The sequence below is a fragment of the Schistocerca americana genome, chromosome 2 (genome assembly GCF_021461395.2).
Source record: "Schistocerca americana isolate TAMUIC-IGC-003095 chromosome 2, iqSchAmer2.1, whole genome shotgun sequence".
NCBI classification, from domain to species: Eukaryota; Metazoa; Arthropoda; class Insecta; order Orthoptera; family Acrididae; genus Schistocerca; species Schistocerca americana.
In genome coordinates, this window is record NC_060120.1 from 167,568,343 (window position 1) to 167,640,431 (window position 72,089).

General features: G+C 41.6%; 1 pseudogene; it reads right to left on the reverse strand.

Annotated features, from left to right (window-relative positions):
* Positions 1–32,857: 32,857 nt before the first annotated feature.
* On the reverse strand, positions 32,858–32,975 carry LOC124597731 (annotated as a pseudogene).
* Positions 32,976–72,089: the final 39,114 nt, after the last annotated feature.

Sequence of the window (72,089 nt, forward strand, 5' to 3'; positions counted from 1 at the left end):
GAGGCATCGTTTGGCTGGAGCAGCATATGGTGTTTGCACACATGTGTCCAGAGAATGCGGCAGCTGGGAGCCAGGAAGCGTTTGCGGAAGAAATATTTCCGCTACGACGAATGAAAAGCTATCCGTAAGTGAGAATCGTGTCATTTTCTTGTGCTGACCTTTGATTCTGTGGAGGCATTAGTGTACTGCCAAAGTTCTCAGTTGATTAAGCGCTACTGGGCCGCCACAGGACCAGTAATTTTAGGGCTGGTGCCTTGAGTAAGTATATTTTATTTTGTTTTAGTGATTCGAATTGCCTTGATGATTAACGTACGTCTGTTTGATTATTATGTGACTGTAGATTGAGTACGACGTCTATATTCTCTGTATGTATTTTCTTAACTTAAGGATCGTAGTGGGGTGTCGTTGTGCTACTGTTTTCACTAGCCTCTGTTGTTACAGGTTATATCGTGTGCCCCTTTTTTAAGGTTGATCTCTGCGAGCCGAAATACGTACTTTGGATGAAATATGTGTAATTAAATTAAGATCTTCTGACTGTACCTTCATTTGTGTCATCTTGAGTTTTTTATTATTGTTCTGAAGTGAGAGCTTGTTTTCCCTTTTTTTTCCTAACAAATCAGGTATCTGAAAAACTGAATGTGAAATCCTGGTTAGTTAAGTCTGTGGTATGTGGTGGTAACTGTATGGGGAATACTATAAATAAAATTAAAGTTGATTAAGAGTCCATGCTTTCACAATCCCCAGCTAAATTGTACTGCCATCGAAATCCTGCCCCATAATATTAATAGACCCTTGGTAGTACCCTTCTTATGTCTTCTTTGCTCGTCAGAAGTATTTTTCTTTCAAGATAGCAAAACTCTTCATTTATATCGTACAAATAAACAGCACGTTGTACACTTACAACAACTATTTTAAATGCTGAATAGTAGTTGACTCTTCATTTCCATGAACAACAACGGAAAAGCAATGTATTATTACTATTGACTACTGCTTGTTCTCGGTATTTCATGTAAAATTATTCTATTATTATTTCATAATTACCGTTGTGCAGAAAGGTTTTATAAAAACGACGATATACAGTTTATGTCCAATCTAGCCATAAGATTTCATCATTAGTGGGTTCTAAGACATCAAAACACGGACGCTGAGCATCGAGTTGATACTTGTTCTTTCCAGACAGAATTAGTCTACAGTTCAGCGTACTTTAATTTGGTATGTAGCTTGTTCCATGAATCATTTGTGTTATAATTCTTTATGATGTGGATTCTGCAGCTGTGTTGTACGGTAACAGACACGACTTTCACTCGTTGCCGTTCTCGCGATATGTGACGTGGACTTAGTCTCACACGCCTGTTACAACGAATTTGAAATCTCAGGCCTATGTTTAGTGTAAGACTACACTTTATACGAAAACAAACCACTACATGATTTCCCCACGATCAGCAAATGCATAAGCAAATTTCTTCCAAATCGTCGTTTCCAATTTGGCTTCTAGCAATAACGCAAAATCATCTTGTTTCACCTTACATTACGTTACGCCCATGGCTTGCATTTTATTAATGCACTATCTCTAATAACGAGTTTGTTTGCGTGGCCATCCTCCGCAGTACACACATAAATGTTTGTTTCTAAATAAAAGACACACACACACACACACACACACACACACACACACACACACACACACACACCAACTATGAAAACAACTATGAACATAAGATTATTAGAGGTTAGCTTTCAACACGTACTTCGTTATGTTGGGAACATGTACATAAAAAAAGTTGTTCTTGATGCTCTTGACAAAGGTGAGAGTGTCACAAACATATTTTTGGAACCTTCTAAGGCCTTTGATACACTCGACCACAAGTTTCTATTAAATAAATTAGAAGCATTAGGAATAAGACGGATGGTTAGTGACTGGTTTTGATCATACCTAGCAGATAAGGCACAAGGAGTAGAGGTAACACATACTTCAAATAGATCTAGTAGTCTAGTAGTCCGTAGCATTTAGTAAAACACTTGTCAGAACCAAAAATACATTAATATAGGGGTTCCGCAAGGTACGCTATTTGATCAAAAGTATCCGGACAGCCCGAAAAACATACGTTTTTCATATTAGGCACATTGTGCTGCCACCTATTGCCAGGTACTCCGTATCAGCGATCTAAGTAGTCATTATACATTATGAGAGAGCGGAATGAGGCGCTCCGCGGAACTCACGAACTTCGAACGTGGTCAGGTGATTGAGTGTCACGTGTGTCATACGTCTGTACGTGAGATTTCCACCCTCCTAAACGTTTCTAGCATTTGTAGACTTAGAGAAAGCTTTTGACAATGTTGACTGGAATACTCTCTTTCAAATTCTAAAGGTGGCAGGGGTAAAATACAGGGAGCGAAAGGCTATTTACAATTTGTGCAGAAACCAGATGGCAGTTATAAGAGTCGAGGGACATGAAAGGGAAGCAGTGGTTGGGAAGGGAGTAAGACAGGGTTGTAGCCTCTCCCCGATGTTGTTCAATCTGTATATTGAGCAAGCAGTAAAGGAAACAAAAGAAAAATTCGGTGTAGGTATTAAAATTCATGGAGAAGAAATAAAAACTTTGAGGTTCGCCGATGACATTGTAATTCTGTCAGAGACAGCAAAGGACTTGGAAGAGCAGTTGAATGGAATGGACAGTGTCTTGAAAGGAGGATATAAGATGAACATCAACAAAAGCAAAACAAGGATAATGGAATGTAGTCTAATTAAGTCGGGTGATGCTGAGGGAATTAGATTAGGAAATGAGGCACTTAAAGTAGTAAAGGAGTTTTGCTATTTGGGGAGCAAAATAACTGATGATGGTCGAAGTAGAGAGGATATAAAATGTAGGCTGGCAATGGCAAGGAAAGCGTTTCTGAAGAAGAGAAATTTGTTAACATCCAGTATTGATTTAAGAGTCAGGAAGTCATTTCTGAAAGTATTCGTATGGAGTGTAGCCATGTATGGAAGTGAAACATGGACGATAAATAGTTTGGACAAGAAGAGAATAGAAGCTTTCGAGACGTGGTGCTACAGAAGAATGCTGAAGATTAGATGGGTAGATCACATAACTAATGAGGAGGTATTGAATAGGATTGGGGAGAAGAGAAGTTTGTGGCACAACTTGACCAGAAGAAGGGATCGGTTGGTAGGACATGTTCTGAGGCATCAAGGGATCACCAATTTAGTGTTGGAGGGCAGCGTGGAGGGTAAAAATCGTAGGGGGAGACCAAGAGATGAATACACTAAGCAGATTCAGAAGGAAGTAGGTTGCAGTAGGTACTGGGAGATGAAAAAGCTTGCACAGGATAGAGTAGCATGGAGAGCTGCATCAAACCAGTCTCAGGACTGAAGACCACAACAACAACAAACATCCCTCGGTCTCGAATGCGATGGTCTTATCGTGTGGTCGTCTTTTTTATGGATGGGGCTTGCACCCCTTGTTGTTTTGCGTGGCTCTATCACAGCACAGGCCTACATTGATGTTTAAAGCACATTCTTGGTTCCCCCTGTTGAAGAGCAATTCTGGAATGGCGATTGAATCTTTCAACACGATAGAGCACCTGTTCATAATGTACGGCCTGTTGTGGAGTGGTTCACGACAATAACATCCCTGTAATGGGCTGGCATGCACAGAGTCCAGACTTGAATCCTATAAAACACCTTTGGGATGTTTTGGATCGCCGACTTCGTGCCAGGCCTCACCGACTGACATCGAGACCTCTCCTTAGTGCAGCACTCCATGAAGAATGGGCTGCCATTCCCCAAGAAACCTTCCAGCACCTGGTTGAATGTATGACAGAGATGGAAGCTGACATCAGGGCTAAGGGTGGGGTAACACCATACTGAAATCCAGAATACCGATGGAGGTCGACACGAACTTCTAAGTTATTTCCATCCAGGTGTCCGAATTCTTTTGATCGCATAGTGTAGCATATTGGGACCAATATTGTCCTTGATATACAGCAATGACTATCCCAGTAGCGTAACTCATGGTGAAAAAATTCTCTTCACTGATGACAGCAGTGTTATAGTCACTGAGAAAACAAGAGAACTCCTTGCAGAGAAAGCAAACGAAACTCGCAACGAAGTTTACGATTGGACAATAAGTATTAAGGTGACATTGAACACAAAGAAAACTAATGCCGTGAATTTCAGTTTGAAGAGGGAAAATGACAATGTTAAATTAAATGTAGATGGCACCCCTGTAGACTGTGTAACAAATGCAAAATTTCTAGGAATTAATATTGACCCTAAGTTGAAGTGGTGTGAACACACAAAGGTACTTGAAAACAGAATATCATCAGCATGTTACTCCCTTAGACTCTTATTATTAGTGTTTAACATGCAGTGTCTTTTACTTACATTTTATTCATATGTATACTCAGTTCTTAGCTATAATCTTCTTTTTTGGGAAACAAATGGAACACAAGTTTCAAACATCAGAAAAGATCCATAAGAATAATAACCAAAAATAGTAGTCGAGCTCATTGTAAAGATCTCCTCAAAACACGAGATTTTAACTGCTCCGTGTGAATACATCTACCAATCAATTTTTCACATCAAAAATAACACTGGTAATTACTGTACAAACAGCTCTGTACATGACCATGGAGCAAGAGCTAGACTCTACTTACATTTACAAAAAACAAATAAACATAAAACTCAAATCAGCATTTTGTACCATGGCATAAAACTGTACAATAAATTACCAAAAGGGATTAAAAAATATTTAAGGCAGCTAAAAGGTACCTGTTGTACAATACATTTTATACATTGAAGGATTACTTAGATAAAACGGAGTAGGGTTCTGGTAAAAAAATGTTAAACAAATGAATAATAATAATGATTATAAAACATCCAACATTCCACGTAACACCTTCACACTATGTTGTTTTTTCCTTTTCTAGAAAAACGTACCTCCAAGCTATGCATAGCACAATATTAACATCTCCTCCTCTTTCTGGGGTCAGCATCTTACTCATTATTAGAGGGATGCTGACTTAGTTTTTCAGGATAGCAAATGGGAAGTTGCGGTACAGAAAACGGCCCAGACACCACCAGCGTGTGTGTATTTGTGTGTGTAGTGAGTGAAGTGTTATGAAACAGTGTGTGTAGTGTGTGCAGTGACTGATAGTGAGATATGAGAGAACACTGTGGCATTACATTATTTAATAAATTATGTGTAAAAAAGTATTGTATACCAGGAGTAAATCTAATGATTGTGCCTAACTAGACGTCTGTAAATTTATGTGTATACGAATTAGCTTATTTTAAATTGGTCTAAATGTGTAAATACTTTGACAGGTCCTATATCCTTGTAAAACGAGATCTACGGATGAATAAGTTTACTACTACTACTGCTACTACTACTACTACTACAAATCAAACAGGATGAGACACATAGCGAATCCACAGTAGTTACGTCTTGAAATCACAGTTTTATATCAAATAATTGGTAACAGAAGACCGATAGAGCATCAAAGTAATAAGGCCAGAAAAAAGTTCAGAACATAAAAACACGCTTATGTTTCGTAAACAGAGCTGTAGTGTGACTTCCAGCATGTGACCAGATGACAGAAAACGCACATGCCAACCAAAAACGAGTAGAATTGTAAGTCATTTGTTGTTTACATAAAAACTAGACGTGAACTGTTTTATAATCTACAAATAACACATATCAAAACAAAATTGTCTCATTCTAGATCCCACTGATGATGCCTTAAAGTGAAAAAGGCGAAACGTGTCTGGGAGAAATAAAATACAGTGCACAACGATAAGGCGGTTTTTATTTACAAAACAAATAACTCTCACCAATGTTTACTCCGACATATTCGCTACTTGCTTACTCAACCACTACAAAGCGAAGCGTAAACTGAATGCGGCACAAACGTGCCAGCTTGCGCTTCTCAGCTGTATACGACATTAGCGAGAGAGAGAGAGAGAGAGTGCGTTTGTGCGTGTGTGTGTGTGTGTGTGTGTGTGTGTGTGTGTGTCTATGTTAGTAAGAAGTACGACGCAGTGTCCCTTCGAACATGCATGCATGCATTATCCACCGATAGAATACTAGCGACTTTCGATTAAGTGTCTCCCCTGCAAGGGAATCACTGTAAGTGTACGAGTGCAGGTTAATGACACATGGACGACGACATATGGAAGCTTGGGTGTGGCCGCGAAGTGTACGCGGATAGCCTCAATGCTTAACGCGACCGCTAAGTGTAGGAAATAGAAATTAGAGTATCTGTCCGGCACAAATTTTGCATGTCGTCATTGCATTCTATAGTTGGTTACCCATATTCGCAACTGCGAATACATTTCCTGTACTTCTCAGGTAGCCAGTGGCCAGGAATGTCATCCAGGAAGTTCTTCACAGATTGCGTAAAAAGTAAGGTTATGACAACGCACAATCGCAATCCTTTGGGTGCAGCCACATAGTGGCCGTAGCGAAAAAGTAAGGACGGAAAGTCTTCTGCTTTGACTGGGCCCACAACATTCTTTCAGCTAACATTACAACAGGTGTGCTATGCCAGTTCATGCAATCCCCTTTACTGACCGCATGTAACGTAATTTGAATAAAAGCAAATAACAGAACAATTATTATTGCGAATATCAGTAACAGCACACGCTTTTATCCGCAATTACTGCGGATATTTGTGGATGTCCGCATCTGGCAGACCGCTGTGGGTGACCATATTTCTATCAACTCTTCTGTCTGGAAACCATATTTCGAAGTGCATCAGTACTGCTGTTTCCACTTATAGATCTCTTTTATCTAGATATGTATTTTAACACACACGGGATATTTACACTCCCGTGGTTGCTCTTGTTACTTTACTTGTTGAACTAGACTCACATATACATATTTCATGCAGAAGACTGTACTCGTATTTGCCAGCATTGCACAACACAGAAAACAGCAGCCATAAACTCGAATCGATTATGGTGTATTCACTTCGTCTTACAACCTCTGCTATTATTGATATTTCATTTCCGGCGTGAAGGGATGGATTCACTTCTCACATGTTGCATCGAATCAGCGAAACACCCCTCGGGCGCTTAAAAATGGCCAATATAGTACTGGGTGTTTTCACATTCAGCAGTTGCCAGGGTGAAATTAATATTTTTTTCTGTCATGCCTGTGAAGTCAGTTATAACATAAACTATCGGTCGTGCATCGGGGACAGTAATACTTCCGATATTTCGGTTGTTAACCTTACAGCGGTCTTCTAGGCCAGTCGGAGACTGAGTTCTGAGTGACCAAGCCAGCGTCTTCATAAGCTAAATTGCATTTTAGCTCATAAAGTCGTTATACTTGGACTCTCACAACTCAGTCACCGAATCGAAGATAGCTGTAACAAAACAGGCGAAATATCGGAAAAGCAAATATTAGTATCCCGAATACAGATGGTGAAATAATTCGTAGCCTTTAATCGCCCAGTGTCATGTGACGTATTTTTTAATGTCTTCAAATGTGACTGCAATTTCGGAATGTTCTCCTCAGGAATGATTCTGAAGAACAGTACAGTCACACTGGAATTAAGATGTTCATTTCTTTCGTGTTGAAAATGAAAAAAAATCTAACTCCTAACATATGGCCTACAGTTTGGATAAACGTCATTGAAAAACTATTCAAAATATTCATAATGAGGATCTAGGTGGCTATTTCCACAAGCCGGTATCTTTATTTGACGAAGGCATGAGTCTGTAAACCACCGACTCGGTTATAGGATCAGAGGCTGACCCAAACGAATTTTTTCTTTTGCAGCCGGTAATCTCTAACACGATCAGGAAGTCAGCGCTGGTATTTTTTGGGCATTCGCATGACTTGATTATATTACAGTGCAAATGATCAATTCTCTCATCGATTCTGTACATAACAGACATTTTCAAGCATTCTCTGACCATCAGCATCTTCCCAACATCCTGAAAACAGGGATTCATAAAACCATTACCCAAGAAGTTGTTTGCCAATCAGCCTTCCTACTACAGGCCCATTCGCATTATACCAATATTGTCCAAGGCTTTAGACTACACACTCCACGAACAGTTTACCAATTATTAAAACGAAATAACCTTTTAGATGAATACCAGTCAGGTTTCCGGCGAAATTGCAGTACGACGACCGCCCTTACAAAAGGGATTAACAAAATGAAACAAACTATGGACATACAAAATGCGACTATTAGATTCTTTTTGGATTTCAGCAAAGCTTTAGACACTGTTGACTTTCACATTCTACATGTTACACTCGCAAGTCAAAATTTTTCATCTACTGCTGTACAGTGGTTCCATTCGTATCTTACATCCATCCAACAGTGTGAAATAACTGAAACTAAAGGATCGCAATGGAGGGATGTAGCATCAGGAGCCCCACAAGGATGGGTACTGGGCCCACTACTTTTTCTCATTACTTATTAATGATGTGTCAAATGTTCTTTACCACCGCAGATATCACCTATAAGCTGATGACTTTCATTTATGTCTAAGTGGAATTCCAACTAATTTGGGCACTACCACCCAGCATGTAAATGTTGATTTACTTGCGTTATCTGCATGGGCGCAGAACTGAGGTTTGAAACTTAACCCTTTTAAAACGCAAGCAGTCTTAGCCGCTCAAGAAAGACTTATTACCACGCAGTTCAGAGAATCTCTTTTGCCTTTAATCCCAAACGGTACAGAAATAACGTTTTCCTCTTCTACAAAGAACATGAGGTAATTCTGGACCATCAGTTAGATGACTGAAAACACAACTGCAGTCTGTAAGAGTGTGTCAGCATCACTTCATTCACTACGGAAATACAAAAAAGATTTCCTTTTAGCTTAAAAAGTAGCTCGTAGTCACTAATACTCCACATACTTGACTATTGTGATCCTATTCTTCAAGGATTTTCGTACGAAAGCTCATGCAAGCTAGAGCGCGATGAATGCTTCTATCCGATATATAAGTATTTGTGATATACACTATTTCGAGCACATCACACCTGCCTACGAACAATTACCGTGGCTGCGTGCAGATAAGCGTAGATACTCTCATACACTATGTCTGTCTTATCATCTTCTCAATCATTGCACGCCTCCCTATTTAACTTGAACTCTAACACTACTACCTGAACAGTACGGCAGAAAATCCTTTCTCAGCAAAGTAAAATCATCTCTGTACCGCCCCATAACACTGCCACGTTCTCTAAACCATTTATCATTCGCTGTATCAGGAACCCAACTTTGGTCACTCTTCTTTAAAAAAAATTAAAAATAAAAATAAAAAACCAGAGAAATTAAATTCCTTCCAAACTCAAGACAGTTAATGACCCATCTTCTATCACAGCAGCCATCTCTCCCACATACTAGTCCGCAGCTCCTTCTCATCAATCTTATCCCCCTCCCCCGCAACTTCCCTCCCTTCCATATTGGCAGAGTTCTTTATTTAAATTCGTTCCTTCCTAACAGCCATTGTCACTGCCATTTCCGTCTTCTCCTCTTCCCTTACCCTTCCGCTTCTATAAAATTAGGCTAGTATTTAAAAATCTTAAACTAATCTGTATCATTCTTAATTCTTTTACTGTTATTATCATTATTACTATTAGTGTCAACTATTACTTTCATAATCATTATTATTACTATTGTGAATTATTATTATCACTATTAAAGTCAGTTATTATTATTTTATTATCATTATTGCTTTTATTATTACTACTTCGGTAACGTTTTGCAATATCTTTGGTATATGTTGATCCTGTTTAGATATGAGAGAGGGCGTAAAACCCTAACTTGGTCAGGCTAAATAAGCAATAAATAAATATAACAACGAAGTTTATAAGAGCACAGTATTCGAGCGTATCAATATAAACAAAACATGTAAATAGGTAAAAGCTGATTTAGAGGAGGATAAGTATCGCTTCGGGAGCAATGTAGGAACGCGGGAGGCAGTGTTATCCTACGACGTACCCTGGAGGATAAGTTGAAGGAAGGTAAACCTCAGTTTATAGCAGTTTTAGAATTACAAAAAAACTTTTTATAACGTTTACGTGATAACCCCAGTTGAAACTCTACAGGATTCAAGTACAAAATATAGGAAGCTGAAAGACATCTAGTGGTTGTATTCAAATTAGACTGCTGTTCTAAGAATCGAAAGATATGAAATAAAGGCGTAATTGAGTAAGACAGGATTGAGGCCCGTTCGACATATTATCCAATCCGTGCGCTGAGTAAGCAGTAAAGGAAGTCTAGAAGAAATATGGATAAGAAATTGAAAGAAAGACGAAATAAAAACTTTGGGTTTTGTCGAGGACATTGTTTTTCTGTCAGAGACGGCAAAGAAAAGTAAGATCAAGTGAACTGAATCGATAGATTCCTGAAAAGAGGTTATGAGTATCTTCAAAAGTTAAACTTGCGTAATGGAGCGTAGTCGAAAGAAATATGCGGTTTCTGAGGGAATTAGATCAGAAGATGAGACACTAAAAGTAGTAACCGAATTTTGCTGTTTGTGCAGCAAAGTAACTGACGATGACCGTAGGAGAAATGGTATAAAATATAGTTTGGCCGTAAGAAGAACTGTGTTTCTGGAAAAATTTAACACGTTATCGTCGATTGTAAATTTAAATGTAATGATTGTAAATTTAAATGTAAATTTAAATGTTAGGAAGTCTCTTCATGTAAGTATTTGTCTGGCTGGCAGCCTTATGTGTAAGTGAAAATGGACAATAAACAATAAAGAAAAGAACTGAATAGAAAAGTACTCGAGAGTGAATCGATAGATATGATAACCAACGAAGATGTACTGAACCTAGTGGTGGAGAAAATAGTTTTTGGCACAACTTACCTAAAGGCTAGTTTCATACGATGCATCTTGAGGCATCAAGGTCAGTTAATCTCGTAATACATGGAAGAGCAGTGGTTCGAAAATGTATTCGGAAACCAAGTGTGCAGAGATGAAGAGACTTTCACAGGTTAGACTAGCGTTGAGCACTGTATCACTCGAGTCTTCGTACTGAAGTCCACAACACAGATGCGTAATAGCTGCTTCAAGAAGTCGTATTAGCAAAGCTGCTTGAACCAAAAATTTCACTATACATATAGATTGCACGTAATTTTAAAATATGACCTTTTAGATTCTTTAAACTATTGTAATTTTGACATACATAGCATGTCAAAATGGTAATGGTTCAATGAACTTTCCACATTGTGTTGAGGTTTGCCGATGAAATTGATGGGTTAATCTTGTAGTCGACAAATTCAGATCTGCAGGTGGTTGAACGAACTGAAAGAGATCACAGTTTCAAAACTACGTGCAATAGAGACAGACAATAGATTTTGTATAATCACTGATTCCAGAAATTCTCTAAAAAGGCAAATATCAATTTCTGCAAAGCTTTTTGGTTCATCAATATATTGTCAACGAAATCGTTTAGATCGTTGATTAAAATTTCTTTATTTATTATGATGTTTCGGTTACTGCCATCATCAGACATCAAACAGCTTAGACTTTAGAAGTAAATGTTCCGGGTCAGTACTCAAACCTGTGCCTAATCGGGGTGTCGGTCAGTTGCCATTAGGATTAGGGACAGGTTTTACTGCTGGCACAGAATCTTCTTTTATAAGTTCTAAATTTTTTGATATCAGAATGGAAGCAGCCGAAAGGTCGTAATAAATAAAGAACTTTTAATAAGCGATCTATACGAATTTATTCTCAAAATATTCACAAAGACGCGGTCTTTTGGAGAAAATTCACTTCCTATATTAATAATTTGACCGGTCAAGATGACACAATACTTCGACGACCTTCTGTTACTATTTTCTCACAAGATTTGGCTTTTTCTTTGTGGATACTACAACAGGCGATAATCTGTAAGGAAAAGAAGCAAAATGAAGCAACCGAACTGTGGAGGACAGAAGGAAACAGAAGATTGGATCTATAGATCAGGCAATCAACTTATTGTTGTGGTCCAACAAAAACTAAAACCTCATTACCTTTAATGCTACCTCTATACCAGGTATATTAATCCTCTCTCTGCCCTAATCCGATCCAGCTAAAACGGGCCACAATCTGGGAAATTCGAGGCTACATCAGTTGAAGAGTCATCTCAAGCAAGCAAAATACATCTGACATTTGGTATTATAAAAGCGTCAAAGACCCAACATCTAGATTTTTGCTGGATATATTGTGCACTATAGCGACACAGAACCTACCTACAACATAAAATACGTACATAGCTACGTTATTTTGTAAAATAACGACGTGCCGGAGAACAGAGGAAGTTATGTTATACTGAAGCTGAGAGTGTTCAGCAGTAACCACCAGCATTTTACTATCTGGTTATTAAGTAAATCTCCTAATGACCACTGTAAGCATTACGAGTCTAACTAATGTAAATAATGTACTTAATTTGTATAAAAACGGCTTGTAATCAAACTATCATAAGATCACAAGCAGAAATTTTATGTTGTTAAACATACTTTCACGCAATTCCAGAAAAAATTGACTACAGTCACTAAATCAATCTATTATTAGATGAATGACTGTAGTAAACAATATACAGATCCTTTTCTTGCTTTGGACTCTATACGTTATACAAGATCATTTACATCCACGAAAAATGGATCGCTCTCGCCCACATACTCCGTGCTGATAAACAGAGCTTCCCTGCAGTTTTGTGGACGTAATTTTTGAGAATATTTGTTTCACATATTTGTCTTCGACATAACGATGAGACAGTACCGACATTCAATGTTTTTTCAAGTTTTATTTACGGAAACACGCCGAAATGGAGTTACTGCTCCATCGAAAATGTTCCGTTTGCTATTTTATTATCCGTTTTAATTCATAAGCCCGTCGAGCACGGGACAACACAGTCGAAGTGCATACAGTCGTTCAGTAAAATAACGGAGCCGAAAAACAATTGCGCGATCGGTTATTTGGCAGCTGAGTCTCCAATTGTTTTTACGTGTGAGTGTGTGTGTGTGTGTGTGTGTGTGTGTGTGTTTGTTCATTCAATAACAGGAGAAAGAAAAGAGCTTTCTTGTATTGTTATATCTTACAATGTGGAACTATCCTCATCTGTATTCGTTAAGGCTTAGGGGTGATGACGTTTCGTTTGTTCTTACTTCGTTACACCTGCAAACGTATCAGAGAATTTTGTAATGCTTCACTGACCGAAAAGAAACCGATGTAATGCACACACAAACAAAACTGAACTGACCCTTATAGTGTGGTGACAGATTTTCCGTGATTACCTCAAATTGTGAAAGACGATTCTCAAGTTTGTTTTCTCTTGACTCATGTACTTCGTTCCCTGTGGATTTCTTAGGAGAATGCAAGAGGAACCAGCAATAATTCCATTACTAATCGTCAAATACATTCTTAAAAGACTTACATTTACATAATGTGTTACATTTTATCTAAATAACTTGGCGTGAGCCCCAACTCAAAATGAACACATTTTATAACCAAAAAAAATTGTAAGGCCTGAAGATGACAGCATAGCATGTCGAGACCAGTCTTGGTGAGGTGAAATATGGACATGTGGAATGTACGTCCTTTTTTTTTTTTTTGTCATCAGTCTACTGACTGATTTGATGCGGCCCGCCACAAATTCCTTTCCTGTGCTAACCTCTTCATCTCAGAGTAGCACTTGCAACCTACGTCCTCAATTATTTGCTTGACGTATTCCAATATCTGTCTTCCTCTACAGTTTTTGCCCTCCACAGCTCCCTCTAGTACCATGGAAGTCATTCCCTCATGTCTTAGCAGATGTCCTATCATCCTGTCCCTTCTCCATATCGGTGTTTTCCACATATTCCTTTCCTCTCCGATTCTGCGTAGAACCTCCTCATTCCTTATCAGTCCACCTAATTTTCCACATTCGTCTATAGCACCACATCTCAAATGCTTCGATTCTCTTCTGTTCCGGTTTTCCCACAGTGCATGTTTCACTACCATACAATGCTGTACTCCAGACGTACATCCTCAGAAATTTCTTCCTCAAATTAAGGCCAGTATTTGATATTAGTAGACTTCTCTTGGCCAGAAATGCCTTTTTTGCCATAGCGAGTCTGCTTTTGATGTCCTCCTTGCTCCGTCCGTCATTGGTTATTTTACTGCCTAGGTAGCAGAATTCCTTAACTTCATTGACTTCGTGACCATCAATCCTTATGTTAAGTTTCTCGCAGTTCTCATTTCTACTACTTCTCATTACCTTCGTCTTTCTCCGATTTACTCTAAAACCACACTGTGTACTCATTAGACTGTTCATTCCGTTCAGCAGATCATTTAATTCTTCTTCACTTTCACTCAGGATAGCAATGTCATCAGCGAATCGTATCATTGATATCCTTGCACTTTTTATTTTAATTCCACTCCTGAACCATTTTTTTATTTCCATCATTGCTCCCTCGATGTACAGATTGAAGAGAAGGGGCGAAAGGCTACAGCCTTGTCTTACACCCTCCTTAATACGAGCACTTCTTTCTTGATCGTCCACTCTTATTATTCCCTCTTGGTTGTTGTACATATTGTATATGACCCGTCTCTCCCTATAGCTCACCCCTACTTTTTTCAGAATCTCGAACAGCTTGCACCATTTTATATTGTCGAACGCTTTTTCCAGGTCGACAAATCCTATGAAAGTGTCTTGATTTTTCTTTAGCCTTGCTTCCATTATTAGCCGTAACGTCAGAATTGCCTCTCTCGTCCCTTTACTTTTCCTAAAGCCAAACTGATCGTCACCTAGCGCATTCTCAATTTTCTTTTCCATTCTTCTGTAAATTATTCTTGTAAGCAGCTTCGATGCATGAGCTGCTAAGCTGATTGTGCGATAATTCTCGCACTTGTCAGCTCTTGCCGTCTTCGGAATTGTGTGGATGATGCTATTCCGAAAGTCAGATGGTATGTCGCCAGACTCATATATTCTACACACCAACGTGAATAGTCGTTTTTTTGCCACTTCCCCCAATGATTTCAGAAATTCTGATGGAATGTTATCTATCCCTTCTGCCTTATTTGATCGTAAGTCCTCCAAAGCTCTTTTAAATTCCGATTCTAATACTGGATCCCCTATCTCTTCTAAATCGACTCCTGTTTCTTCTTCTATCACATCAGACAAATCTTCACCCTCATAGAGGCTTTCAATGTATTCTTTCCACCTATCTGCTCTCTCCTCTGCATTTAACAGTGGAATTCCCGTTCCACTCTTAATGTTACCACCGTTGCTTTTAATGTCCCAAAGGTTGTTTTGACTTTCCTGTATGCTGAGTCTGTCCTTCCGACAATCATATCTTTTTCGATGTCTTCACATTTTTACTGCAGCCATTTTGTCTTAGCTTCCCTGCACTTCCTGTTTATTTCATTCCTCAGCGACTTATATTTCTGTATTCCTGATTTTCCCGGAACATGTTTGTACTTCCTCCTTTCATCAATCAACTGAAGTATTTCTTCTGTTACCCATGGTTTCTTCGCAGCTACCTTCTTTGTACCTATGTTTTCTTTCCCAACTTCTGTGATGGCCCTTTTTAGAGATGTCCATTCCTCTTCACCTGTACTGCCTACTGCGCTATTCCTTATTGCTGTATCTATAGCGTTAGAGAACTTCAAACGTATCTCGTCATTCCTTAGTACTTCCGTATCCCACTTCTTTACGTATTGATTCTTCCTGACTAATGTCTTGAACTTCAGCCTACTCTTCATCACTACTATATTGTGATCTGAATCTATATCTGCTCCTGGGTACGCCTTACAATCCAGTATCTGATTTCGGAATCTTTGTCTGACCATGATGTAATCTAATTGAAATCTTCCCGTACCTCCCGGCCTTTTGCAAGTATATCTCCTCCTATTGTGATCCTTGAACAGGGTATTCGCTATTACTAGCTGAAACTTGTTACAGAACTCAATTAGTCTTTCTCCTCTTTCATTCCTTGTCCCAAGCCCATATTCTCCTGTAACCTTTCCTTCCACTCCTTCCCCTACAACTGCATTCCAGTCGCCCATGACTATTAGATTTTCGTCCCCCTTTACATACTGCATTACCCTTTCAATATCCTCATACACTTTCTCTATCTGTTCATCTTCAGATTGCGACGTCGGCACGTATACCTGAACTATCGTTGTCGGTGTTGGTCTGCTGTCGATTCTGATTAGAACAACCCGGTCACTGAACTGTTCTCAGTAACACACCCTCTGCCCTACCTTCCTATTCATAACGAATCCTACACCTGTTATACCATTTTCTGCTGCTGTTGATATTACCCGATACTCATCTGACCAGAAATCCTTGTCTTCCTTCCACTTCACTTCACTGACCCCTACTATATCTAGATTGAGCCTTTGCATTTCCCTTTTCAGATTTTCTAGTTTCCCTACCACGTTCAAGCTTCTGACATTCCACGCCCCGACTCGTAGAACATTATCCTTTCGTAGATTATTCAGTCGTTTTCTCATGGTAACCTCCCCCTTGGCAGTCCCCTCCCGGAAATCCGAATGGGGGACTATTCCGGAATCTTTTGCCAATGGAGAGATCATCATGGCACTTCTTCAATTACAGGCCACATGTCCTGTGGATACACGTTACGTGTCTTTAATGCAGTGGTTTCCATTGCCTTCTGCATCCTCATGTCGTTGATCATTGCTGATTCTTCCGCCTTTAGGGGTAATTTCCCACCCCTAGGACAAGAGAGTGCCCTGAACCTCCATCCGCTCCTCCGCCCTCTTTGACAAGGCCGTTGGCAGAATGAGGCAGACTTCTTATGCCGGAAGTCTTCGGCCGCCAATGCCGATTATTTATCAAAATTTAGGCAGTGGCGGGGATCGAACCCAGGACCGAAGACCTTTTGATTGTGAATTAAAGACGCTACCCCTAGACCACGGGTACCATGTAATCTACAAGCTACAAAAGGTAGTTGAAAAACAGAGACGAGATAACGACGTTCAAACCCTCCGCCCCACGTAGGATGTTACTCCATACACCTTTGCAACACGATCAACGCTCTTAACCGTGTCAGTGATCGACCACTAATAAGAAATGTTCTACGGATGTCTTTTAAACTTTCCCATATGTTTTTGTAAATATTTGTGCCTGGACCACAAACGTGCATGCCTGGTTCCTGGATACATATTTCTTAATCAGGTGCATTGACTACTCTCCCATGTGTCACCGTAGATGGATGTGAATTTTATTACACAATTATAATGACCATGTGTCCATAGCTAATTGAGCAAGTGAGTATGAGAGCACGCTCTGAATAGGAGAGGTTTGCTTAGTAGAGCACCAACTGCTTGTTGGAACTGAAAATCAAATAAAACTAAATATTCCGCCCCCCCCCCCCCCTCTGCCTCTTTCCACCAACCTCTTTTGCCTCATTCCACTTTCTTCCTGCACTACTCCTGACTTCGCCACAACCCTCTCTCCCTTGCCCCATCCTACTCTCTCCGACTCCCCAGAATAGCACGCACACACACACACACACACACACACACACACACACACACACACACACATATACTCACACACAAGAATGGTACCACTGTATATATGAAGTTGGCGCTCCCTTAAAACATAACAAAATCAAATGATTCCACTAAGTGGAAAAGTGAGGGAAGTGGCACAAACGGCAATTCAAGTTGGTGTGTAGAATGTATTAGTCTGGCGACATAGCCTGTCATCTGACTTTAGGAAAAATATCAATTCAGAAGACTGCAAGAGCTGACAAATGTGAGAATCACTGCACATTCAGCTTCACAGCTCATGCATCCAAGTTACTTACAAGAATGCTATACAGAAGAGTGGAAAATAAAATTTAGCATGTGTTATATGACGATCAGTTTGATTTCAGGAAAGGTAAAGGCACCAGAGAGGCATTTCTTACTTTTCGGTTGATGATGGAAGCAAGATTAAAGAAAAAAACCAAGACACTATCATTGGATTTGGCGACGTGGAAAAGCGTTCGACCATGTAAATCGCGTAAGATTTTCGAAATTCTGAGGAAATAGGGGTACGCTATAGGAAGAAATGTGTAATACGCAATATGTACAAGAAGCAAGAGGGAATAATAAGAATGGACGACCAGGAACGAAGTGCTAAGGATGTAAGACTCGGATGTAGTCCTTCGCGGCTACAATTCAATTCTGTATGTCGAAGAAATAATGATGCAAATAAAAGAAAGGCGGGATTAACATTAACGGATATCAGTGATACGATTCGCTGATGACATTGCTATCCTGCGTGAAAGTGAAGAAGAATTAAGTAATCTGCTAAATGGAATGAACAGTCCAATGAGTAAAGAATATGGGTTGAGAGAAAATCGAAGAAAGACGAAAGTAATGAGAAGTAGCAGAAACGAGAACAGCGAGAAACTTAGCATTAGGATTGATGGTCACGAAGTAGATGAAGTTAGGCTGCAAAATATGCAACAATGGACGGAGCAAGGAGGACATCAAAAGCAGACTAGCATTGACAGAAAGGTCATTTCTGGCCAAGAGAAGTCTCCTAGTGTCAAACATAGGCCTTAATGTGAGGAAGAAATTTCTGAGAATGTACATTTAGGGCACAGCACTGTATGGTAGTGAAACATGGGCTGTGGGAAAACCGGAACAGAAAAGAATGGAAGCATTTGAGATGTGGTGCTACAGACGAATGTTGAAAATTAGGTGGACTGAAAAGGTAAGGAATGAGGTAGTTCTGCGCAAAATCGGAGAGGAAAAGAATATGTGGAAAACACAGATAAGGAGGAGGGACAGGATGATAGGACATCTGGTAAGACATGAGGGAATGACTTACATGGTACTACAGGCAGCTGCAGAGGGAAAAAACTGTAGAGAAAGCCAGATATTGGAATACATCCAGCAAATACTCGTAATTGAGGACTTAGGCTGCAAGTGCTACTCTGAGATGAAGAGGTTGGCACAGAAGAGGTCCGCATCAAATCAGTCACAAGACTGACGACTCAAAAAAAAGTGGCAAAACAAGATAACTCCGTAAATTTTTCTACAGGGCTTTAAAGCAAGAGGATGAATTATGAGCGGAAACCATGTACTAAAAATACAAAAAAAAGGTACTTCAAATAATCGGGAATAGTTACGACCTGTAAGACGCGCAATTCTGATTTCAGCCTCTGCTGCTAACAAAAATGAATAGTAGATGTCATCAGAGCATAGAAATAAGATTCTCATAATGACTATTACTAATCGTTGATACTTACCAGCAGTGCCGGTTTCGGAGTTTTGAGAGTTCTCTGCGTAATGCTACATAACGAAGACACTGAGCCTCACAGGTCGACCTGTTATTAACGCCCAAAAGACAGTACTATAAGAAATCTTCTAGAAAATTTCCCTGCATGAACACCCTTGTAACTAGTCTTTTTTCGTGGCCATCCTCCGCAGCAACCACAGAAATATTTATTTTTTAAATAAAACCGCCTTTTCTTGCTGCGACTTAATTTATTCTTCCCAGACGCATTTCGCCGTTATCTGGCTCTAAGGCATCATCAGTGGGATCTATAATGATACAGTTTTCTTATTTTTAGATTATCAAGAAAGGCGAATCGCGTCAGGGACAAATAAATTAAGTTGCAGCAAGAAAAGGCGGTTTTATTAACAAAACAAATATTTCTGTACATGCTGCAGAGGATGGCCACGCAAACAAATTTGTTATTCACGCCCTCCCCAGGCATTCCCATGTGGTCTACACCAGAAATTCAGAAGACCTCATCTGAAGGTCCATAAAACCATACAACACGTAAAATTCAACAGCACATGCAAAAGGAACGATCTTGTACCTAACTTTATTTAAAGATTAAAAACAGTTCACCCAGTGCCCATGCTGCTCAGAATATGCGATTAAAATACGAAATCAAATAACTACACTCTAAAAAACAATAACTGAATTACGAGTTATATAACACATATTTAAAACTCGCACACGCCATTAATAATATTTTCTCCCATCTGGTCAATAATGTCGGATAGCACACAAAAACTGCTGTACAAAGAACCAACTCAAGAAACTCCAGTTACAACACAATACCTTTACACACAACTAAGAAAAACACATACACAAAAAAATTCTACCCATGATTAGTGAACCTTACAGACACCCAATTAACCAGTAAAGAAAGACAGCTGTTGGAGAAAGGATTAACATGAGTCAACATCGGACTAACTACAGAACTAGTTAAAAAGAGAAATGCATAATATAATAACAAGTAAAAAAATACAACACAAAAGTAACAAGGACACAGAATCTGCATCACTCAGAAAACTTAGGAGAAAACTTCAAAATGAAAATGTTATCATTTAAAAAGCAGACAAGGGGAACACAGTAGTACTGATTGACAAAGAACAATACATTGAAAAAGTACTAGAATTCATCTCACAAAATAACATTACAAAACTAAAATCAGATCCAACAAACAGATTCCAGACAAAATTAAAAACCACTCCGAAAAATATTGACATCATACTGCATAACATGGAGAAAGGAAAGTAGACACAGATTAATCACACTGCACCAAAGATCCACAAACAGAATCTTCCTGTGAGACCAATATTGGATATGAGAATATCCCCTCTTACAACTTCGTAGAATATATCTTCAAATTACTATCTGAAAATTTCAAAGTACAAGAAGACAGAAGCATTGAAAACACTACATAGCTAATACAACAAATAAAAGATATAAAAATCCTAGACACAGTAACACTCTTCTCATCTGATATAGAAAGCATGTATTCCAACATGAGGTTACCAGAAGCAATAGATATCATAGATAAGAACCTGAAACTTATAGTCAACTCCCTGATGAACAAGTTAAGTAAATATGCACATTAATAAAGCTCATGACAGAACAAAACTACTTCCAATTCAATAATGAATTTTATTCACAAGAAGATGGATTACTGATGGGGTCCCCAGTTTCAGGAGCCATAGCAAATATTTTTGTACACCACACTGAACAGATCACTTTCACAAAAATAGTAGCAAAGGAATACAAAATATTATATTTGTCCAGGTAGGGGGAAGGGGGTCCCTCCACTACGTACACTCTGACTCTGAGTTGAAATATTAAAATTTTTGGTTGGTTTCGTTGTCTAGGGCCTGGGATACGTAGTTGCCGCATTACAAGCCAAATACTGCTGAGTCTACAGTATACAACATGAATCAAAAGGCAGAAGGTTCCTATCACTCGGCAGTTACGAATTTTGAATATAAAACAGAAATCTATAAACGAAAGATTGCAATTAAATAATATCTGCAGGTACTATTTTAAGGACTTTAAATGATGAGCTCGATAGTAGAAGTACTTTTAAGAATGCCTTTAATTACTGCAAAACACTTATCAGTGTTGATGGTCCATCAATCAAATAAAATATAAGATGAATAACAGGGAAACAATAGATTCCTACTTCATGTAATCAGTTATGACAACAACATAGCTCACGAGATATTCACTTGACACATACTACGTCTTCACTGCAGAAGCCACGGAAATCTCACAAGTGCACAAGTCGGCACTACAAAATATTTCTATCTCCCGTGACCATGCGCAAACTGCTCCACTCTCGCAGTATTTCTCGTGACTGCCCGTCGCACCTTCCGTCCAGCCCTCTCTCATGTCCTGTGCGACCATACGTCACACCGTCCTGTTCAGTACTGTCCCTGTCCTGTGTGACTCGATACTCCTCCCCCACTTCCACAGTCTCTCCATTCTTCAGTAGTCGCCCACCGTAGTAACGAGTGCTGTGATTGGCTAGAGTGCTCCCACCATGTCTCCACGCCAACACACACTCACAAACATGTTGAAACACACACAAAATACTGGATTTACATTTAAATAACTTGAAAGTAAATAAATATTTCTATGGCTGGACCATAAACACACATTAACACACATTATTAAATACATAAACAAATCAAATTAACACATATCAAAGGAATAGAAACAAAAGGTAGGCCACTAGCCTAATGTCTCTTTGCTTCCTAAAACACAGTAAATATTTAAACAATTTCTTCATGAATAGTAGATATCAGTTATAAAAAAGACATAGACGAATAAATATATTCATAAGCATGCTGCTACCGTTTTTTCGTGTAACCGTGGAGTACTTATGGCCTGACACGATCAATAGCAATCAGCCACTTTGACCTTCAATAACTCATGTACTATTCAAGTTACATGCCTGTGGTTCATACCAATTTAGGTTTAGCTTTCTAATGATTTAGCTTTCTAATGATTTAGCTTTCTAAAGACACGTCGATCGACAAAATCAGATGAAACGTTTAGATTTTGGAAATTCGTTGCTAGGTGTTACTTGTATAATTTACAGTCATATACTTAACTTTAAACTAACAAAGATACTGAAAATATGATCACACCAGCAGAATAGCCGTGCAAATAATGGTAATGTACATGTTTCCTTTTAAGGTATCATGAATCCTCTGGCTAATATTTATCTCTACATGAACTGTGAGTTGTCTGCCATTATGGTTTCACAAAGTCCGTCATCTTTGGCACTCCCGGCATACAAAGCCCCTTCATCGACACAACGCACAGTCCTCGTCACAGCGTCAACATGGAATACCCAGCCACGTGTCGGCCTGGACCATGCGCTGGAGCTACCCCTCCCGCACCGGCCAATGACCAGCACCATGCAGTCACTGACGAGCCCCGGACTGCCGAGCAGCCCGTGCGGCCAAGCCAACTAGCCCGTGCGGCCACGCCAGCTCTGAACTTTGAATATTTTCAGGGCGCCACAACTCGCCCGTTACCTCACAATACTGAAATCAACAAGGTACATAAAAATATAGAATTCAAAACTGAAATAGAACAGAATAATCAAATTAACTTTCTCGAAATAAAAATTTATAAATAAGACAATCAGCATATGTTTGAAATTTACCATAAACCCACAGCAACGGACATTATCATTCCCCAGTCCTCGAACCACCCACACTCACAAAAGCAAGCAGTATTTCGACACATGCTCGATGGACTCAAACAGTTCCACTCACCAAAGAAAACTACCAGAAAGAACTGGACATGATAATGCCGATAGCACAAAACGATGGCTACACTAGTAACGTAGTCACAAAGCTAAACAACAAAATTAAAAGTAAAATAAAAGCGGACAGCTCCAAACCACAAACAACAATACAACAGAACCCAACACAATCACACAGTACCATAACAACCACATAGAAGAATCAGAGAAAGATGAGAGACAACACAAGTTGGTACACAATGGCACACAAACACAAACTCACACATAAAATCACCATTTTTAAAAGACAGGGAATAAACATACACGACAGACAATTCTATATAAAAATATACCCCAAAACTGACAAAAAACAGACACATGTACTAGAAAGCAAGTATATATTAACTAGAGTGTAATACTTGTGAAGGCAGAAACATAGGACAAACAGGTAGAACGTTTGATGTCAGATACAAAGAACATCTGAGCGCCTGGAAATACAGAACAAACCACAGAACACCTAAGAAAACATAACCAGAAACCAACTACTAGAGAAGAAGACATGAAAATAATTAGAATCAACAATAAAAAACACTTCCTAATCCTGCAAGAAAATTAACACCTACAGAAAACCAAAGCAGAAAGGAAAACCTTGTTGAATGATCGAGTACACACGCCAAACAATTCACTGTACACGCTAAAAGATAAAATAATAGAATAACGCTCCCAAAGAGGATTCATATATTAATCCCAACCAACATCTTTACACTCATGTATCCATGAACCCCTCCACAGAACACTGGAGCGAAAATTCAAATCAGCTGTCACCAAAGCTTACAACCACTCACTAATGGCTGGTACACTCATATTCAACACTCTACAACTCAAACCACCAAGCCCCACCCTCCCCCAAACACACATGTACACAATTTAAAAAATCATATACGTACTCTTTAGCTCTCTCTCTCTCTCTCTTTAGCTCTGTCTGTCTCTCTCTCTCTCTCTCTCTCTCTCTCTCTCTCTCTCTCTCTCTCTCTCTCTCTCTCCTCCCTCTCTGTCTTTTTCCCTCACAAACACACATGATGTAAAAATCATGAATCATGAATAGATGTTGGTTTTTAACAAATACTTCTTTAGGTTTGCATCGTGTAGGTAAACAAACCGAGGAGGAGGAAACATGTAATGAAGTTACAATATTTACATTACTAAAACCACAGTGTCCGAAGAAAGAGTTATATCGAGTGGCAAAAGAATAACAGTACACCACACAAAAGAAGGAGAAACATGGTGCACAGCGTGAAAAGGTCGGGAATCAAAACGGTGCTTGTATGTCGGTAATAAAGTGGTAGTGCGACCTCCAGACCAGATGAGAGGAAAAGTAGATCACAGAAAATGGTAAGTAATTACTTTTTTACAAAAAAATCGGGACGTGAACTGTTTGATAATCTAAAAATAACGAAACTCTATCGTTATAGTTCCCACTGATGATGCCTTAGAGCAAGAAAATGGCGAAACGCGTCTGGGAAAAATAAATTAAGTTTCAGCAAGAAGAGGCGGTTTTATTTACAATACAAATACCCTTGTAACTGACTGTGGTATAAGACTTAATCGTGATACTGCATATCAATGCAAGTAAACCAGTGCTCATCACGAATTATTTATAAATGACTTCCAACAACTGTCTGTCGTTTACGTACAATGAGATGTGGGATATCTTACAGTAGGATATGTGTCTGTGACAGAGGAATTGAATTGTGCTACTTTGCTTTGAGAGTCTACGGAGCACACAGTAACGGCAGTGTAATACATACTGTCATGTACTATTGGCTGTAGGGTGATGCAGTTATGTTTAGAGGAATTGCAGGAAATGCCCTACTGTGAAGCGCAGTACTATGCAAAAATGGTTCAAATGGCTCTGAGCACTATGGGACTTAACTTCTGAGGTCATCAGTTGCCTAGAACTTAGAACTATTTAAACCTAACTAACCTAAGGACATCACACACATCCATGCCCGAGGCAGGATTCGAACCTGCGACCGTAGCGGTCGCGCGGTTCCAGACTGTAGCGCCTAGAACCGCTCGGGCACTCCGGCCGGCGCAGTGTTATGCAAATATATTTATGTAATTCAGTGAAGTTACGGTGAGAGCGTTATGAGGATGGTAGCAAAATCCCCAAACTAAATCGTAAGCAAAGATATGTACAAACTAATTCCATTTCGTAATCACAGTACACGAAATAACCACCAACTCAAAATAGTTCAGAGTTCAACGTGATGGTTTACAAATTATCACATATTATAAAAAAAAGGACAGTAATTCATACTGTCTGTTCCCAGTTCCTAATACAAACGTAAAACGTGACAGTGCTTCTCTAGGGCACATTCAAACCTCTCAAAAACCGTTCAGGAGTTAGAAGTATGGTAGCTGCCGTTCACCGCCCAGAATGAAACTTCTCCATGATCTACCTCTGATCATTACCACAGGCACGTCTGGCTCCTTCCAGAACTCACATAAAAGTTTTCAGAATTGCTACCTTGAACTCTTCACTCGAAAAAGTCTCAGTCTCCACTTGAGTGCCATAGTGTTCCCGTAATGTCTGCTTTCCCACTGACTGAAGGCCGTCCCCACCAAAAATACATCGTTCTTAGCATATACGGATATTTTGCCTTCATCTTGACTACTTTCTGAACTAAATCAATATATCACAACAGTTATATTGTAACAAATAAGCCCTCGGTCACAAATATTAAGTCAAAATTGACCTGGTTTCGACGCTACTATGAGCGTCGTCTTCAGAATTAGGCTAACTGTACTAAAACATCAGGTATATAGTACATTAATAAAATTAAAGTTTGTACTGGCTCGAAAAGATGCAGTACATACAAGTCACATATTAAAAAAGATCTCAGCCGGAAAGGCGACATCATGAACACTTGTCAGATGGCGAGCCGCTAAGGGCTGCTCGACCTGTGGACAAGGGTTGCAACAAGACTTAGTCTAATTCTGATGACGACGCTCATAGTAGCGTCGAAACAAGGTCAATTTTGACTTAAATATTTGTGACCTAGGGCTTATTTGTTACAATATAATTCTGACACGGTCACTGAACCTTAGCAGCTATGTTCAAAGTATCACAACAGTATTGAAATAAACAAATATCATAAAAATTCAGTGACCCTTAAGCAGTTCATGATAGATGTAAATAAAAGCCTGTCCTTAAGTAAATAATTCAGTAATCTTGCACAAGTATGCTCACGACAAATGACAACAGATCGTCGTTAATGTTTTTTAAACAATTATTTAGGTCTCCTTTTTACAAGGGTCTTTTGGCACTCTTTTATAAATGTCGTGTCAGGTAACACATGCTACTGACCACTTCTTAAATTACCATGATTTTATATTATCAGTTTTAGATAATATTGCATATGTTACTGACAAAATAGCAAAGTGTTGATTAAATAAATATACAAGTATGACAAAATGTGAGATACTCATATTGTGTTCATTTGCTGTGAAATCGTGGAGGATTCATTGCTCTGACAAACATTTTCATATTGAAAAGGTGCAAAAAACGTAATAAATCAAGAAATAAAACAGGTACATAGAGTTCAGAGATGATAGCAATAGTACAATGCTACCACGTTGAAATCAAACGAAGCGTTTAAAAGATTTTAATTCAGAGGTTCATTGTGAAAACGTTTATTCACTGTGAAATATTAGCATCTGTTGTTGTAAAGACATTGAAACATTGTTGTATCACTAGATATGCTTCATTTTTATTAGATCGCTGATTTATTCAGATTTGGTTTAACACTTGACTGTGAATTACTGTAAATTCTTGAGGAGCTGTAAGAGGCCATCTTTCAGGTTGTCTGACACTCCAACATTTCTTAGAGCATTATATTCTTCACAAAGGCCATGAGGACAGCAGCTGTCCACAATCCCGTCTTCGGGATTTACCTATTTCCACCGACGCAGCTCATCTTTGTACCTGGACCCACCCGTACCGGTTACCTAGACGGACCTACTGTGGCAGGCCCTGAATCCTGAGCTCGCTAGCGCTCAGCCGTACAACAATTTCACCTTCTCTCACACCACTCCCAGGTTGCCAAATCGCTCACCTATATACGCGTAATGTTACACGCTTCCACTTAATGTGGCACATTACCTCGCTATCTTGGCATATTAAGTCGCACTAAATTTGACATACTTACGTAACGTAATAAAGACACAATAACGCAATAAACTGAGTACCCTGCTTGTGCCTCAAAACAATTGTCTTAAGTATGTTTATGGTGGTGTGTCAAACAGCACGTACCCCTAGGATATGTCATAAAACATTATCAGCATAAATGTTCTAAATCTAACACAAATTATAAAATTACAGCATATTAATTAAATGCCAACACAAACAGAAAACATTAATATAAGTCAACTTTCGAGTCAGCTCGATCTTGTGCACACGTTTAGTGCTGTGGCTCTCATTTGATAGACCTTTTTGCTTTGAGTACTTCAAAAATAATACTACCCTACGCAGAAGTCACCCATTTGACTTTCCTTTCAACACAACAGAAGCTCGACCATACATCCAGCAAATATTTGCTCATATTCGCATTAAAATACAATTTACCAACAGAATTTTACGTACATAATTCTATTCAAAACCCTTCCAAAATAACATGTAACGCCAAAAGCTTTGCTTATACATGTTCCAATGTTGTTGTTGTGGTCTTCAGTGCTGAGACTGGTTTGATGCAGCTCTCCATGCTACTCTATTCTGTGCAAGCTTCTTCATCTCCCAGTACGTACTGCAGCCTACATCCTTCTGAATCTGCTTAGTGTATTCATCTCTTGGTCTCCATCTGCGATTTTTACCCTCCACGCTGCCCTCAAATACTAAATTGGTGATCCCTCGATGCCTCAGAACATGTCCTACCAACCGGTCCCTTCTTTTTGTCAAGTTGTGCCACAAACTCCTCTTCTCCCCAATCCTATTCAGCACCTCCACATTCGTTATGTGATCTACCCATCTAATCTTCAGCATTCTTCTGTAGCACCACATTTCGAAAGCTTCTATTCTCTTCTTGTCCAAACTAGTTATCATCCATGTTTCACTTCCATACATGGCTACACTCCATACATATACTTTCAGAAACGAGTTCCTGACACTTAAATCTATACTCGATGTTAACAAATTTCTCTTCTTCAGAAACGCTTTCCTTGCCATTGCCGGTCTACATTTTATATCCCCTCTACTTCGACCATCATCAGTTATTTTGCTCCCCAAATAGCAAAACCCCTTTACTACTTTAAGTGTTTCATTTCCTAATCTAATTCCCTCAGCATCACCCGACTTAATTCGACTACATTCCATTATCTTCGTTTTGCTTTTGTTGATGTTCACCTTATATCCTCCTTTCAAGACACTGTCCATTCCGTGAAACTGCTCTTCCGAGTCCTTTGCTGTCTCTGATAGAATTACAATGTCATCAGCGAACCTTAATATATTTATTTCTTCTCCATTGATTTTAATGCCTAACCCGAATTTTTCTTTTGTTTCCTTCACTGCTTGCTCAATATACAGATTGAACAACATCGGGGAGAGGCTACAACCCTGTCTCACTCCCTTCCCAACCACTGCCTCCCTTTCATGCCCCTCGACTTTTATAACTGCCATCTGGTTTCTGCACAAATTGTAAATAGCCTTTCGCTCCCTGTATTTTACCCCTGCCACCTTCAGAATTTGAAAGAGAGTATTCCAGTCAACATTGTCAAAAGCTTTCTCTAAGTCTACAAATGCTAGAAACGTAGGTTTGCCTTTTCTTAATCTAGTTTCTAAAATAAGTCGTAGGGTCAGTATTGCCTCATGTGTTCCCATATTTCTACGGAATCCAAACTAATCTTCCCCAAGGTCGGCTTCTACCAGTTTTTCCATTCGTCTGTAAGGAATTCGCGTTCGTATTTTGCAGCCGTGATTTTCACATCTGTCAACGCCTGCTTTCTTTGAGTTTGGAATTATTATATTCTTCTTGAAGTCTGAGGGTATTTCGCCTGTCTCATACATTTTCCTCACCAGATGGTAGAGTTCTGCCATGACTGGCTCTCCCAAGGCTATCAGTAGTTCACATGTTCCAATACCAGAAGTAATTACACTTTTAACGAGGTTCGATGAGTTCCATGCACAAAATATCCTGCAAACAATAATTACAAATAAACTACGTATATCACATGAGAATTCCATTTAAAATACTACATATAGTTCTTTTAGGAGACCTCTTAAATTTCCCCATAAATCTTGCGCACAGTATAATTTATACTTCTCACTTGCGTGAATAACGAGATTGATTACGTTCCGACGACCTGCGCGTACCAGTAGCTACGCAGCCAACATTTACTTCTTTCTTGCACTAAACTGTGCTTCCCTCATTATCAACACATCTTAAATTCACCAAATTATCCATTACACAAGACAGGAATCACCCCCATAATTCTTATTTACACTCTCATTAACACATGCGTCGTTCTTCCTTTACAAGGTGCAACTCTGCCGCTGTTGCCAGCTATAACATTTATCTTGCCAGTGGGAGTACCTCCTGAACCTCACTTTTTTTTTACGTTTTCTGAATAGTTCAAATTCGCGGCCTCTTTCCTCATTCACCAACGGACTCTAACGTTTATAGACAAAATTTCTGACACGCTGGAAGCCCATTTTTAGATTCGAAAAACACGCACTTTCTTTCTTTCTCAACATCGTTTTATCACTTACAGGCTGCATATTTTTAATTTCACCTCTCTCCAAACATTGTTATCTCAAAAGATCATTTTCAATATCCTTTCCTTTCTCCTCCGTATATCCAGACACTCCGGGATGATGACGGCATTGAAACAGAGGATGACACGCGTGAAGCTTAAATACTAAACACCTTTTTCTAAAGCTGTTTCACAGAGGAAGACCGCACTGCAGTTCCTTCTCTAAATCCTCGCACAAACGAAAAATTGGCTGACATCGAAATAAGTGTCCAAGGAATAGAAAGCAACTGGAATTACTCAACAGAGGAAAGTCCACTGGACCTGACGGGATACCAATTCGATTCTACACAGAGTACGCGAAAGAACTTGCTCCCCTTCTATCAGCCGTGTACCACAAGTCTCTAGAGGATCGGAAGGTTCCAAATGATTGGAAAAGAGCACAGGTAGTCCCAGTCTTCAAGAAGGGTCGTCGAGCAGATGCGCAAAACTATGGACCTATATCTCTGACGTCGATCTGTTGTATAATTTTAGAACATGTTTTTTGCTCGCGTATCATGTCGTTTTTGGAAACCCAAAATCTACTCTGTAGGAATCAACATGGATTCCGGAAACAGCGATCGTGTGAGACCCAACTAGCTTTATTTGTTCATGAGACCCAGAAAATATTAGATACAGGCTCCCAGGTAGATGCTATTTTCCTCGACTTCCGGAAGGCGTTCGATAAAGTTCCGCACTATTGCCTGATAAACAAAGTAAGAGCCTACGGAATATCAGACCAGCTGTGTGGCTGGATTGAAGAGTTTTTAGCAAACAGAACACAGCATGTTGTTATCAATGGAGAGACGTTAAAGTAACCTCTGGCGTACCACAGGGGAGTGCTACGGGACCCTTGTTTTTCACAATATATGTAAATGACCTAGTAGATAGTGTCGGAAGTTCCATGCGGAATTTCGCGGATGATGCTGTAGTATACAGAGAAGTTGCAGCATTAGAAAATTGTAGCGAAATGCAGGAAGATCTGCAGCGGATAGGCACTTGGTGCAGGGAGTGGAACTGACCCTTATCATAGACAAATGCAATGTATTGCGAATACATAAAAAGAAGGATCCTTTATTGTATGCTTACAAACACTGGTAGCAGTTATTTCTGTAAAATATCTGGGAGTATGCGTGCGGAACGATTTGAAGTGGAATGATCATATAAAATTAATTGTTGGTAAGGCGTATACCAGGTTGAGATTCATTGGGAGAGTCCTTAGAAAATGTAGTCCATCAACAAAGGAGGTGGCTTACAAAACACTCATTCGACCTATACTTGAGTATTGCTCATCAGTCTGGTATCCGTACCAGATGGGGTTGACGGAGGAGATAGAGAAGATCCAAAGAAGAGCGGCGCGTTTCATCACAGGGTTATTTGTTAGCGTGATAGCGTTACGGAGATGTTTAGCAAACTCAAGTGGCAGACACTGCAAGAGAGGCGCTCTGCATTGCGGTCTAGCTTGCTCGCCAGGTTTCGAGAGGGTGCGTTTCTGGATGAGGTATCGAATATATTGCTTCCCCCTACTTATACCTCCCGAGGAGATCACGAATGTAAAATTAGAGAGATTCGAGCGCGCACGGACGCTTTCAGACAGTCGTTCTTCCCGTGAATCATACGCGACTGGAACAGAAAAGGGAGGTAATGACAGTGGCACGTAAAGTGGCCTCCGCCACACACCGTTGGGTGGCTTGCGGAGTATAAATGTAGATGAAGATGTAGATGTCGATTGTACACATTTCAATTTCATTATCATTATCAAACAATTCAGTAAACACTTCAGTTGCCGAAGTTTCCTTTTCTCCCTTCGAGACCTCTTCTACTTTATATTTCTCCTGTGTCTTCCAGAAAGGTAGAAACGTCTTCAGTATTTTTCCATACTATCTCCAATCATCTCCACGAAACCTACACCACGACTCCACACTTTTGCTCTGCGGTCGTCAGAGAGGCGACTATCGATAGTCAACGATACAATTCTATACTTACAAGGTCTCGATTTGTGAGTTACTCATCGACTAAGTAGTTCAACTGCGGCCGGTACCCTTATGCTGGGCTTATCATTGGATACCTCCTGTGCCACCCATCTGCGTCCGATAGCGTTCATTAGGGTGTTGCGTCATAGTTATTGATGTGGCTGAAGTTACCTCCGCGTTGTGGACGTTGTGCGTGCGGCAGCGTAGGGCGGGCGGCGTGTTCTCCTGCCGTGGCGCCTGTTCCTCTTACGTGAGGGCCGTGGGCTGCGGCTGGCACGCAGTAATTCTGCTGCCGCCGTCAGCTGCAGGGGGCGCCTGTCGTAGCGCGGCGCCTATCACGGAGTTTGTGCGAACGAGCTGCCCGCGTACTGCGCCCTCCCGCTACGTTTTTAAATCCCACACGGACAGACTGTATACTCCAGAGCCAGCGCTGTGCTGGATCTGCAGGCAGCGTAATTATTCGGTGATGGACTTGACACGTCTATTCTGGAGTCTGCACAGTACAATAAAAAGGACTGTAAATGACGAGAAACTGAATGTGAGTAATGGACTTGTCATTGCCACTTCGTTGTTCTGTATTCTTTAATTACTCTACTGTAACGATGGAGGACTCATCAGATTTAAATCCAAGCCTTTCTTCATGCTGAATCATAGAAATCGAATTAGTGACTGGAAGTCAAATTTTAGAGGTTTGTCTGTTTTATTATTATCGAGACCTGCACCTTTTGTTGTCCTCTGTGAAGGGAGGGGAAAAAGCTTATTTGTTCTTTGGTGTCAACTGTGCCTTAAATAGTTGTTTATCTTCTAACATAATTAATACGAACGTTACAAAGAAGACAGCTATGAACCCTGCTCTCGCCTATACTACGCTATTTCATAACTATGTAGAGCTACATGGATTACTGACAATGAAGCACTCTCTGTCTTCAGACTACAAGTGGCCCAGCGGGACCTTCCGACCGCCGTGTCATCCTCAGCTGAGGATGCGAATAGGAGGGGCATGTGGTCAGCACACCGCTCTCCCGGTCGTTACGATGGTTTTCTGTGACCGGAGCCGCTACTATTCCGTCGAGTAGCTCCTCAATTGGAATCACGAGGCTGAGTGCACCCCGAAAAATGGCAACAGCATATGGCGGCCCGGATGGTCACCCATCCAAGTGCCGGCCACGGCCGACAGCGCTTAACTTCGGTGATCTGACGGGAACCGGTGTATCCACTGCGGCAAGGCCGTTGCCACTAACAATGAAGGTACATTTAAATAAAATACGCACGTAGGTCCGTCCCGTTGTATCCAACATGTGTATGTTCTCACAATCTTGAATACGGCTGACATTCAGCAAGCGTATTTAATGAAGGATGAAAACAGCCAACCAGTTGCACAATTTTTATTGCATTGACTTTGTTTCGATACCGCCTAAAGGTATCTTCATCGTAATAAGTTACTGTTACCTATAAAAATTTCTTAATCAACGCAAGAGAATAACAAACATTTCAAAATCCTTAACTATCACGAGATGCATTACAAACACAACATGTAGTATATTACATAGGTTCACATTTCATGGAATGATAAAAACACCATATGAGCTGAAGTGCTCAAGTCAAATAAGTAGTTATCTTATAAAGCTAACGTTTAAACCACAGGCATATAAAGCCGCTAGAGCTTACATCAGACGGAAAGGTTTGTGAACTGATTACGCAGCTACGTGGAAACAGCCTAGTGCGAGCCACCTATTGCGCCTGAATACTGTAGAGCGGCACAAATTAAGAAAACATATTATAAATGAAAACAGTTATTACAAGTTACCAAGTGTAACACTAGAGGAATTAAATTAGGTAGTAAATGAAATACACAGGAAATGCTACATACTGAAACAGCAGTTGATACACACCACCTTTCCAGTGCAGAAAGCATTGAAGTTCTCGAAATAAAGAGAATTAAAATAGTGGGAATAACAGCTACGGACTACAACGAAAACAATAGAGAAGGAAATAGTGTTTGAGAACTGTGTGTAAAGACCTTTAGCCAAAGAATGACAGCATGTCAAAAAGTTGCGTACAGCTGTCTGAAGCTGTTGCATAAATTTTTATTACGCAATTGTAGCTTTCCATTAAGAATAAGATCATCATTAACGGACATATGTTGAAAATTTCCATTTCTTCATGAATATCAAGTCTATAACCTTTATTTTCTTTATTCAGAAGTAGGAAACCAGCAATGCTTCGCATTTGTTAAGTATGTATGGGAATTGGATATAAACTGTTAAATATGTATGGGAATTGGATATGTCGTTATCTACTTCTCCCGTCCTCTCACTATCCCTCTCTTCCTCTCCCCTCCCTTTCTCCATCTCCTTCTTCTCCCCCTTCTCCCCCCCCCCCCCCCTTCCCCGTGTCTCTGTCCACAACTTCCTCCCGCTCCGTGTACATTTCTTATCCCATCCTCCTTTCCATTATTTGCATCCGTTTACTCCTCCCTTCCCTATCCATCACCTCCTCACCCCCCCCCCCCCCCCCGCCCCCTCGTCTCTCTCTCTGACCTTATTCATTGCCGTTGCAAACGGAAACGGAGTCTTGATTAAGAATAAAGTCAAAATGATTGGTAAATCGGTAGGTATCATTACTGCATGGTGTGTGAAAAATACTTTTCCTGCTCCTGGATCTGTGATGATATTAGCTTTAATGACAGTATTTCGTGTAGATTTGAATTACGTACAGGTAGCATTATCAAGTTAGTCATTAACACAATTATCCTCTTTTCTGTGCGAAAAGGAAAATAAAACCGCAAATTTTCAAAACACAGCGCACCGTGTTCTTTCTCGCAGCCAATTTGACAGAAAGTGCTTACAGTAAAATTCTTATTTGATTTGTCTCCAGACGCTGTCTACGCTCTTCGCCAGTCTCATATAGTTGGCCTGCACTGCACATATGCCGTTCTATATTCAGTGCTTCACTGCTGCCATTTTTTTCAAAGAATTAAACCACGAACTGAAAGCAATGGAATGTTTGCAACATACCAGATTACCACGAACTCAATTTTTGCAACAAACTAAAGATATGATCACAACCGATAACACACTGAAATATCGCTGTTAGTTCTATTCTTTGTCTCAAAGTATCAATATTCAATGCGGAATTTGTTGTTGATATGGAAATTGAGAGCAGAACTGTCAAACCCGTTACATTTCTTTCACTGAGATTTTCAGACAAAAATACTATCCAAAGTTCCGATTTTTCCGGTGTATTTTCATACAAACCTTTTCCTGACAATTACGAACACACACACACACACACACACACACACACACACAGCCAAATCGGTCAAGTTTATCTCAAGTGATGATCTTTCACTCATCCGGAAATCGATTTTTATTTATACAGATAATAGGTTCATCGACTCCCTTCGGGTTGTGGCCTGTAATAAACAAATGCTACGTATAGGAGGAATTATGCACATTACTAACTCTTTTCGTAATAAATGCCATTTATATCTGTTGGCTCTTCTGGTCTGTCCTATGTAATAAACTGGACAAATGTCACAGGTTATTTCATAGACCCTTCTATTACACAAAGGAGTAATCGAAGATTTCAGATTGTGAATTACATTTTACTGCAAACGGTTACTAACGGGAAAGGCGACTTTGCATCCTTATCTTTTTTTTCTAGAAAGCAACGAATACTGTAGTAAATGGTGCCGAAGCAGGTATCATCAAACTGGTTTTGCCTTTTCCACTGTCATTGTGAGCATTACTGCCTAACGTAGTGACCCTGCTGCTAATTTATTTACTGAAAATATTATCGACTAAGGCACGTTCCTAAACATTATTAACTGCTATAGTTTTTATTAAATATATGCAGACTTCATGTTTTTCGCGAGGTAAAGGTGTTGAATGGAAAGATGCTTTTTCATGAGATGGGAGATCTGTTGAGCTGTTAAATGTACTCTGTTCTAGTTTCTTTTCGAGAAATGTCAAAAGAGGTCTTACCGTTAATCAGAGTAAGAGCGAATTACGTACGTGGAACGAGACTGAATAGGTAGATTAGCAGCTAAATAATTTTTGAAAAATTTTTCCTCCAGTGAATTAATGGAAAAGTCTGTTAGAATGCCTGCCAGTTCCAAGGGCGTCAGATTGTTGGTACATTTTCCGGTGTAGCGACGTAATTAGCTCAGAAAACTTTCAGTCTGATGCTATGCCTGTGATTTTAATGTTGGCTTTATAAGATACCTCCTACTTATGTGACTTGAAAATTTCAGCTTGTATGATTTTATTACTTCTCCATAAAATGTGACTCTATGTAAAGTAATAATAACTGTTCCGCTTTTAATTCATCTTGTACTAGTAAAGACTATTAAAATGTTTGTTAACCCAGATGTTTATTAAAAGTTTTTTAAAGTAACTACAGCTTAGTCTGATGAATATGCCCTAAGTCGGACCGAAATCTGGTCAATACTATAATACTTGTTCAACCGGTTGGCTGCTTTTATCCTTCATTAAAAACAACATTAAATAAATATATCATAGCAAGTTTTGAATTTTAATAATTTTGTGGAAAGGCAGACTAGCGACCTGGGGATGAACGTACCGTGTGAACTGCTATAGCATTCCCTTTCTGTTTAGATTGTGTGGCCTCGTAAATAGAAGGAGTTTCACGTACGAAGCAAATGCTGTCACCGCAGCACGTTGTACAAGGTTCTAAACAGGACGATTACTGACCAACGAATACCTGACAGTCATACAACTGATGTAGACAGATGCCTTAAAAAATGGTTCAAATGGCTCTAAGCACTATGGGACTTAACATATGTGGTCATCAGTCCCCTAGACTTAGAACTACTTAAACCTAACTAATCTAAGGACATCACACATATCCACGCCCGGATCAAGATTCGAACCTGCGACCGTTGCAGCAGCGCGATTCCGGATTGAAGCGCCTAGAACCGCTGGGCCACAGCGGCCAGCACAGATGCCTACAACACCTGTAGTGAACTGCACACTCTGGAGCCCAGGATTTTGTGTCGATTGGTAGAAGCCGTTTGGCGAACAAGTAAACAGATACTCAGCCTGATCAACAGACCCGCTCCGAACCATACAAGAAATCAACCACCACATGGTTCAAATGGCTCTGAGCACTATGGGACTTAACATCTATGGTCATCAGTCCCCTAGAACTTAGAACTTCTTAAACCTAACTAACCTAAGGACACCACACAACACCCAGTCATCACGAGGCAGAGAAAACCCCTGACCCCGCCACTAATCGAACCCGGGAACCCGGGCGTGGGAAGCGAGAACGCTACCGCACGACCACGAGCTGCGGACACCACATGGTAATGTAGCATGCTGTGTACGTCATTTTCCATGCAACCACAATGTTGGCTGCTGATGCCAACGGTGGGTGAGACAGAAGGTACCCAATGATAATCCCAGCATAAGGGTACTGGGTGCAGTTGTACTGCTTAGTCGATGAGTAATTCACAAAACGAGACCTTTTAAGTATAGAACTGTATCGTTGACTATCGATAGTCGCCTCTCTGACGAGCACGGAGCAACAGTGGGGAGTCGTGGTGTAGGTTTCGTGGAGCGTGGGCTGAGTGTTGTGTTGATACCGTGGCTGCAGCACGTATGTTGCAAGTTATGGTGAAGTGAGTGAAAATGTTTGCCACACAAGTTTTGCGTTTATTTTCAGTTTTTACGACGCAGCATCAATTTTTATCCAAAATGTGATGTTTCTCGGTTTCGTGTGTCGTGTCGGGAGAACAACAATCAACCGCGTCGCGACGGTTACGGAAAAATAATATGGACTGGTATGTTCCTAATAGCAAGTTCTATCCAAAGGAAACACATATCCTTTTGACTGGCTGAATATGACGAGCGGAGGTACTTTCTCGTTCGTATATCCTACCAGAAATTTTATGGAGCATCCGCCTCGCGATTCGGTCACGCACACGCTTGTCTTAAGCTACGAATTGTTTAGTACTGTTGGAAGAACTGTGCCAATCGTCGACTGATAAAACATCCGCTGAATAGTGATTATTTTGTGTTCTATGCACCGTGTTCTTGCATGGGATGCCATCATTTAGGCAGCAACCCTATACGTCACAACGGACGCGTACTTGGAGTACAAATACTGATCACGTCCATTGTAGAATCATGTTAATTGTGAACAGTGCAGCCATAGCCTGTGCGAGTGTATAACAGAGTACAGCGAATTCTACCAGATCAACTTGGTATTGTTGGTGCGAGTGGCTCCTCTCCCTGCTAGACAATATTTACTACAGAACACATCATAGCAGGAAAAGCAGAGAGCAGCAGGTGGCTGACTCTGAGCACTATGGGACTTAACATCTATGGTCATCAGTCCCCTAGAACTTAGAACTACTTAAACCTAACTAACCTAAGGACAGCACACAACACCCAGTCATCACGAGGCAGAGAAAATCCCTGACCCTGCCGGGAATCGAACCCGGGAACCTGGGCGAGGGAAGCGAGAACGCTACCTCACGACCACGAGCTGCGGACGAGCAGCAGGTCAACCGCCGCGGAAAGAACTAGGTACGTGGGTTTAGCCACGCGGTCGTTAAATATCCAGCACCGTTACTGTGTCTAGGGAGTGTCGCACAGTCTCAAGTGCTAAAGGCTAGATTTCATTAGTACTGCATATCTACCCCCTTTCCTCCCGGGCGTGTTACAACCTTACAGTTTCTAACATAAAAAACAAGAAAAATTATCAAGGAGAGTACCAGAAAATAAATCTTTATGACCTTATTAATCATATAATTAGGTAAAGACTTAGATAAAACCTGTGTCGAATATCAGCAACCGCCCCTCAACTCTTATAACTGCTACCTGGTTTCCAAATAAATTGTAAATAGCATACCCCTCCCATTATTTTACCCCTGGTGCCTTCAGAATTTTAAAGAGGGTATTGCAATCAACATTGTCAAAAGCTTTCTCTAAATCTAAAAATACCGTAAGCGTAGGTTTGCCTTTTCTTAACCCATCCTCTAAAGTAAGTCGTAGGGCCTGTGACGTTTCGCGTGTTCGGCTTTCCTCCGAAATCCCAACTGATGTTCCACGAGGTCTGCTTCTACTAGTTTTTCCATTATTTTGCAAAGAATTCTCGTTAGTATTTTGCGACCACGACTTTCATACCTGTCAGCACCTGCGTTCTTCGGAATTACTATTATTACATTCTTCATGAAGCCTGAGTATGTTTTCTCTGTCTCATTCACCATGCACACCAGATGGAATAATTTTGTCATGGCTTGTTCTCACAAGGCTATAATTAGTTGTGAGGGAATGTCCTCTATTCCTGACGCCTTGCTTCGACATAAGTCATTCAGTGCTCTTGCGAATTCTTCTCGCAGTATCATATCTCTCATCTCTTCCTCATCTACGTCCTCTTCCCTTTCTATAACACTGCTTTCGAGCTCATCTCCCTCGTATAGACCATCCGTATACTCCTTCCATCTTTCAGCTTTCCATTCTTTGGCTGGAACTGGTTTTCCATCTGAGTGCTTGATATTGATACAGTTGCTTCTCTTCTCTTCAAAGGCCTCTTTAATTTTCCTGACAGGAGGGGGGGGGGGGGGGCGGAATCTATCTTTCCACTAGTGAAATATGCTTCTAAATTATTTTTTTTGTTTACTTTGTATTTTACTTTTCTATTTATTTATTTATTTATTTTTTTTTTTTTTGCCTTTTATAGGTGCAAAACACAATGTACAGAAAATAAAGATGGCATTCAACACATCCAAACATAACGACTCCCATTTCCGTGTAGATGTAAAGAATCCACTAAAAAAAATTTAAAAAAAAATACACGGGACCCTGCTACTGCCCAGTTGGCGTGTATTCAGGTCTGCTTTTCGGTAACTTGAAAACAATGTAGAGTCCCCAGAGTGCATTACGCATGAACGAAAGGCCCAGCATTTTTATCGTGGGAAGCCAACAGTTGATTGCCATGCCACAAACCAAATGATGCTCTTCGGAGTCGGCGACTGCGCAGTGGGGGAATATCAGCGTGTCGACGAGGTGAATGGAGTACAGACGTTGACTGTTTGGGTATTTGCCGTTCACCATTACATATCAAGACGCACGTAGCTCTGTAGGGACAGAGGGAAGATGAACCGCTCTCCATAGTCTCTGCCACTGTATCGACAGGTTCTTTCGACCATATTGCGAGGCTTTTGTTGAAGAGAGCTTCCATATACTTTTGTGGTGGCCAGCCTCGTCTCCAGAAAACTGTCCTGAACTGTAGTCGACGAAGAAGTCCCGCAGGTGTGCAAGCGGTGCCGTGATGTGACCGACATGACTAGTGGACGGAGCGAATGCGACCCGCGTCGTTGCTCATAGCGCCCATTAAGGTGACGTGCTCTGTTCTCCTAATGTGTTGCATCGTACTAAGAAGTATCGCACGCACCCTGTCGCGTCACGTTTACGAGTGTGATGCTTCCCCCTCTCGGTGGCAGCGTCAACGTATCGTAGCGCATTTAAAAAAAAAGGCCAGCACTCACTGTATGTCCGAAGGCCGACTGTAGCCTTGGGTAACGGTAGTATGGAAGCCAAGTGACCTATTTTAGGTGCCAAATAGGCATTGACACAATGTGAACGCTGGATCATATCTGTGGCGCGGAGTGTGTGTTGTCGTACTACTGCGCGAATCTGTCGCGGTAGCCGTCGATAATTATCCGCTACTGTATGTTTCCATGGAACAACACTCTAAAATTCCTGGGAGTGGGAAAATTGGTAATGGGTGCTGCTGTCCCTGGTGATAGCCCACTGCACACTTCTAAATATCGGGTCTTTCGTAGGTTAGTGACACTACCCGCCGCCACCGAGCGAGGTGGCGCAGTGGTTAGCACACTGGACTCGCATTCGGGAGGACGACGGTTCAATCCCGTCTCCGGCCATCCTGATTTAGGTTTTCCGTGATTTTCCTAAATCGTTTCAGGCAAATGCCGGGATGGTTCCTTTGAAAGGGCACGGCCGATTTCCTTCCCAATCCTTCCCTAACCCGAGCTTGTACTCCGTCTCTAATGACCTCGTTGTCGACGGGACGTTAAACACTAACCACCACCACCACCACCACTACCCGCCACCGTTATACACTGCCATCCCAGCGCCGCCTGGATTTCGTCTCCTGACTGGACCCAGCGAACGACGTCGTCGGCGTATGACCAGCATTGGAAAGATACGGTCCGTAGCTGGACACCTTCAAGGGGCCGTCGGACGCCGTGTAGTGCAGGTTCCAGAGCAAGTGCAAATAAGATGGCGGAAAGGGGACAACCTTGCCGCACTGAGCACTGGATCGTGATAGTTTCTCAGCTAGCACCTTTCACCAAGACTCTCAAGTGCGCGCCATGAATCAACCTCAAGATCGTGTCCACAAAAGTAATGGAGATATCCATCCGTTCTTAGAAATACATGGTCCGCTCGGACGAAAGCGTGATGGAAATCCACTGCCACCAGGACTCCTCGTCATCTAAATGCCGATATCAGTGGTGTGACATCCATGTAAGCCCTACAGCCGTGTGGATGTTGCTCTTCCTGTCTAGACACGTTTGATCTAAATGTTTGGAGCATGTGTTAAGAAAAGGCAAACCTACGCTTACAGTATTTGTAGATTTAGAGAAAGCTTTTGACAACGTTGACTGCAATATCGTCTTTAAAATTCTGAAGGTAGCAGGAGTAAAATAACGTGAGCGGTATGCTATTTACAATTTATTTGGAAACCAGATGGCAGTTACAAGAGTTGAGCGGCATGGAATGAAAGCAGTGATTGAGAAGAGAGTAAGACAAGGTTGTAGCCTGTCCCTGATGTTACTCATTCTGTGCACTGAGCAAGCAGTAAGGGAAACAAAGAAAAATTTGGAGTAGGAATTAAAGTTCAGGGAGAAACAATAAAATCTTTGAGGTTTGCCAGCGACATCACAATTCCTTCTGAGACAGCAAAGAACTGGGAAGAGCAGTTGAACGGAATGGACGTTGTCTTGAAACGAGAATATAAGATGAACATCAACAAAAGCAAATCAAGGATACTGGAATGTAATCGAATTATGTGATACTGGTGTAATTAGATTAGGAAACGAGACAGTTAAAGATGTAGATGAGTATTGTTGTTTGAGCACCAAAATAACTGATGGTGGCCGAATTAGAGAGGTTACAAACTGTAGACTGTGAAGGGTCAGAAAAGCGTTTCTGAAGAACATATTTGTTAACATCGAATGTAGATTTTAGTGTTAGGAATTCTTTTCTGAAAGTATTTGTATGGAGAGTAGCCATATATGAAAGTGAAACTTGGACGATAAACAATTTAGACAAGAAGAGAATGGAAGCTTTTGAAATGTGGTACTATGGAAGAACGCTGAAGATTGGATATATAGATACCGTAATTAAAGAGGAGGAACTGAAAACAGAACTGATGAGAAAAGAAATTTGTGACGCAATCTGATCCAAGGAAAAATCGGTTGATAGGACACATTCTGAAATATCAAGGGATCATCCATTTAGTATTGGAGGGAAGCGGGGGGGGGGGGGGGGGGGGTGGCAGCAAAAATTGTAGAGTGAGACCAAGAGATGAATTCAACAAGCAGATTAAGAAGGATGTAGGTTGAAATAGTTATTTGGAGATGTGTAGGCTTGCACAGGATACAGTAGCATATAGAGAAGCACCAGACTGTAGGATAGGTACAATATGTTCGTTATTCCGAAAGGTACACAAATGTTCACTAGGACGGAATTATCCTACCACTTGATCTATTGTGTTTGTGATCCGTACAACCCAAGATATGGTCCCCTGAAAAATCAAATTTTCGCGGACGGCTTTTGTAGTGTGTAGATCCGTGCACGGTCGCGCACGGACCGTTTATGATCCGAATTTATATCACTACGCCTCACAATCAAATATTTGATTTCGGAATATCTGTATATGATTTAATCCGGCTGGAATCTTCACGTGTCTCTTGGCATCTTCCGTGTATATCTCCTACTTTTGTGATTCTCGAACAGAGTATTCACTATTAGTGGGTGAAATTTATTGCGGAAGTCAGTCTTTTTCCTCTCTCACGCCTACTACCTCGTCCATGACCTTCCGTTGCCCTTTCTTCCACAAAAGTTATGGAATACCTCGTGGTATGTACTCAACAAGACGAAATTCACTGCAGTAATATTGAGCTATGCTACCTCTACAGCAGTCCATAACTGCGAAAGTGTCGCCGGTGCAGGATATTTACACGATTTGACCTCTCGATCTTGTCCCATGTTGGGCGATCTGGGTGAACAAATCATTCGCTCGAACTGTCCAGAATGTTCTTCAAACCACTGGCGAACTATTGTGGCACGGTGGCGTGACGCATTGTCATCCATAACAATTCCTCCGTTACTTGGAAACATCAAATCCATGAATGACTGCAAACGGTCTCCAATCAGCCGAACATAATCATTTCCAGTCAGTAATCGGCTCAGTGGACCATTCCATGTAAGGATAGCAGACACCATTATAGAGACACAACCACCTTGCACAGTGCTTTGTTGACAACTTGTGTCGATGGCTTCGTGGAGTCTGCACTACACTCGAATCCTACCACTGGTAAGAGCTCTTACTAATTGAAAACGGGACTTATCGGATGAGGCCATGGTTTTCCAGTCGTCTAAACTCCAACCGATATGGTCACGAACCCAGGAGAGGCGCTGCAGGCGATGTCGTGCTGTTAGCAAAAGCACTCGCCTCGGTCGTGTGCTGCTACTGCCCATTAACGCCACATTGTCCTAACGCATACGTTCGTCGTACGTCTCACGTTCATTTCTGGAGTTCTTTCACTCAGTATTACTTGTATTTTAGGAGTGACAACTCAACGCAAGGACGTTGCTATCGTTCGATAAGTGAAGGTCGTCGGTCACTGCGTTGTTCGTGGTGAGATGTAATGCCTGAAATTTGGTACTCTCGGCTCACACTTCACACTGTGGACCTCGGCATATTGAATTCCCTAACGAAATAGAATGTCCCATGCGTCTACCTCTAACCACCATTCCGCGTTCAAATCTATTAATTCCCGTCATGCGGCCATAATCACGTCTGACAGTTTTCACATCAATCACGTGAGTACAAATGACAGCTCCGCCAATGCACTGTTCTTTTATGTCTTGTGTACGCGATGCTACTGCCATCTCTATATCTGCATATAGCTATCCCATGACTTTTCTATCCACAGCGTGGATTGTCTTACAAGAAAATATTCCTGTCAGAGGCAAAATCTTGTATGACGTTTTCATCTTCGGATATATTTTTTAATCATTGACCTGGCTGCTTTGATATGGTCCGCCACTGCCCCCTACCTTGAGCTAACTTCTCCATCTAACAACAGCACCTAAGCCTAGCTTCCTCTATTACTTGTCTGTAATATTGCGGTTTCTGCGGTCCATTCAGTTTTTGCCCACTACGAACCTCCCTAGCAGAATGGAAGTTATTCCCTGATGTCTTAATACACATGCTATCAGCATGTCGCTTCTGGCCAGTGTTTTCCACGTATTCCTTTCCTCGTTTCTTGGCACTGCATTTAATATTTAACATCTTCCGACTTCTCAAACGCTTCGATTCCCTTCTGCCCCCGTCATCCGACCGCCCATGTTTCAATTGTGTGCGTCCTTTCCCAATAGGGCTAAAAGGAGATATGAAAGAAATTCAGCAAAATTGGTCACAGGTTTTTTGCAGAGATGAGCTTCACACCAATGCCTAAAAACCTGAAATGGCAACTTTTCTTTTTTTTTTTTAAACCCTCCTACAAATCGTTCCCGTATGCACCACGAAGAGAAAATTAGAATAACTGCAGCACGTACAGAGGAATTTAGTAGTCATTCTTCCGGCACTCCATACGCAATTGGAGTGAAAAAAAAAAACCTACCATGTCATGTTACGTTATGTACCCCATTTGGAGCAATTCACAATGATTTGCAGATTTAATACTGTTGTAGATGATTCACTTCAACTCAATGGTGCTCTTCAGATATTCCTTTCTTAAATTAAGGCCAACATGTAGACTTCTTTTAGCGAGGAATACCATCGGATCTAAGCATCGAACGATACTCTCCTTGTAGCTCTGCCTGTTGCCAGCCTGCACGACATTTCGAGAATGAATCTTTCACTCTGCAGTGGATGGTGCACGATTTTGAAACTTTCCAAGCACATTAAAATACTAATCTCCATTTATACAGTCCACTTCGGTGCCCTGTTACCCCTCATCGTTCCTTCCTTCCTTCCATCCTGCCCACAAGCGTTTAATGGGTGCTGATCTCGACGGCTTTCAGTGTCGTCATCGTCATCGTCGTCGTCATCATTGTCATCATAGCACCACCAACATCAACGCCATTTGCGTCTTCTAGTATATCATCAAAAGAAATAATTTCTACTGCATTTAAATCCTGGCTGGCTCTGAGCACTATGGGACGCAACTTCTGAGGTCATTAGTCCCCTAGAACTTAGAACTAGTTAAACCTAACTAACCTAAGGACATCACACACATCCATGCCCGAGGCAGGATTCGAACCTGCGACCGCAGCGGTCTTGCGGTTCCAGACATTTAAATCCTGTTCAGTCTTTTAACAGGGTGATTCAGCTGCCACTACCTACAGGTTTTATGCGACCCACGAATTCTTCAAGTACCACTCGCTATGTGCAAAATGCAGAAAATGGACAAAACCATTTTGTGTAACATTTAATGTATAATAAATAAAAGTAAAATGAACAACAAGACAGCTGTATCTGGTGATTATTTACTATCACAACCGGTTTCTCTCCATTAAAACAGAGTCCTCAGGTGTACTACACAAGAAGGAAAGGATCCCATGTAATATATATGATCAAAATACAACAAGAATCCTTTAAATTTTTTACATTCTCAAAGAATTTTAAGAAAATTTTTGTTAATATTTTTACAGATCCTATGTGAAGTATTTAAATAGGCAGAAAAAATAAATATTAAAACTACTTGCAAGAGCGTCCCTGAGCCACGTGCTGCTGTCGTTGGTGCCGTTGGTAGGTTGGCATCGTGTAATAGGGATAGTGGCGTCTCGTTTTCTTCTTCTGTTTGCTAGCGTTGTCTGTCTGTGAGTGTCAGCAGCAGCGTTTATCGATATCTAGTACTCGTACTATCTTTGCAAGGACGTGAAGGTTTTTCTGGGTCAGGTGTGTCGGTAGTTCGGTTAGGACGGAGCAGCAGAGAGGGCCGGCAGCACCAGGAAATGCCGGAACCGCTGGCGGCATGCAGGCATTGCCGGATCGAGGGGCTGTAGTTGAGAGGGCCACCACTTCGTTGTCCAACGGACCCAGCAGCTTGAGCTGCGTGAATGTTAATCCAGTAGTGGAACCTCCATTTGTGATCACGCCGTTCGTTCGTGCGTTGCTGCTCGAGGGTCACGGTGAGACACACGGCAGCAAGTGGAGTGTGTCGAGTTGGCGGAATCTTAGCCGTCTTCTATTGCCTGTTATTAGATTTTGAATCTTGTGTTATTAATTGGTGAAGTACAACCAGCGGTATTTTACTGCCTAGTGGCCGCTAACGCCTCAGTTACCTGCCCTGGAGGTTAGCGTATTTTTGGGGCAGTGTACTTTTCCTCGTATTGTCGATGCTGTCCGGCATGACGTGTAGTTCGACAGCCTCCTTCATTGTGGTGTGGATTGTGGTTTCCTTTGTGTACCTTTGTTGTAGCGCTTCCTTCTGCCTTCCAGTGTTTTAAACACCGGATTCTGAAGACGCAGTGCTGTCTGTCACTTCACCTTCGATTGAATTATTCCATCGTTGTACTGGTTATCACACATCAGGTGGATTTGGTAAGAGGATTGATCGGGGTTTAAACTGTCCCTAGTATGAGTTGCCGTCCTATTAGGTGAGTGTAACTCTTGGCTGCCTGTCTCACCGCTTAAGCAGCTGTAGGGACTTTTCTCAGGTCGATCCTTGGAGCACCGTCTGTGGATCACCCCCTTTTTTTATTTGGTCTGATTGTCTCAATTGTTTAAAAATAATATTTTGTTTAAATCATTCCTACTGTTTGTGGCCTTCAGCCGACAAACAATTTTAATTCTTCTTAATAAGGCCTTCAGCCGTCAGTGTAGCTTGTGTTACAGTCAATTTTTTTAAAAAAAAAGATTGTTTAAAAATTTTTTGGTATTTTTAAAGTGTAATTGTCTTCCTCATTTGTAATTCAGGCCTTCAGGCGTTAATTGTTCCGAAGTACTGCTTGTGGCCTTCAGCCGACAAATAATTTTGAATTATCTCTTAATAAGGCCTTCAGCCGTCAGTGTAGCTTGTGTTGCAGTCAGATTTTTTTTAAATGGTTGTTTTTCAATTATTTCCTTAAATAAAGTGTATGTGTTTACTGTACAACCAACGGTAACTGATTAGGCCCCGTGTTCACACCTTTTCATGCTTTCCCTAAGTCGCACATCTCTGTCACTTTAGTGCACCAAGACACCCCCACCATTCGTAGTCAAAACTCTGACCCCTGAAGAGGGGAAGTAGTCAAAATAAAGAGAAAAGACTAAGGCAAACATTGTGGTGGCGTACTTCGAGAAAAAGACCTTATACATTGATCAACCAGAACATTATGTCCACATACCTAATTGCCGGTATGTCCACCTTAGGCTCAGAAAACAGCAGCGATGCGCCGTGGCATGGAGGCAATGAGGCCTTGGTAGGTCGCTGGAGGGAGCTGTCATCGCGTCTGCACACATGCCGCCTAATTCCCGTGAATTCCAGGGAGGGGGGCGATGAGCTCTGATGGAGAAGGAGGAGATTAGTGTTTAACGTCGCATTGACTACAAGGTCGTTAGAGACGGAGCAGAGGCGCGGATTTGGGAAGAATGGGGAAGGAAATTAGCAATGCCCTTTCAAAGGAACCACACCGGTATTTGCCTGACGCGATTTAGAAAATCACACAAAACTTTACACAGGATGGCCGGATGTGGATTTGAACCATGCAAACCACTGCACCTCCTCGCTCTTTGCGATGAGCTCTGACGCCACGTTCAATCACATCCCACATGTGTTCGATCGGGTTGAGATCTGGCAAGCTGGGGGCCAGCACATCACTTGGAACTCACCACTGTGTTTCTCGAACCACTCCATCACCCTCCTGTCCCCGTGACATGACGCGTTATCTTGTTGAAAAATTCCATTGCCGTCGGGAAACATGATCGCCAATAAGGGGTGTACGTGGCCTGCAACCAGTGTGCGATACTCCTTGGCCGTCATGGTACCTTGCACGAGCTCCACTGGACCCATGGATGCCCACGTGAATCTTCCCCAGAGCATAATGGGGGAGCCGCCAGCTTTTCTCCGTCCCACAGTACAGGTGTCAAGGAGCTGTTCCTCTGGAAGACAACGGTTTCGCGCCCTCCCATCAGCGTGATGAAGAAGGTATCGATATTCATCAGTCCATGCAACGATGCAACACTCTGCCACTGCGCCAACATCCGGTGCCGACGATCACGTGTCCATTTCAGCCGTAGTTGCTCACACGGTGGTGTTAACACTGGCACATGCATGGGTCGCCGCCTGCGGAGGTCCCCCGTTAGGAGTGTTCGGTGCACTGTATGTTGAGATACATTTGTACTTTGTCCAGCATCACAGTCTGATGTTATTTTCGCCGTAGTTCGTCGCCTGTCCTGTTTTACCAGTCTACCGAGCCTACGACGCCCGACGTCTGTAACGAGTTTTGGGCGCCCAACCTCAGGAGGGTCTGGGCTTAGTTTCCTCTTAGTTTCGCCACAGCGCTCCTTAAATAATCGACAAGTCGTGCAGTTTCCGAAACGCTCATGCCGAGCCTCCGGGCCATCGCAATCTGCCCTCGGTCAAACTAGACAGATCGCCCGCCTTCCCCATTCTACACACGGACAGCACGCTCTCTGATACTACATGCACCATGCGTGTGTCTGACTAGCAGTCATTCCTCTGCAGGTGACGCTGCTATCGTCTGGATGGATTTATATCGATACTAGGTCGGTGGTCATAAAGTTTTGGCTGATCAGTGTATATGCACAATGAGTGAAAACGAAGGTCTAAATAAGGTAAGATCAAATTTGGGGCCTCCACCCAACGCTCCCTGACGCTCTTCGCTCACCGTCACACACCATGAATAAAAGACAAGCCCGTAAGCCTGACTGAGCGACAAACCGATGAGCGTATCCACGTGGAATCCATGAGATGGAGGACACTAAATTAAAATGGCAACATACACACAGTCATTAACACGGTATTTTTTTAAGGCTGACTATATCACGTGACGGGCCGCGTAATCATGACAGAAATTTAAGGTAATAAGATAGCAAAGCACTAAGCTAAGTTCATGTAACATAAAACGAGCATGTATAATTCCCTGCGGTAGTTGCAACTGTACAGCACAGAAGGCGGCCAGGCGTGTTGGAACCCGCAAAGTTGATTTACGATGGGAGGCACCAGTGAGTGATGGTAAGACTACGACGTCAGGTAAAAGTGACAGTATTTTCAAAAAATTTCTTCTACTTTGCGATTCATCTTATTTTTACGGGCAGCACTTTTCTGATCATTTTATTTATCTTTCCTTGAAGGAGCAGTTTTTCTCCTAAACTTTTTCATTATTCTATCTTTAGATACTTACCTTCAACTGTTATGTCGCTCCCCAACCTTCCGTGTTCAAAAATCCCACCACGTTTACCTTACGTCGTGGCCCTACTGTCGCTCACTAGCTCGTCCCATCGTAGGGTAGATCCGTGAGCGACGATGCACATCTTCAAAATGTAAAGTACCATGGTGCACTTTTAGTAAAAGCTCTTTTGAACAACTAAACACACTAGTTGTCTATAAGACACTCTTTTCTTTTTGCTTTTGCAATGTAACATTAAGCGTAATATTTGAACAGGTTGGTTGCTTCGTTGACTCGGATGAGATGATCAAACAGCGAGGTCGTCGGTCCGTCGGATTAGGGAGTATGGGGGAGGAAGTTGGCCGTGTCCTTTCGAAGGAACCATCCCGGCATTTGCCCGAAGTGATTTAGGGAAATCACGAAAAACCTAAATCATAATGGCCGGGAGTGGGTTTGAACTGTTGCCCTCCCGATTTCACTAGGAAAACGTCTTTACATTACGATGTCCATCCTTAATGCTGTGAATGACATTCCGCATCCTAAAAATAGCAAAACTACCCTGTATTTAAGTCAACTGTGTGCGTGCGCGCGCGCGTGTTTGTTTGTTTGTGTGTGTGCGTGTGTGTGTGTGTGTGTGTGTGTGTGTGTGTGTATGTATGAAGAAAACACTATGAAGTGTTAAAAATATTTTCTTTAATATGCTATTCATATACGGTTCACTGGGTTAGATAGCTTATTTAGTTATTGACAGTTGAAAACATTTTAAAAAAAATTGTTCCATTGGCTCTGAGCACTATTGGACTTAACATCTATGGTCATCAGTCCCCTAGAACTTAGAAATAATTTAACCTAACTAACCTAAGGACGTCACACAACCCCCAGGCATCACGAGGCAGAGAAAATCCCTAACCCCGCCGGGAATCGAACCCGGGAACCATTAAAACTAAGACATATAATCTGTTTATCTTTAGTTAGTACACTTAATAAATTCTGGTGAAATATGAAATCAAAAACGAAAGTAAGATTCACAAACTTAGTTAGTTCATATGGTTCTCTGGTTCTCTTTGTATTTTCTGGGCCAAAATCGATACAAAACATATTAGAAACTGTGCAGTCTTCTTGTAACAAAAACGTACAAGTTGCACAACGTAACTAATCACTTTTTTTGCTGTTTTCAGGTACAATTTTCCACATTCCTTACACATATCAATGGATACTTCGTTTCATTCTTGTCGTCATCCGGGTTGTCGAGATCTGAAACGTTGAGTATACGAAGTCGTTTAAAAGAAAATACTACCAAAACAGAAATGTTTTCATTTATTTAAAAACGTTATATGATTTGTGCGGGAAGTATACCTAACGAAAACATGTGCGTCATATATACCGGATTTTATTGCGACATATATCCCGATCTCTAGAAGAGGGACGCCGTACCTTATAAATTCACGACCTTGATGGCCAAGGTGGTTTTCCGAAACTACGAGGGATGCACAGTCTACACCGCATGCGGCGCCTCTCTCGGATTCACCCTACATCAACTTTCCGGGTTAGGCACATCTGACCGCCTTCTGTGCTGTACCCCTGGATGTATAGAAGCTCGTTTTATGGTGCTTTAAGTTACATTAGTCCTTTGCTATCTTATTATCTCAGGTTTTTGTCATGGCTAGGCGTCTTATCATTTGATTTTGTATGCTTTACAACAAAAGTTTGTAATGTGCCAATAGCTAATGTGTACGTTGCGGTTTCAATTTAATGTCCTCCACTTCATGGATTCCACGCGGATAGGCTTATCAGTTTGTTACTCAATCAGCCTTGCGATCTTGACATTTACTCATAGAGGTGTGAGGGTGAGTGAAAAAGGAGGGGGGGGGGCGTAAGAGAGCGCCTGGTGTGTGTAGGTTACTTAGCTTGCTGGAGGCCACAATTTTGATCATTCCTTATTTTATTTATTTGTTTATTTATTTATTTACGCGTCAAGTTCCGTAGGACCAAACTGAGGAGCAAATCTCCAAGGTCATGGAACGTGTCAGTAGATGAAATTACAACATAAAATTAATAACAGATAAAAATAAATGTTTATGAACCCGAAAAAAAGTCAGTATATAAGTTTACGTAATCGCAATCAACAATACAATAAGAATCAGCTTAATTTTTCAAGAAACTCCCCGACAGAATAGAAGGAGGGACCCCTAAGGAAACTCTTCAGTTTTCATTTGAAAGCGCGTGGATTATTGCTAAGATTTTTGAATTCGAGTGGTTGCTTACTGAAAATGCATGCAGTAGTATACTGTACTCCTTTCTTCACTAGAGTTAATGAAGTCCGATCCAAATGCAGGTTTGATTTCTGCCGAGTATTAACTGAGTGAAAGCTGCTTATTCTTGGGAATAAGCAAATATTTTAACAAGAAATAACAGTAAGGAATATACAAATTGAGAGGCCAGTGTCAAAATACCCAGACTAATGAACAGGGGTCGACAAGAGGTTCGTGAACTTACACCACTGATTGCCAGAAACATCCGTTTCTGACCCAAAAATATCCTTTTACTATGGGAAGAGTTATCTCAAAACATAATACCATACGATATAAGTGAATGAAAATAAGCAAAGTAGACTAATTTTCGTGTCGAATGATCACTCGGTTCAGATTCCGTTCGAATAGGAACAATGGCAGCATTTAGTCTTAGAACAAGGCCCTGAATGTGGGCTTTCCACGATAGCTTATTATCTGTCTGAACACGTCGAAATTTGAACTGTTCAGTTTCACTAATAATACACCAATTCTGTGAAATTAAAATGTCAGGTTTTGTTGAACTGTGTGTTAGAAACTGTAAAAACTGAGTCTTACTGTGATTTCCTACAAGCCATGTACTTCGGTCATGAACTGCACTATTTGAAACCGAACCAATGTTGCACACAACATCCTTTACTACCAAGCTAGTCTCATCAGCAAACAGTAATACTAGAGGGCGTGTCATTTATATAAATAAGAAACAGGACACTGATCCCTGGGCGACCCCCCATTTGACAGTACCCCACTCAGACCCCACATCAAAGGCATTCTCAGCATTGTGAATAGTGACCTTTTACTGTCTATTGCTAAAGTAAGAAGTGAATCAATTGTGAGCTACTCCCCATATTCCATAATGGTCCAACTTATGGAGCAATATTTTGTGATCAACACAAATGCCTTAGTTAAATCAAAAAATATGCCTAGCGTTCGAAACCTTTTGTTTAACCCATCGAGTACCTCACAGAGAAAAGAGAGCATAGCATTTTCAGTTGTTAACGACTTCTAAAGCCGAACTGTACATTTGACAGCAAATGTGTGATTTAAAATGATCAATTATCCTTACACACATAGCCTTTTCAATAACTTTTGCAAACATTGATGGCATAGAAATAGGTCCAAAATTATCTGCATTATCCCTTTCTCTCTTTTTTATAAAGCAGCTTTACTTCTGACTACTTTAATTGTTCAGGAAACTAACCATTCCTACAGGAAAAATTACAAATATGGCTAAATACAGCTCTAAAATGTGCAGCACAGTACTGTAATATTATGCTAGGCACTCCATCATAACCATGAGAGTCCTTTGTCTTCAGCGATTTAATTTTCACTCCCTCTTTTCTGTATCACAGAGGGGTATGTCAGACAGCAGTCTCGGAAAGGTATTTGCCAAGAAAGTTATGTAACTCACTATAGAACTAAAGTTTTATTCAATTCACCAGCAATGGTCAGAAAGTGATTTTTGCATACTGTACATATATCTGATTTATCAATAACAGAAACACTTTTACTGTGAACTGATTTTATATCGTCGACCTTGTGCTGCTGACTAGACACTTACTTCACAATTGACCATATGATTTGAATTTTATCCTGTGAATTAGCTATTCTATTTGCATACCACATACTATTTGCCTTCCTAACAGCATTTTTAAGCACCTTACAATACTGTTTGTAATGGGCTACTGTAGCTTGATTGTGACTACTTCTAACATCTTGATATAACTCCCGCTTTGTTCTACAAGATATCCTTATCCCACTATTGAGCCACCCAGGCTGCCTATTAAGTCCTTTTCAAGGTTTAATAAACTCTCTATTGCTGTTGGATTAGCTTTCCTACATACTTTGTAATTAAATGTGACATTTGCTTGAGTACTAAAGCCTTTTAGTGTTAAAATTTGTGTATCATGGTCTGTAAGGCCATTCAACCTTTTACTAACAAAGTGCCCATTTAGTAATGAAGAATGAATAAAAATACTGTCTGTGGCTATGCTACTGTTCCACTGCACCCTAGTTGGAATAAACACAGTCTGCATCACCATCATATGAATTTATGAGATCTACCAACATTCTTTTTCTTGCACCATGATATGCAAAGTTTATATTGAAGTCACCACATATAACTAATTTCTGGCACTTCCTGCAAAATGAATCAAGGACACGCTCTAGCTTCAGCAGAAATGAAGTCAGAGTTACGGGACCTATAAACAACAACAATTAGAAGTTTAGTTCCACTAAATTTAACTGCCCCTTCACATCATTCAAATATCTGTTCAGTGCAGTGCTGTGATACGCCTATGGACTCAAATGGAATACTGTTTTTTTACGTTCATAGCCACTCCCCCACCCCACAAGGAACTCCTTGAAAAACAACCAGCTAATCTGTATCCCAGTAAAGGAAGCCTCTGAATTGTCAATTTATTTACTTGGTGCTCTGATATACCAATAATTTCAGAGTCAACATCTATAAGCAGTTCACTAACTTTATCTCTAATACCTCTTATATTTTGATGAAATATGCTAATTTCTTCTCTACTTGGAAACATTACATCCTCAGAAGATGAGCCCTTAGTTAGGAGGACTTCCTTTAAGCAGGTATACCTATCAGCTGACTTCAATCTAAAAAACGTACAGCTCTAACAACAACTACTACAGGAATTTTTCCATGAGTGATCCCACCACCACCACCCACTACCGTGCCACCTATAAGCTTTGCCATCATCCTCTTCCCATAACTATTGAGTTGCAGGCCATGCCTAGTGAATCCCAAGCTACTGATAGAGGCAACTGGCTCCATTGAGATGTGACCCATGCCCTCTGCCATCAGCGCACTCCGCAGCCTCATGTTAACGCGCATAACAGCAGCATTAAGACGAGGCCGATTATGACGCTGAAACAGTTCGACGAAATGCACATTATTGCCACCAGTTTGAGTAGTTATCTTTACCAGGTCACCACCTACATCATATTCCTCGCCCCTATCAAGACTGTTCCCTGCTCTACCCACTATCACTACCTGACTGCCCTTCGCAAAATTCCTACATAGCTCCCCTATGTTGTCAGTCACTTGAGCCAATCGTGCGCTATGCTCCACAAAGCTGGTGACCTGGTACTCACTCCCCAACACTTGCTGCAACTGCTGGCTCACACCTCTTCCATGTGAACTACCTAACAGGAGAACCTTCTTTCTGTTAGACTTTGCAACTGACCTAAGCCTCCTAACTGCTGATCACTGTCGCATGTTCCCTACATCTACAGCTACAAGAGGCTCCTCTCCACTCATCTCTGACAGTTGGTCAAATCTATTGCATACACCCAAAGTATAGCTCTGAATACCTCCTCTTCCTAACTACAGTCTTGCCAACTGCCAGTTCCCATTTACTCATTGTACTTATTACGGTCTTTTTCTCGAAGTGCAGCACTGCACTATTCACCCTAATATCCTGTTTCATTTTTTGACGCCTTTCCTTCTTCAAGGGTTTGATTTTTGACTACGGACGTTGGGAGCGTCTTGGTGCACTAATGTGACGCTGTTGTAAATTATGATTTTTCACATATACATCTGCATCTACGTAATTTCTCTGCTATTCACAATAAAGTGCCTGGCAGAGGGTTCAATGAACCACCTTCAAGCTGTCTCTCTACCGTTTAACTCTCGAACGGCACGCGGGAAAAACGAGCACTTAATTTTTTCTGTGCAAGCCCTGATTTCCCTTATTTTATCGTGATGATCATTTCTCCCTATCTAGGTGGGTGCCAACAGAATGTTTTCGCAATCGGAGGAGAAAACTGGTGATTGAAATTTCATGAGAAGATCCCGTCGCAGCGATAAACGCCTTTGTTTTAATGATTGCCACCCCAATTAACGTATCATGTCTATGGCACTATCTCCCCTATTTCGCGATTATACAAAACCAGCCGCTCTTCTCTGTACTTTTTCGATGTCATCCGTCAGTTCCACCTGATGCGGCTCCCACACTGCACAACAACACTCCAGAATGTAGCGGACAAGCGTGGTGTAAGCAGTCTCTTTAGTAGACCTGTTGCACCTTTTAAGTGTTCTGCCAATGAATCACAGTCTTTGCTTTGCTCTACCCACATTATTTATGTGTACGTTCCAATTTAGGTTATTTGCAATTGTAATCCATAAGTATTTATTTGAATTCACAACCTTCAGATTTGTGTGACTTATCACGTAATAGAAATTTAGTGGATTTCTTTTAGTACTCATGTGAATAACTTCACACTTCTCTTTATTCAGGGTCAATTGCCAGTTTTCTGTATATTTACATACTTTAAATGGGATCTAAAAGTATTAAATTTTTTTCTTAAAATTGTAGGGAAATTTTAAATTTGTAAGTTTTTTTAAAAGATTCTTATAGCATTTTGATCATATGTATAATATAGGATCCTTCGCTTCCTACGTAGTTCAGCTAAGGATGCTGTTTAATGCAGCGAAACCTGTTCTCACAGTAACTAAATCACCAATTATAGTTGTCTCGTGGTTCATTTTGCTTCCATTTACATGTACTTACATTTACATGTAGTTTAACAGCTTTGGTTGCCCGCATTACAAAGAGCCATGTAAATTCAACGTAATTAAATTTTGTACTGGGGTGCATTTTCGGTAGAGGGAGTAGTTCCTGAATTATTCAAGGAAGAGGTACAAAAGTAGCGTTCAAATGAATTCTTTTTTTCCTAATAACTCGGAAACCGTGGCCTCCAGCAAAAATGAATCCCTGTACAAAACTTGACTACAGTAAGTCCCTACAAAAAGGGTTTCATTTCTTCAGTAGGGCTAATAATTTGCGCATAGCGAGTGTGGAATACGAAAATTTTGCACCTGGGTTTTGATTACGTATGATTGCATAGAACCCATCACTGTAGAACTGATCATCCTGTATGTATACATTAACCATTTCGTTGAAGATCATGAATATGGCTGCTGCAAGGCCAACTCCCTCCACCCTCCTCCCCTTTCCCCATGCGGAGAGAATGAAATGATCAATAAAAAAAGTCTATCTCCCTCAGTGACTCATGGAAACAGGACATAGAAACACAAATGACTAGCTGCTCTGACAATAATGTTTATATTTTGTCATGTGTGGTGTATTAAGTATATCGTATTATTTAGATGCATGTGCACTTAACGTGTTTTTGATTTATTTGTAATATATCTGACGATATTCAGTTTCTCAACGAAACCCCTGATTGATGTTTAAATTTGCGATGTTATATTGCATTAAAATACGCATTAATAATCAACATCCGTGGAGATCTGTGTGTGGCACATGTCAGTCACTCATCTATGATATTTTCTGTTCTTGGCGATTATCTCACTTCTCGGAAGGATTTGTACGTGTGGAGAAGGCTTAAGTGCCGCCCTGTCTCGGCCTAGCCGTTAAAATGTAGGTTCCCTAAAACTATTGATTGAGAACAACAAAGAAAAACGAAAAAAATTTCAAGCGGCAGAAATGCGACTACCGATAAACTTTACATCAAAATTGATAACCACGTAGTAGATGAAGTTATGCAATTCTGCTACCTTGGAAGCAAAATCACACGTGAGGGGACGAAGCGTGAAGGATATAAAATGGGACTAGTACAGGATAAGAAGGCCTTCCAGCACAAAACATGTTCACTAGTAACAAACATCGGCTTTAATTTGAAAAATTAATTTCTGGGAATGTACATTTGTATTACACTACTATATAGAAGTGAATAATTGACCGTGGGGCAACCGGAAAAGAATCGATGTGATTGAGATGAGGTGCGATGGGAGGAAGATGAAAATTCTGTGGGCTGGTAAGATAAGACGTCAATGCGTTCTCCGCAAAACCGGCAAGGGAAGGACTATGTGATAAACACGGATAAAATCAAGGGACGGAATGATAAAACAAGAGGTAATACCTTAAGGAATAACTTCCATGGTACTTCAGGCGGCAACAGAGAGTAAAACTTGTAGGGAAATGCGTATATGGAAATAAATGCAACAAATAATTGAGAATATAGGGTGCTAGTGGTACTCTAAGGTGAAGAGGTTGGCACGGAAGAGGAATTCGTGGCGGGCTGCATAAAACCAGTCAGAAGACTGATGACCAAAAACCCTGTTGGATAACTCATTTCAAAATACCCTGCAATACGTACACACACAGTAAAATACTGCGGTACTGGAATTAAACTGCGTATTGAAAGCTTTGCCTGATGGTGGATATTCCATGAATACTGAACCGTGGTACTACTCAATTCTTCAGAAAATCAGAATTACAATCTCACCACAGTTATTTAATGAAAATAGGAAGCACTGGATCACTGGTGAGGGACAAGCTTGTGATTGTTTTACAATTTTAATTTGACTCAGACTTTATTATAAACTTCAATGCGGACAAATGCCCTCTTGCTGATGCAATATACAAATTTTCACTTTAATTGAATTACATAAACACGAATAAGAATCATATTTTGCATCCTCAACCAAAAACACAGATAGTAGGCACAGTGAATAATCACTCATAAACAATCGTTCTTGTTTAACAATATCTCAAAAGGCTAGTAATGCTATACACTTCCAACCCAATAATACCACAACTTCATTAAAAAACAAAGATAATAAAACTGAACTGCCCACATAAAGGTCCACACTGAAACATGCTTATACTAAAAATGCAAAGTGGGCCAACCAAGGTCGCAAAACTGGCACACAGGAAAAGTAACAAGTTGCACGTTGATTAAAGATACACAAATGTTTAACATAAGTGTTGAATAAGAATGGCTGGTAATAACCACTAAAATAATTTACATAAACGCTAATATTAACAAAGTGGCCTCACTTAGCTTTAGAGAACAGCGTTAAGGCCCACAGCAGTATTTGGAAGCAATAACGCTACGGCCGGCTGGCAAAACGAGCGTTCAGTCCCCACGGCTTGTGCACAGGCTCACAAGCAGGCGGAATATATATATTAGTCCTATCGGCCTCAATGCGCGGTACTGCCAAGAATCCATAACCGCACCGATGCCAGGAAACGAGCATACTTAATAAATGGCCTGCAGCACAAATAGATTGCAATGAAAACAAGATCAAATCACAGCCACACTGGAATATACAATAAGCATGCCCCTAAATTCTTATGGAGTAATACTCTAACAATACCCGTCTCCCAGTAAATTAACAGGAAGCTTAGAGACCACTTGCAGTTGCGTTAAAGCACTTTCACCATTAAATAAACATACCAAATCCTGGCGTGACAAATGATTAAATCATTAACTCTACGGCTGCCGGGCGCGTACACAACGGCAACCAATGCCCAAGCGGTCAATACGTACTAAAACAAGGTAAAACTTGCATGAAAACCACTTAAAACACACAATCCACAAATGATGAGAAACGAAATGAACATCAGCCTCTGTAAAATAGCCACTGTGGAACCAAGTTCAGAACCATCTCCGGCAGCTACCCATGCCACAATAAGTTTCAACAATCTTCTTAATTAAACACAGAATAACTTGGAGCTTGCAAATTACGAGCCGGGAAGCTGTTCAGCTTGAGACGACGAACCCACCACAATTTTGCACGTCAAAGCGCCCAATGATCAGCACCGTACGTCCGGCGCGACAAAAGACAAGGGCGGCGAGCACGGCGAGGCCCATGGACCACAGTTACGGACGCCGGCTTGATTTCAACACAAGTTGGCTCGATGAAGGCCGACCAGAGACTCTACCTTCACACGTTCTCCCGGAAAACCCGCCGGGGGGAGCAGTCAAAGATAGCAAGACAGCCGAATATCGATATCAGCGATGCACGTAGAACACCCTAGCGCCAGCCGCCACGGCTCAAATTGATAGACGATGCAGAGTTTGACACTATCTGAAACATCTTAAATGGTAGTAACTTACACTATCAAATGTTTTAGAAGCATATCTATTCTACTAAATTTAAACATGAGATATATGTGATAATAAAGACAACCATAAACATTGAATGTAGCTCAAGTCTTCGTTGGTGTAATTTTAAAATGCGTGTATGAGTTCATATGTTACAAACCAGCAGGTAGGCTAAGCTCGGTTCGAAACCTGGAATCTAGAATGAATGATCTTTCGACCTGCTGAATTAACATCATAACAGACAATTTCACAAAAGTGACGTGAAGTGCTTTTCTGCTTCGATATGAATCATGCAACATTAATAATAGAATCCTTAAGCCTTGGAAGCGTCGAAGTACACAGATTTTTTCCTTCTTGATTTTTCCCTTTCTCACTCTAAATGACACTGACTATCAGACTAAAAGGACCCTGAAGTCTATTAGTGGACATTAGTAGAGGGATTTGTCCACCCTTCACCTTTATGACGGTTTGAAATGTCCTGGGGACACTTTCAGTGAGATGTCTGAATGTCTGTGGAACAAAGTCAGCCCATTCCTCCTCAAGTGCAGAAACGAGAGAAGGTTGGACGCTGTGACCTTGAGCGAAGGCGACGTTCCAATTCATCCCTAAATAGTTCTGTTCAGGTAAGGACTCTGGGCAGATCAGTCCATTATAGTAATGTTCCCTCAAAGTTGCTGCTTTACTACGAAGGTGCACTGTTAAGCTAACAAAACCGACCATAAGTTCCATATTGATCCACTCCTGTACCCAGTACACAATGGTGTAATATGTGTTCATATCCTTCCACAATTAGCGTTTTCTTGAGCGTAGTAGGGGACAACACTCCAACGACGAAAAACACATCCATACTCAACACCATCACCTCCGTGCTTCTCTTTTAGCACTACATGTGGTGGTAGGTAACGTTCTGCAGACACCATCCAAACCCAAATTCTTCCGTGGGGTAGCAGGAGGATATAACGTAGTTCTTTGCTCCATACCCCTCGTTTCCAGTCATCCACTTCCAGTGACGTCGGTCTTTGCACTACTTTAAGCGTCGCTTGGCAAAGATGACAGAAGTACGTGACTTATGAGGAGCTACTCCACTATTGCACCCCAATAACTCCCTACGCGCAATCAATTTACTAACTGCGCTGCTTGTAAGACTTTGGAAATCACGAGTGATTGTTTTCACTGATTTCATGTGATTTTTTCGATCCTCCACAGTGGTCGGCGGTCCCTGTCCGTCAGTACATAATGTCCTGTCTGATCTCAGTTTACCTGCAGCTTTTGCTTCTCGTTTCCACTTCTCGATCACGCAACAGCCGACTTGAATAGCTTAGAAAGACCAGAAATGTCCCTAATGATTTTTTTTATTAAGTTACTGATCTCTACTGGCCGACCCATTCCAATGTTACTGCTTCTCTACTGACTGAAGACTGCCCACTTACTTCTATACTGGTAGGTCCGCATTTCTTGACATCTAGTGGTCATTTCCGCGTTACATGGAGATGTATGGATATTTTCTGTCATATACTGTGTCTGTATCTCTTCCTTAACTAATTTTTGGAAGAAACTGCGACCGAATAAATATTAGTTAACCATAAGACCAACTGGAAACAACAAAATGAAGGAAGTCAGTTAGGTGTCTGCGCTCTGCTGTTCTGTATGCCAGATGAATCGAACAACACCAGCCTTAGTGAACGTAGCCAGAGCAACATGCTTTCCCACGAGCTGCGACCTACATGTCAACTGACTCGCTTCTGTCGTTTATTGTGCTACATAAGCCACCTGTTAATAACATCGTTGTAAATTCCTCCGGTTATCAATCAACTAGCGGTTTTAATGTGTCAAATACGGTACTCTCATTCAACTAGGTAAATATGCGTAACGATTAACAAAGCTTATCCCGGAACTAAGCGGCCCACGTACTCGTATTTGTAGTGGAAAATGGTGCTTTAAATCAGTAATCTTCTGTATACGAAACAAACGTCGACAACTCACTACATCAAATACGATTGTTTAGAGGTGTTTCCTAGGACACACAACACATTTGATATTCATCTCGACGACTACAGCGCAAAGAAAATTAAGGAATCGCTTGAGGACAGAACAGCAAAGGTGATCATAGGCAGCCATCTATAATCGACCGAAATTCCTCATTAACAATTCGTGCTTACGTAACATCAACCCTGTGAGACAAGCACCAAAAACGCGAAGTTTTTTTTTTACCTAACTTATTCATCAGGTTTCTTGGGACCAAGCGAGTCCGAGCTACTTATTCATGGAACTAGTCAGTACATATAATAGGGAATGCTTACTGCAATATCTACATGGTGGAGCGTACTTTTGGTATCACTAATTGAGCCCCTCTTACCTGTTCCATTCGCGAATGGCACGTGGGAAGAATAATTGTCGGTATGTCTCTGTTCTGGCTCTAACTTCTCGAATTTCCTCTTCGTGGTTATTAGGCGAGACGTCTGTGGAACAAAGAATTGTGTTGTCCAACTCTTCCCGGAAACTACTCTCTCGAAATTTCAATAGTAAACTTCTTCGTGATGCACAACACCTGCCGGCCGGAGTGGCTAAGCGGTTCTAGGCGCTACAGTCTGGAACCGCGCGACCGCTACGGTCGCAGGTTCGAATCCTGCCTCGGGCATGGATGTGTGCTGTCCTTAGGTTAGTTAGGTTTAAGTAGTTCTACGTTCTAGGGGACTGATGACCTAAGATGTTAAATCCCATAGCGCTCAGAGCCATTTGCACCATTTAAAAACACCTCTCTTGCAATGTCTGCCACTGGAGTTCTTTGAGCATCTGTGTAACGCTCTCACGTCGATTGAAAGATCCTTAACACAACACATGGCTCTTCGTTGAATTTTCTCTATCTCCTCTACCATTCTTACCTGCTAACGATCTCAGACTGACGAACAAAACTCAAGAATAGGTCTTCGTGGATGACTTATATTTCCTTAAGATTGTTCCAACGAATCTCAGTCTGCCATATTCTTTTCCTATTTGTTTTAGTTCGTCACTCTATTTAATGTCGCTCTGGATTTCTAGATTTGTACGGCAGATACCGTTCCCATCAATAATGTAGTTGTGAAGTAATGTATTTTATTCCTACGTATGCTCACTATACTACATTTATTTATTTTTTTCTAAAATCCAGTCGATTACACTAATAAATAGCATTATCAAGTAAAACGTAAAACTTTTATGGTCAACACGTGGTAAACATAGCCTCAGAATCTCAACTTTCCAAAACTGCAGTCAATTATATTAATAGGTGACATTATCAAGTAAGACATAAAACTTCTAGTCTATGGTCAACACGTAATAAACAGAATCTCTGATCCTCGGGTTTGTTCGATTGTAGTCTTTAATACCTCCAAATTCATTCACTGACGGCGAATTCCTTGATACCAGTTGTATTAAGCGTAGATGTATTACCCAATAGTGACATACGAAAATTTGAGACGAAATGTCTCCCGTTTATCGCGAGCAGTCGCCTTAACCACTTGGGCTATCCGAAGTGTTGGGGAGGGACAGAGGAGTTTGTCGGAGGTGAGGATGGCTGTGACAATGTAGTCGGACTTCAGGAAAAGTCTTTCGTTATCCATCAGGTGAAGGTGGAGCAGCCTGTCATTTATCCAGCGTGTTTTCGTTCCACTGCAGAAGTGGTCGCCCTTAAATACCACGCAGATTACTGAGAGGCAGAGCACTGCGAAGGTGTTGAGTGGTGCGGGCTGCGCTGACGGCTGCAGCCTTCCAGCAGGCCGGAGCGACCGCGCTCAGCACATGCGGCGGTGTGTAGGCGAAGGCTTCTCTGGATTCCAGGGTCAGCCAGACGGCGTCGAATACTGGACGCTGAGGAGCGTGACCAGCAACTAGAATTATTTCACTCGAATTTGAGTTGTCAATTTTCCAACTCGTGTGCAGCAAAATACACTCCTGGAAATGGAAAAAAGAACACATTGACACCGGTGTGTCAGAACCACCATACTTGCTCCGGACACTGCGAGAGGGCTGTTCAAGCAATGATCACACGCACGGCACAGCGGACACACCAGGAACCGCGGTGTTGGCCGTCGAATGGCGCTAGCTGCGCAGCATTTGTGCACCGCCGCCGTCAGTGTCAGCCAGTTTGCCGTGGCATACGGAGCTCCATCGCAGTCTTTAACACTGGTAGCATGCCGTGACAGCGTGGACGTGAACCGTATGTGCAGTTGACGGACTTTGAGCGAGGGCGTATAGTGGGCATGCGGGAGGCCGGGTGGACGTACCACCGAATTGCTCAACACGTGGGGCGTGAGGTCTCCACAGCACATCGATGTGGTCGCCAGTGGTCGGCAGAAGGTGCACGTGCCCGTCGACCTGGGACCGGACCGCAGCGACGCACGGATGCACGCCAAGACCGTAGGATCCTACGCAGTGCCGTAGGGGACCGCACCGCCACTTCCCAGCAAATTAGGGACACTGTTGCTCCTGGGGTATCGGCGAGGACCATTCGCAACCGTCTCCATGAAGCTGGGCTACTGTCCCGCACACCGTTAGGCCGTCTTCCGCTCACGCCCCAACATCGTGCAGCCCGCCTCCAGTGGTGTCGCGACAGGCGTGAATGGAGGGACGAATGGAGACGTGTCGTCTTCAGCGATGAGAGTCGCTTCTGCCTTGGTGCCAATGATGGTCGTATGCGTGTTTGGCGCCGTGCAGGTGAGCGCCACAATCAGGACTGCATACAACCGAGGCACACAGGGCCAACACCCGGCATCATGGTGTGGGGAGCGATCTCCTACACTGGCCGTACACCACTGGTGATCGTCGAGGGGACACTGAATAGTGCACGGTACATCCAAACCGTCATCGAACCCATCGTTCTACCATTCCTAGACCGGCAAGGGAACTTGCTGTTCCAACAGGACAATGCACGTCCGCATGTATCCCGTGCCACCCAACGTGCTCTAGAAGGTGTAAGTCAACTACCCTGGCCAGCAAGATCTCCGGATCTGTCCCCCATTGAGCATGTTTGGGACTGGATGAAGCGTCGTCTCACGCGGTCTGCACGTCCAGCACGAACGTTGGTCCAACTGAGGCGCCAGGTGGAAATGGCATGGCAAGCCGTTCCACAGGACTACATCCAGCATCTCTACGATCGTCTCCATGGGAGAATAGCAGCCTGCATTGCTGCGAAAGGTGGATATACACTGTACTAGTGCCGACATTGTGCATGCTCTGTTGCCTGTGTCTATGTGCCTGTGGTTCTGTCAGTGTGATCATGTGATGTATCTGACCCCAGGAATGTGTCAATAAAGTTTCCCCTTCCTGGGACAATGAATTCACGGTGTTCTTATTTCAATTTCCAGGAGTGTAATAGGAAACCGGTAACATTTTTATAGACAGTTAGCAGGCTGAAACAATTAATGTGTACCCAACCGCTAATGGACTTTCCGATCATGAAGTACAGTTAACGGAAATGAAGAGTATGGCACCTCATAACCCTGAGACAGGTTTATACAAGGCAGGGAGCATATTATCTAGAACAGGCTACAATGTTCCACGAGTAAGCTAAGAGAGTGGTATGGGATGAACTGTATGTAGAAAGATATGCTAATGTGAAATACAATTTATTCCATAGTATATTTGTAAAAATATTTTAAAGTTCTTTCCTAACGAATTATTCAGAAGATCCATTAAAAATAAATATACCGTGGATAGCCAAGGCAAATAAAATCTCTTGTAAGAGGAAGAGGGAAATTTATGCAAAGGTCAGAGTAAATCTAGATCGGACATTACCCGCATGCTACAAAAAAATAATAAAGAACGTCATTAAAATGTCCAGAAATAAACATGTCCTGACAAAAATAAATAAATCAGATGATAAGATTAAAACTATATGGAACACTGGAATGAAATTTTCACTCTGCAGTGGAGTGTGCGCTGGTATGAAACTTCCTGGCAGACTAAAACTGTGTGCCGGACCGAGATTCGAACTCGGGACCTTTGCCTTTCGCGGGCAAGTGCTCTACCATTTGAGCGCCGGCACGGTAGATCAGCGTGTTCGGTCAGAGAGCAGGTCAGCCTCTGTAATAAAAAACTAAGTGGAACGATCAACAAACAAACTTTACGGATGTCATGTGACGTGAGCAACGACTAAACACAACGATAAAAAAAAAAAAGAAAGAGATACCCACGCACGACTCACGACCGGTCCTCACAGCTTCACTTCCGGCAGTACCTCATCTGCTACCTTCCGAACTTCACATATTGGAAACATCCTCCAGGCTGTGGCAAAACGATGTCTCCGCAGTATCCTTTCTTCCAGGAGTGCTAGTTCTGCAAGTTTCGCAGGAGAGCTTCTGTGAAATTTGGACGGTAGGAGACGAAGTACTGGCGGAAGTAAAGCTGCGAGGACGGTCGTTAGCCGTGCTTGGGTAGCTCAGATGGTAGAGCACTTCTCCGAGAAAGGCAAAGGTTCCGAGTTCAAGTCTCGGTCCGGCACACAGTTTTAATGTATATGGAACACTGTCAAATTGTAGACAGGGCAACCAGTCAGTGTACCAGATACCATGACAGTTAAAGTAAATGGCAATGCTGTGAGTGATAATTCACAAGCTGCACGTACTTTTAGCAATAACGTTCTAAATGCAGCAGCAAATACAGAATTAAATTGTTCAGTTGAACAAACATCAGAATATACTAAAAGTGTCATTCCATTAAACTTTAAGCAACCCGAAGCAGAACTAGCGTCCTTCACTGAAATTAAAACAATTACACAAAATTCTTAAAAAAAAATATAAAAGCTCATGTGAGGTTGATGTACTCTCAAATAGAATTCTATAAAGTTGTTCCAACTGTATAAGTAATTTCCTTAGCGACATATGCAATGCATCAATGGCATAGGGAATTTATTCAGACAATTTAAAATATGTATTTGTTAAACCACTTCGAAAGAAAGGTAAGAAGACAAACCTAAACAGCATTCGACCAGTTTTCTTACTGACAACATTTTCCAACATATTAGAAAAAGTAATGCACTCAAGAGCAGTCACACACATAAGTGGAAACAATTTACTCAGCATATTACAGTTTGGTTTCTATGAGGGCTGCTAGCCTGAGAATGCCATTTACACATTCATTCATCAAATACTATTAACCTTAAATATCAATAAATGGGCAGGTGGTATTTTTTTCGTGATCTTTCCAAGGCTTTTGATTGTGTTCAAAATGGCTCTGAGCACTATGGGACTTAACTGCTGCGGTCATCAGTCCCCTAGACCTTAGAACTACTTAAACCTAACTAACCTAAGGACATCACACACATCCATGCCTGAGGCAGGATTCGAACCTGTGACCGTAGCGGTCGTGCGGCTGCAGACTGTAGCGCCTAGAACCGCTCGGCCACCCCGACCGGTGTTTGATTGTATAGATCATGTTTATCTCTTGGAAAAACTCAAGTTTTATCGAATTGATGGCTTTATGCACGGCTGGTTTTGAATCACACCTAACAAACAGAATGCAAAAATTTGTGCTGAGTAATTCAGACAGTTTCAGAAAGCTATAAAATATTAGTGAAGGGGGAAAAGTCACAAAGGGAGTCCCGCATGGTTCACATTTGGGTTTACTTCTATTCCTTTTATATGCGAATGACCTTCCACTAAACATTAACAAGCAAAATTGGTACTTGTTGCAGACGATTCTAGTGTTATAATAAATCCCATTAGAGAGAAAGCAACGGAAGACTTGGCAAATAATATTTTCCAAAACAAAAAAGACACGCTACATTCAGTTATGTACAAGTGACACCAACAACTGATGTAGCAAATGGAAAAGAGGCGGTAAATATGGTAGACTGCTCCAAATTTTTGAGTGTACATATTGCTGAAAACTTGAATTGAAAGAAGCATGTCACTGCTACTTTTCTTCTTCGTAATGTCTACGGAACAATTTTCTGGGCAAACTCATTATTTAGGAAGAAAATATTGATTGCACAAAAACCAGCCGTAAGAATAATCTATAGTTTTCACCCAAGGACGTCATGCAGGTACTTCTTCAAGGAGCCAGGAATTGCAACTACACCCTCACAGTACATTTATTCGCAAATAAAATTTGTCATAAATAATCCACCACAATTTGAGAACAACAGTGATACCCATACCTACAACACTAGAGGGAAAAATGATTTTCATTAGCCATCGTTAAAGCTGTCAGTAGATCAGAAAGGAATTTAACAAGTAGCAACAAAAAGTTTTGATCATTTGCCCGTCAACATAAAATGTTTGACAGGGAGCGAAGACAGTTTTAAATCTAACTTAAAATCATTTCTCCTCGACAACTCCTTCTATTTTATTGACGAATTTAAGTTGCATGAGTAGCACTAAACACAATGTGTTCATTAATGCTAACACTAATCATGTATACATATCCTGTGAACTGAGTCGTTCCTAATCATTTCGATAAAAGAATCGTTCAAATTTTACACTGTACATGTATCTAATTAACTAACTAACTAACTAACTGGTCGTACTTGGCTGTCGGAGCCAGCACATGAGATTGCTGCTGTTTGTCACAGACCACTTCACCAACTCATCATTTAATGTCGACACTCTTCGCTCTTGACAGGACATAATATAGCGGCCTCGGGTCAAGTTGTTTCGCTGTGTGACGGCGATGACATGCACCGCCGATTGACGCATTAAATTTGAAGTTCCTATCGAAAAATAATTTAGCAACTCTGTCCCAACTTTTGGATTAAAATCGCCATTTGCTATCCCACAACCTGAATTCATTTCGTTTAACAGTTCCTGTCATTCCTAAAAACGTTCTTCAGCTTCTTCATTAAGGTGTGATGTTGTTTGGTTGTTGGTCACGTACGATATAAGCGCTGTTACGTGAGGGCCAGTATCCTCGAAGGTAGGCTCTAATCACCGCAAGACACCGCAGCCTGATCCCCGGAGTGGCAGATAGTGTATTGATTTCAACGTGTACGTATGCTATACAAATTATGAGCGGCCTTGGGAACGAGTCGGTCCACCATTCAGAACTTAGTATTGGGTAGTCAGCAGCATATGCTCATAGAGATGTGCACAAACACAAACTCAAATCTAACAAAGTGCATCAATTTTCCAGTTCCAATACACTGCCTCGACGTCAGCGCTGCAGCTGGCTATTTCAGTCCGTGTATGATGGAGAGGTTCATCTTGAAATGGTCTTTCTTTATGATGACGCGTGGCTGCACTTATGGAGCAATGCGAACTCGGAGAACAAGCGATGTTCTGGAAATCTTCATGACTTTCATCATGCGCAAATGGGAGTGTGATGTGCAAATGTTCAAAAATGAATTACTAGCCTCTTATTTTGTCAGCAAAACATGACTGCTGATAGTAATATAAACAGCAACCCTTCAAAGATGTGCCCTTGTTTCGCAGTCCTTTTATAATTTATACCATCTCTAATACTGTAGCGGCACCACAGATTAAGATAGGGAAGTTAGATTTGGTGCAACATTTCGGAGCGCACAATTTACAGCCAGGTGCGGGCCGGATTGTAGTAAGTAACGCTGACCAGCGGTTGCAAAATGGAATGGAGGCCACAGGGGCCATCGAACTGCTAAAAAGCATAAACGCAGCAGTTTGCATGTCTCAAGTTACAGGAAGAAGAGGCCCGCTGACGCAGCCGGTGTGTGGAGTGTACGTGACTCGCAGCGATGCGTTAGCGAAACAGAAGCGCGCAGCCGAGTATAAATAGGTGTTGTTTTCTAACGAGATTCATTGAAGTGTAGGAGCTCTCCTGGACGGTGGCGCGTGTCACACTGCCGGGCTACATGCAGCAACAGATGGGGCGACAGCATCCCAGTCCACGGCGGGTCATTGGTTCCACCCTCTGAGGCCGACGCGGGGTCCGCAGCCAGCCAGGGCGGGCCTATCTGCGGCTCGCTACCGCGGACAGTTGTCTCGGCTTCCGACACACGCCGGAGATTTTCGTGGCGAGGGGTCGCAGATTCCGATGCTCGATCGTGGGCAGTCGCTGCCGCCGCGTTCCCAGCTACGCCAGCCAAGGAAGAAGCAGCAGCAGGGCCCGCCTACGACTCCTAGCACAGCAGCGCGGAGTCAACGGGGACGGTGGCCGCTGAGTCGGCTGCTTGCGCAGCCATCCTGACGTAATCGGAACTCTACAGCTGGCGAACAAGGCCGGCATGACACAGCGTTGCGTTGCGCAGGTCGCTGGGGCAGTGGTCTGAGCATTGCGGGGCCTGTGACGTGGACCGAGGTCGACGAAGCACTGTAGTGGAAACGAATAAATCATTTGAAACAATACTAGGATGGTATGCTCTTGTTGCTCTCAATTTGCTGCGTCAAAATCATACTCATGCTTGAGGGAGGATGAGAGCAAGGTATTTTGTATTGCGAGGGGCGTTCCATAATTATCGCTACACTTTTTTTTCCGAAAGCGGGTTGCTTTTATTCAGGATTCAGTGCACCGTATTATGTGCTCCACTTCTGGCTAGAAACCTTTTTCAATATAATCTCCGTTCAATGTGACCGCCTTACACCACCTTACTGGGAGGGCCTATATGCCAGCGACTCTACTGGTCGACGTTGGACCCAACGTCTTGCCTGTTACGATGTTCTTCAAAACGTTGTCACCATCACCCTCGTAACGTGCAAGCAGTTCTGCACAGATGGCCATTCGTTGCTCTTCATGTTCTTGCGTTAGGCGACGAGGAACCCAACGGGTACAGACATTTGAGCACCTCAACTGCTGGACGATTGTGTCAGTACTATCAACACAGACGTCCAGTATTGCAGCGAGGTGTCTGATTGTGATCTGTCGATCATCTCGAATGAGAACGTCCGCTTACTGCAAGAGTCACAGCTTGTGTTGCCGGCCAGCACACGGGAGCTCGGACAGGTTTGCGCGACCTTGCTGCGGTGATGACAGACGCCTCGCCCAACGACTCACCGTGCTTTTGTTGACTGCCAGATCTCCTTTGACATTCTGCAAGCACCTACGAGTATCTGTGATGCTTTGTTTTTCCGCCAAAAGGACCTAAAAGACAGTTCTCTGCTTGGAACGCACCTCCGTTGCAGACGCATACAGCGTAATCACCTATAGGAACTTCATGAAACTGTACGGGCTGAACCGGGAATATTCCAAGTTGTCCCACAACAAATTCCTCATTTTTCAACTGAAATTGGCCGACAAAACAATGTGTTGCATTGCTTATTGAAAGCCAATCGTATCGCTCCTTAAATTCAAAGTCTCTCCATGTAGCCATAATGGTTTCCTTTCCCGCCTGGACCGTTTAGTTTGATAGAATGGGTGGCTGTTAAGAATGCTTGGTGGGAACCAAAGAAGTCCCTTTACTTTTTACCCCCAGTCGCAGTGTCAACCTTTAGAACTTCGCTTTTAACTATTTTCGGTGTCGTGAATAGGTCTCACTCAACCAACTTCAGCAAATTACAGACCTTCCCGCCACGTTCGGATCGTCTGATAAACAGCAAGTAGTCTAGCGGCTTTTCTGGCTATCCTCATTGGCCAGTGGAACGGGCGCCATCTTCCTCTGCTAAAAATTTCGGCATCCGCTCTGAACAAGGGTCTGAGGTTGACTTCGTGGCGTGGAGTCGTGTTTCAGCCCTTGGTCGGCAAACACGAGATTAGATTAAGTCGCGATGCGTTTCATTTGGAAAATGAGTAAAGCTGATAACATCAGCACTTTTCTGTTCCCCTCTAAATTATTTGCGTATATTTCCTTCTTATTACACGTAAAATTCACGTAGCTTTGACACAATTTGATCTTCGCGCTTATGCGTTATTCAGTTTTCGTACACGTGAACCCACTACGTACCCGAACCAAGTAATAGCTTTCACGCTTATTCTGACCAGTTTTTTTCTGTAGTGATGTCCCCGCCACCTCCGTTCCTTAATTCGGATGCTAAATTAATATTTCCTAGTGAGTAATTTTTCCGGAAACAGAACCTTGTTGCTTTATGCGTGATGTTGAGACTACGTAGCGAGGGGCTAATTCTTTCCTGTAGTGGTGTTCACAGACAATATCTGTGTTCATGACAGTAGTAATAGTGTTGCTCTCCGATGATTCGAGAAGAAATTTCTCTAAAGCTAAGTAAAAATGCGGATAGGGGGCCACTTTGTTCTTGTTCGCCGTCCTGCAGCGAGTTCTCGTATCTATGTAGTTTGCATTTTTATTATTCCAAGTTCTTTGAAATCACTGTTATAATATTTGTCCCACATTTATCAAGCTCCCTCATACACTATCCTTCTCCCGTCTAATCATTTTACATTAGTCCTCATCGAGAGACATCCCACCACCGAGATATTACATCAGATTAAATTCTGAACGGATAGAGCGAATTCCAACAACTGGTTATTTCTGTCAATTGTATTCAAAAGTAAGATAATCTGCGTAATAAATAAATTTGATGTATGCCCATCAAATCACCTTTATAATGATCATGCGCTCCCCCCCCCCCCCCCCCTCTACCCTAGACGACACAGCTATGAGGATCTGCAAAGCACGTGTTACGAATTTCATAATACTTATAAGGTCTAAACATTCTGCATGGTG